General features: G+C 33.2%; 1 protein-coding gene, 1 long non-coding RNA gene and 1 pseudogene across 4 annotated transcripts; 2 read left to right on the forward strand and 1 right to left on the reverse strand.

Annotated features, from left to right (window-relative positions):
- Window positions 1-28,759: 28,759 nt before the first annotated feature.
- On the forward strand, window positions 28,760-43,564 carry LOC102630828 (probable LRR receptor-like serine/threonine-protein kinase At3g47570). Of its 3 annotated transcripts, none has more exons than XM_052438449.1 (4): window positions 28,760-29,646; window positions 30,701-30,991; window positions 32,062-34,071; window positions 43,140-43,564. In XM_052438449.1, the coding sequence occupies exons 1-4, from the start codon at window positions 28,875-28,877 to the stop codon at window positions 43,322-43,324; spliced, it is 3,258 nt and encodes a 1,085-aa protein (XP_052294409.1). In that variant the 5' UTR covers window positions 28,760-28,874; the 3' UTR covers window positions 43,325-43,564. The 3 variants fall into 3 exon arrangements, with proteins under 3 accessions (XP_052294409.1, XP_024949385.2, XP_052294410.1); XM_025093617.2 differs by lacking the exon at window positions 43,140-43,564 and adding an exon at window positions 34,207-34,692 and having other exon boundaries at window positions 28,767-29,646; XM_052438450.1 differs by lacking the exon at window positions 43,140-43,564 and adding an exon at window positions 34,207-34,692 and having other exon boundaries at window positions 28,767-29,646; window positions 32,443-34,071.
- Window positions 36,135-39,525, forward strand: LOC127901341 (uncharacterized). Its single transcript, XR_008053496.1, has 2 exons — window positions 36,135-37,240; window positions 37,359-39,525. It is a non-coding gene; the product is annotated as an uncharacterized LOC127901341 (long non-coding RNA).
- A 28,250-nt stretch (window positions 43,565-71,814) lies between the features above and the next one.
- Window positions 71,815-72,089, reverse strand: part of LOC102607922 (uncharacterized) — a 6,710-nt pseudogene continuing 6,435 nt past the window's right edge.

Consider the following 72,089-nt stretch of genomic DNA (forward strand, 5'->3'; position numbering starts at 1 on the left):
GACTGGAAAGTGTCTCTATCTCACGTATTAGTATATTACTTCCAACGTAATTTATTTCTTATTCATTAAAAATAAAATTGTAGTTCACAAATCAACAACTAATAGAAATACAATAAAATATAAGGTTTTGTAAAATATATTATAATTTTGAAAGTTGAGCATCTTCTTCTTAATTGCAAGCTAAGGAACGTGCCATATGATAACAAACTATATATTCCGGTTTTAAAGGTTGAGATCTTCTTGTAACGTGGAACGTGCCGTAAGCCCTTAACTTACGTTAAAGAGGGCGCCTAGTGGATAACAAACTACGTATAAAAATTGACAAGCATGTGCGATATCACTTCTAATATTAAATGAACTGAAGTGATCAGATCGATGGATATATAATTTCAAATCTTATCTATCTGGCCAGCATCTTGTATAAGAATGTTATTTTTCTTCTTTAAACTTGTATCAATCTCTCTTGGATCTTAATTAGTCTGCTTTATCAATTAAAAATACCAACATGCCTTTATTCTACTTTGTTCCTATGTTGATATTACACTGTTTCCTGGCTAGCTTAGCTACGATTAGTGGAAAAAACATAACGACGGATCAGTCCGCTCTTCTTATGTTCAAAGCCCATGTCATTGATTTTCAGAATGTCCTGACAAATAATTGGTCTATATCTTACCCAGTGTGTAGTTGGGTTGGCATTTCTTGTGGTTCTCGACATCATAGAGTCAGCGCCTTGAATCTTTCGTATATGGGTCTCCAAGGGACCATTCCTCCACACTTGGGAAATCTCTCTTTCTTAGTGTATCTTGACATGGGTAACAACAGTTTTCATGACCATCTTCCGAATGAATTGGGCAACTACGCCGGCTCATATTCATTAGTTTCTGTAACAATAAATTGAGTCGAAGTTTTCCATCATGGATCAGTGTCTTACCCAAACTCCAAAGTTTGAATCTTTGTAATAACAGTTTTACAGGTCCCATACCTTCGAGTTTCTACAACATTTCCTCCTTGAAATGGTTTAATTTAGGTTTCAATAGCCTATCGGGTAGTTTGCCGAATGATATGTGCAATCGTCTGCCGAAGCTTCTGGAAATTTACTTGCATTCAAACAAACTCTTCGGCCAGATTCCGTCAAGTTTAAGCCAGTGCACTGATCTTCAAAGTTTGTGGTTGGCTGATAATAAATTTACTGGACGACTGATGGAAAACATTGGAAATTTGAGCAAGCGTATGACTCTACATGTTGATAATAACAACCTACAAGATAATCTAGCTCCACCTGTTAAGCATATACATTTGCATTTGCATGTTTGCAGAATTAATTTTCATTTTATATTTGATGCAAAAAATGCTTAAATCTAAACAGATGCCAAAATTCAACCCAGTTGCTGACGCAAAAGATTTCAGTTTTTAGCTAGTTGTGTGGCACCAATTCGAACTACCATACATGGGCTGACACAAAAGATTTAAGTTTTAAGCTAGTTGCGTGGCATCAATTCCAACTAACATCCAGTAAAACCTCTAAAAAATATTGTTGTTCGAACTACGAAAAAAAATATTTGAGGAAGATTATTTATTTTTTGATAAATAAATAATTCAATAATTTATAAGTAGATGAATATTTATTAATTTAAAAAGAGTTTTATATTTTAATTATTTGCGTCATTTTCGTACAGATACTGTTCTTTTGACCAAAATTTACGCTTGAATTATAACAAAATAATGGATGCAGTAAAAATTTATATGTTTACATCTATAATATAGAATTTCAGAAGTTATCTTCATTTATATACAAAAAATATTAATAAACATAGAAGTCCAAAAATTAGTGTAAGTACAATGCACGTTGACATAAAATTGATGTACATATTTTTCAATTTAATACACTAAACAATAAAGTGTTTTAGATATTTGAAGCACATAGAAAATTGAAGTTGTCAAGAAAAAAACTCTTAAATATTATGAATTTTATATGTTATTTATTTTTTATTTAATTAATTATTAATTTATATTTTCATTTTTCCCTAACAATTTGGAGAAAAAATAATCTTATCTTATGTATTTAGTAAAATTATTAATTTATTTCACTGGCCGGGACAAGAAAATTTATTATTTAATTAAGGTTATTAATTTATCAAAAATTTATCTATGAAGGCTTTACGATATTTGTGTATAATTATGTGATTTTTAAAAGTCAAACCACTTAATCATTACATTATATTCACGTGACCACGTCGAAGCTCACGGTCCCGGACGAGCTGCTACCCCACATAGCCCGGGAAAAATTCATTAATGCCTTCGAAGTTTTACTAATTTTTAAATAATACTAGAATTTTTACTTTTGTTTTTAAATATGTCCCGAGTTCAACTCTATTTTTTTTAATTGAAATATACTTTATAGTCATTCTTACATTTCAATAAGAGTTAGCTTATAAATCGATTAAATCATATATTTATGAAATAAATTGAAATCATTAGGGACTAAAATATCATTACTATTTTTGTTAGAAAAAAAACAGTATAAAATTGCTATTTAAGGCCAATTTGTTTGAGCAAGATGAAATAATGAGAAAATATACTTTCATAGATGATTTGGAATTCTTCCATGAGCTCTTCGTAATGAATTATAAAATACTCAAATTAATACTTGGGTGAATGAGAAATTAAATCTCAAAAAACGTCGATTAGTTTAGAAAAAAAAAAAATATGAAGGGAACAATAGCAAATCTCACATTGGAAAAATAGCTAAGAACTAAAGGCTTTACATTTACTTACACATGTGATGGGCATTAGGTGTTGTAAGGAAAAAGGTTGTCTCTATGTGCGCGTGCATAGAGAGGTGCAAATCACAAATCGATTTGGCTTGGCTCATGTGTACCCGCGCATTCAACGTACACGAATACCATCTCAAATTGAGCCAGTCAATGTTAGTTTGGTTTTGCCACCATTTTAAGGACATTGTTACTTTATAGGCCTTAGGTTATGATTTGGTTATTACATATTATTATAATATATGATATATTACTTGTCAGTTGTCACAAGTGTGTAGGTGGCTTATAAATACTCTGGGAAGGTTATGTCATAAATGTCATACTTTGCCTAAAGAGTTTGAGATTTAAGAGGAACTGTTTCCCTTCGCTCTTTTTTAGGAATCTAATTGGTGTATTTTTTTTCATACAACATGAATTTTCTTATATCACTTACTAATAGTGATTTTCCAACAGTTTTAACTTATTATAAATCATGTTATGGTTGGTATAATTGGAGAAAAAAAAAGTACTCAATGTATTACAACATTGTCACAAAGTATTATATTTTCACAAATATATGGTAATAGTTAACAACATTTAAATAATTTCATAGTTCATTTCCTTTATAGTTATACTTCTCTTTTTCTTTTTATTATATCAAATATTTCACCTTCTCTATCAATAAAACAAAAAATAATTTCATAAATATTTTTATGGTACAATTCTTAACAATCTATATCATATAGGCTTATTTGTTTTATCCTTGTTATTCTTTTATTAAATATATGCATTTTGCTAAGAATTTTAATGTTGTGTCGCTTGATATCGTTTTCATAATTTTTTTTTCCCAAATACATTAATAGGTAACAGTTGATGGTGGATAAAAAAATACAGTCAACACAACTAAGAAAAAAAAACTGCTAAAAAAATTAAACACTAATCTATTAATCCAAAATTAAAAAAATTAATTAAGGAAATATATTTTAAGGAAAAAAGATAAATAAATAAAAACACATTCAACGCTACTGAAAAAAAATTGCTACAAAAATTAAATTTAAACCCTAGTTTATTAAGCCAAACTCAATTTAAGGAACAATAAATAGAAAAACATAGTCAACACAACTCACTATCTCTAACGCATCAACAATGGCTGAGTGAGGCTACGACAACAATGGCTGGCGACAGATTGAGGTGACGAGTTGGATGAATCTCCATCGTTGTTGCAAACTATCTCAGTCAAATGATTGCCAGTGGTGGAATTAATGGTGCATGAGTGACGGCAGTGGAAAATGGAAATGGCGGTGGCGTGTGGGAGCCGATTGCCGACAGAGCCCCAAGACGAGTGAGAGAGATGAAATGAAAACTACAATTTCTAGGGTTAGAAACATACTTATTTCTAATTTTGAATTTCTAATTTTTTTTTTAATTTTAAATAAAAAAACCGATTGGTCTATCTGTTCGGTTCAATTTTTGAACCGAATCGAATGCAAAACAATTGGTCCTTAAAAAATGACCGATTCGATTTTTACCTTTCGAACTGAATGCCCACTCCTATCTATGTGATACTCATTCACAATTCTAAAATAAAAAAAATATATATATATATGTTATCACCTATCCAGTTTATATTAAGTCAATTTTTGTCTTACTCAATCCAATAACACTACTTCAATGACCTTTTCTATATATTTATATTTTTACATGTAGCAATCTAAATATATTTATTTAAAGTCATTCAAAAAATGTAGTTTTTTATTTTTGGCTCATTAGCAATTGGCTAAATGGTCAAGTGAAATTCCAACCAAGATTGGCAATCTACAAAATCTGGAGATCCTAATTCTTCAAAAAACAACTTAATCGGTCCAATTTCACCCGCAATTTTCAATATTTCAAGCATGATTGTTATAAATCTAATTCAGAATCAACTCTCAGGCCACCTACCATCAACAATGGGCTGTACGCTTCCGAATCTGGAGCATCTAACCTTGTCCCACAATAAACTTAGTGGAACAATTCCCAATTCAATCACCAATGCTTCTAAACTCATTACCCTAAACTTGGGTTACAACTATTTCTCTGGCCTTATTCCAAACACTTTTGGCAACTTGAGATTCCTTAATTGGCTCAGCCTCGTGCAAAATTACTTGATGACTAAATCTTCTACTGCAAAATGGAATTTTCTCTCTTCTTTGACTAATTGCAGGAATCTAACTTTTTTAGCTTTAGCTGCTAATCCAATACGTGGCTTCCTTCCATCATTAGTTAGTAATTTCTCCGCTTCTCTTCAAGAATTTCATGCATTCGGGTGCGAACTAAAGGGCAGCATCCCTCAAGAAATTGGAAATTTAAGTGGCTTGATAGTTTTAAACCTCTTCAACAATGACTTGATTGGAACTATCCCAAAAACGGTGGGAGGATTACAGCAATTGCAAGGTTTAGATCTCTTTGGTAATAATTTGCAAGGATCCATTCCCTACGATCTTGGCAACCTAAAGAGGCTGTATTCATTATTGTTGCAGGGGTAATATGCTAACTGGTCATATTTCAACGTGCTTGGCAAGATTGGTATCTCTAAGAGAACTCTACTTAGACTCCAATAAGCTCAGTTCTAGCATACCATCATCCTTTTGGAATCTTGAGTACATCTTGCAAATAGATCTGTCATCAAATTCATTGAGTGGTTCTCTCCTTCCACATATACAAAAGTTAAAGGTTTTGATAGATTTAGATTTATCAAGAAATTAGTTATCAGGTGTTATTCCAATAACAATTGGTAATCTACAAAATCTAGCAACTTTGTCCCTGGAAGGTAATCAATTTAATGGTACTAGCCCATAACTATTTGGAAGTCTAATCAACTTGGGAATCATTAGATGTCTCTAGCAACAATCTCTTAGGAAAAATTCCCAAGTCATTGGAGCACTTCCACATCTCAAACAACTTAACTTGTCTTATAATAGGCTAGAAGGAGAAATTCCTATCAAAGGGCCTTTTAGAAACTTCTCAACTCAATCATGTTTTGGGAATTACGCACTCGGTAGTCCACCAATACTCCAAGTGCCACCTTACAAGGAAGATAATGGTGAAGGCACTGAGAAAGCTATTGTACTTGTTTTGAAATATATTTTGCCTCGACTGTATCCATCATACTAATAGTGATTGGTATTATCTTCATTATGAGATGCCAAAACTGTTGAAAAGTAAAAAAAAAAAATATTTGACATACACGACCTTCTAGCCGCAATATTGGAAGTATTGATAAAGCATGTGGCTAGATCATAGAAATTGAAGACAAATGAGTTGGTGAAGCATGCGACAACTTGACAAATTCACAACAACTTTGACAATTTAGCAAATTGTTGGTGAGCACCAAATTTGTAATAGTGCAAACTACTTCCTATAAATAGAGGGAGTTTTTTATTTGTAAAGCATCTCAAAATTGAGAGCATCAATTCAAGTGAAGAATTGTTAAAAGAGTGAGCAATTGGAGAGTGTGTGCATTTGAGAGGTTTTTTTCTTTTAAGTGTGTGCTAAAGTACTGGTATATTTGGGCTTCGAGAAGTCAGATTTCTTTACCCAAATATTGTATTCAAATAATTGTTAGTAATACAATTATTTTCTCTTACTCCCATGGACGTAGGAGAAATTGTCGAACCACATAAAATTTTGTGTTTTTTTGATTATTTGGTGCGCTTGATTTCACGTTCCACGCACAACAAGTGGTATCAAAGCTAACGGTTCGTACTTGGGGGGATATGATATTGTTCACGTATACGGTACTATTCACGTATGGTACTATTCACGAATTCGGTGGAGACAACCATTTGTACTTGGGAGACAGTCTATTGTAAGTAGTGTGTATTTATGCATATTTAGGAAAAATTTGTCAAGAAGACGATAAGAGTGTAAGGAGTCTAGATTTTAAGTAAGACTATTGTGACCCCTTCATTCTCTTGGAAACTTTCTTGGTGCATTTATTCATATGAAATTAACATCATAGAGGCTGTTTTTCAAGTATAAATAGTTCGTTGAGAGAAGTAGTTCGTTGAGAAAATGGTAGAACTTCCATAATTGGGGAGAGATCTATCCAGTCTATTTTAGGAAATACTTCAAGTGGGAGGTGAGGCTTGTCACATCGCCTTTTGACACCTGTAATAGGAGGCCAAAAGATCAATGTTGAAAAGTTTGATGGGAAAATCAACTTCAGCATATGAACACGCGGAGTTATGGATGCTCTTATTCAAATCGATCTTGATGTTGTTCTAAAAAATAAAACACACTTGTATGATGAAGAAACTTAGGATCGTATGAATGAAAAAGCCTGTAGTCAGATCAGATCTTACTTGACCAAGGAGGTGAAATACTTGGTGAAAAATGAGGAGTGTGTGATAACTTTGTGGCGTACATTGGAGGAGAAGTACCTACTGAAAATCGCCTTAATGTAATTAGTCAAGTATATGGCTTTCGAATGAAGCCTGGGGTGTCAATGCACGATCATGTCTCAAGATTTGAAAAGTTACTTGTTGATTTGAAAAATCTTCATAAAGATATTAAGGATGAAGTCAATGTTATGATTTAGTTACACTCACTGCCAGAGAAATATAGTCAATTGTGACTACTTTGATATATGGAAAAAAACACGATTATCTTCAAAGATGTCTGCACAGTATTGACCAATTTAGAAATTCAGAATAATGATAAATATTCCGAAAGAGCATCGTCTAAAGCTTTGTTAACCAGAGAAAAGACGATGAAGAAAAAGAAGAAGCACGGTGGAAAGAATTCTCGGTCTAAATCGAGAAGCAGAAAGAGACATTGGAGGAAAGATTGTCCAAAAGCTCAAAAAAAAGATGGGAAGAAACCAGCAACGATAAATATGACACATAAAGATGAAGACTCTTATTATTCACTAAGTATTATGGTTACAACATATATGGCTAGTTCAAGCAAGTAAATACTTGATACTGAAGCAACCTATCATTTGTGTCCCATTAAGGAATGGTTTACAGATTTTCGTAATTTGGAATCCGGTGCAGTTGTAATGAGGAATGATCAACCTTATCGCATAATGGGGATAGAAACAATTCGAATTAAAATATTTGATGGAATGGTCAAAGAACTGAAAAATGTTAGATATATTCCAACTTTAAAGAAAAATTCAATTTCTCTGCGTGCTTTTGAAGCTAAAGGCTATAAGGTTAGTATTGAAAATAGCACAATGAAGTTCACATTTGGGGCTATGGTGATTCTATAAGGGGTTTGGCATAATAATTTGTACTATTTGAAGGGAGGTACAACTGATGAAGCAAATGTTGCTGAGACGCACAGTGACACCACAAAGCTATGACAAGTACCACTGGGACATATTGGAGAGAAGTCTTTGCAAACTTTGATGAGGCATAGACTCTTAAAAGGTACCAAAACTTGTAAATTAAAGTTTTGTGAGCATTGTGTAGTAGGCAAAAAAACAAGGGTCAAATTTAGTACCGCTAATCACGATACTCGTAAGATCCTTGAATATGTTCACAGTGATATATGGAGACCAACCAAGACTGTATCAATTGGTAGAAGTCATTATTTTGTTACATTTGTTGATGATTTCTCTAGACGTGTATGGGTGTACACTATGCGAGCGAAGGATAAGGTTCTAACGATTTTCATGACATGGAAGAAACTGGTGGAGACTGAAATTGGTAAAAATATCAATGTATTACGATATGATAACAATGGTGAATATAATTCTAATTCATTCTTGCAAGTATACCAGAGTGAGGGCATAAAAAGATATTTCACGGTGAGACATACTCCACAACAGAACGGTGTGGCTGAGCGTATGAATCGTACTTTACTGGAGAAAGTACGGTGTATGTTATCTAATGTTGGTTTAGATAAAAAGTTTTGGGCTGAGGCTATGAGCTATGCAAGTCACTTAATAACTTGATTGCCTTTTACTGCAATTGGAGGTAAAACTCCTATGGAAATGTGGTTTGGAAAGCATGTACAAGACTATCACTCCATTTGTGTGTTTGGGTGTCCAACTTATTATCATGTAAAGAATTATAAGCTCGATCCTCGTGCAAGAAAATCTATCTTTGTGAGATTTAAAGGTGGAGTTAAAGGTTTCAAGTTTTGGGATATTGAAGATAAAAAGTTTGTGTATACCAGAGATGTCACTTTTGATAAAGCTTCTATGTTGACAACTTCAAGTTCTCAACAAGTGGAGAACAAGACCAATAAGACATTGCAGCGGGGTGGATTTGATGTAACTCCATTTGTACTAGTTAGTTCTACATCAGAAAAGAGTTCAACTTTGGAGGTGATACCAAGAGTTGAAGAAGATGTTGTTTCTAATAATGTCCCACATGATGAAGAAACAGCTGAGGATGTAGAAGATGAAAATTAGTCTACATCAACAAGGAGACCAAAAAGAGTGATAAAGAAACTCAGATGACTTACTAAAGGCATGGTGGTAGCCTATGCACTTCTAGTTATTGATGATGACATCCCTAACACTTTCAGTGAAGCACTACGCAATAGTGAAAATGATCAGTGGAAGTTTGCCATGAAAAAAGAAATGAAATCACTCCATCAAAACCAGACTTGGGAACTTGTAGAGTTACCAAAGGGGAAAAAGGCTATTGGCAATAAATGGGTCTACACCAAGAAGCAAAGATCTCCAAATCAATCAACTCTTCTATACAAGGGAAGGCTCGTTGCAAAAGGTTTTGCTCAAAAGGTAGGTATTGACTACAATGAAATTTTCTCTCCAGTCGTAAAACATACTTCCATTCATATCCTACTTGCCTTAGTAGCTGAATATAAGTTAAAGTTGGCTTAATTACATGTTGACACGACATTCTTACATGGAGATTTGGAGGAAGAAATTTATATGACTCAGCCTTATGGTTTTAAAGTTACTAGAAAGGAGAATTATGTGTGCAAATTGATTAAATCTTTGTACGGATTGAAACAGTCACCAAGACAGTGGTATAAGAGATGTGATCAATTCATACAAGGGTATAAATTCACCATAAGTGAACACGATCACTGTGTTTACTTAAGAATATTACAAGATGGAGCTTTCATCTATTTATTACTCTATGTTGACGATATGCTTATAGCTTCAAAGAATATAGTTGAGATTGAGAGACTAAAGAAACAACTAGTTTCTGATTCGAGATGAAAAACTTAAGTGATGCATAGAAAATACTTGGGATGGAGATTCATAAAGACAAGAAGAATAGGAGCGTGTGATTGACTCAAAAATCTTATTTGAAGAAAGTATTAGAAATATTCGGTATGGATGACAAAACTAAATCGGTATGTAGTCCTCTAGCTCCTTACTTCAAATTAAGCTCTTCTTCATGTCCTTCTTCCCAAGAGGATGGCAATTACATGGCTTGTGTTCCATATGCTAACATTGTGGGTAGTTTTATGTATGCTATGATGTGTACAAGGCATGATATACTCAAGCCTTCAATATGGTTAGTCGATATATGCATAATCCAAGTAAAGACCATTAAATGGCAGTGAAGTGGATTCTCCGATATCTGTATGGAACAATTGATGTTGGGTTATTATTCAAGAAGAATTGTGGTCAACAATGTGTTGGGTATTGGGATTCTAATTTTGTTGGAGACTTAAATAAGCAAAGATCAACAACGGGTTACGTATTCACATTAGGTGGAGGTCCGGTTAGTTGAAGGTCAATTCTACAATTGACAATTGCTCTGTCAACTACAGAACCATAGTACATAGCAGCAACTGAAGTTATAAAAGAAGCTATCTGGTTAAAAGGCTTGTTAGGTGAGTTGGGAGTAATTCAAGAGAACATTGCTGTCTTCTGTGATAATCAAAGTGTGATATTCCTTGCGAAGAATCAAACATATCACGCTCGAACAAAGCACATAGATGTGAAATATCATTATATGAGGGAGGTTATCAAGAGCAATGTTGTGTTATTGAGAAAGATCGATACCAAAGATAATCCATCAGATATGTTGACAAAGGTGATTTCTAGAGTTCAGTTTCTGAAATATAAGTGTACAACCCAAGAGGGGGGGTGAATTGGAAATTTAAAAAATTATCCTAGCAAATCCACACAACAAGCAATCTAATGTCTTAATAAAAATTGAAAGCAATAAGCTCAATAAAAGCACAATAACTAATGAGTAAGAGAGAAGAGAAACAAATACACGAATTTTTACGTGGTTCGGCAATCTCCGCCTACGTCCACGCCTCCAAGCAATCCAAGCTTAAGGATTTCACTATCCAAGCCTTTCCAAGGCTTAAACCGTTTACAATTGACTTCAAGGTGTCAATGAACCTTTACAACAAAGAGATTATCTCTCAATCTCTTCACTCAAGTGTCTCACACACTTAAACTCTTACAATTAAGATGAAAAAATGAAAGTTACAATAAAACTCACTCAATAAGTAGATATTCAAAAATGAAGAACAAAAAATGATTTAATGTTTTGTGTTTTGCAAGTTGAAGGCTCAAGATATCTCGTGTGCTTTTTGTTTTTGCTTGTTGGAGAGCTTGAAAATGAGTTGGATTTGAGTTCTTATAGTTTGAGCTCAAAACTAGCCGTTATGCACATTTTGGTCATAATTGGCTTGCCGTTTTTGGACATCCGATTAGCCGCTTAATGTTACCGTTACAGCCACAATTTTGAATTTCTGAACATCCGGTATGCCGCTTGTGAAATCTGGATAGCCGTTTATGCTCCAGAAGCTTACTGCCCAACAACCGGATTACTGTTTGTCAGGATCCGGTTAGCCGCTTTCAATTCGGATAGATTCTGCCCAAAATTCGGCTTGCTGATTTTTCACATCCGGTTAGCCGCTTGCTACAGTGAACTATTTTCTAAAATTATAGTTTGACCCTAAAACTTTATAAAACTGTATTATGACCCAAAGTGTTATGAAAGTTTGCAAATAGGTCCAATTTTAGAATTTTAAATAATGCTTTGTCAGTCCCAAAACTTTTTAAAATTATGATTTCGCCCAAACTATGTGAAATTATAGAATGACCCAAAAATATTTAAATAATTTCAAATAGGTCCAAATCCGAAATTTAAAATACAATCAAAGATTTTAAAATACTTTCATTTTAGTCCACATCATTTTCTTATTATAAAAGCGCAATTCATAAATCTTTGCTTAATCAATACATGTGGTTTGTTATCATCAAAATCAATATTTATAGCCATATAGGCCAACAATCTCCCCCTTTTTGATGATGACAAAACACATTATAAAAAATTTAATCTAGTTATGAAAAGCTCCCCCTTAATCAATGCAAGGTTTTAAAAAAAATTTGATTTGAAAATTATTTAAAACAGACTCCCCCTGTATACATGCATACTCCCCCTGGATACATGCATATTTTTATAACACTTTTTATAACACATATTAAATTATTCTCCCCCTTCATCATAAAAAAGAATAAGAGCTCCCCCTATCAATCATCAAAATCGCAATATAAGCACATTAGTTCAAAAATATCCATAAGCATAAGGAAATCCATATAATCCATAACAAACAATCAAAACAAATCAATATTATCCAAAACAAAACCATATCATCCAAAACAAATCCATATCATCCAAAACAAATACATAATCCAAAAGCATAATAACCATTCATAGAGTCGAAAATAAAATAACATAATGCAGTAAATGAAATGTAGGTGTGTCCAAATACAAGCATAAGAAAACTACTCAGGTGATGAGGATGGAGGTGAAGGAGGTGGATACGGATATGGAATGCCAAAGTGCTTAAAGAGAAGGCGTTGTCCATGAATAAGCTGTTGCTGCTGCTTCTGAAACTCAGTCTGCCGCACCGAGAGTGTCTGCACCTCATCCATAAGCTGCTGAAGAGTAACATCTTCAGAGGTAGGAGGCTGTGGAGGTGATGAAACGGATGTAGAGACATTAGGAGCTGAAGCAATCACGGGAGGATCTCGGCGTCTACGCTGCCCCCGAAATGAGAGTGAGAAAATGGGTAGCTAATCGGCTGGAACCACAGCATTAAGTGGCCGATCATCACTTGGAGCAAGGAAGGTAAACTTGTTCTCAGTGTATTTGACCCAAGTGCCATTTTTCCACTCAAAGCCTAAGCCGAAAATAGCATCATCCCTGATACCCTTAGACGGTCTATACGACGGTTCTTTAATCGGTACATCAAAAAATTTCAGGATTCGGGTAATGAAATGACCATATGGAAGGGAGCGGGTAATCAACTTAGGTATACTGAGCATGTTTCGGACAATGGTATATCCTAAGTCCACTGGACGATGTCTAAGAATACAATCAATCAAGGCAACATCCATATGAGAGACCTCATCCAAATGGCCTGATCTAGGAAGGACAATACTCTGAATAAAACGAAGTAATATCCAAGTTGAAAACAAAGACATTGGGTGCGAAAATGGATAGTACAATCTTCATCGGAAAGGTCGATACGACGACATATATTCTCAACAGCATCAATATAAACATAGTCATCAATATCAGGAGTTTTCCTAGGAGAAAAAATGTCTAGGCCATCATCGGAAGATCCTAGGATGGAGTTCAACTCCGAATCATCAAACTTAATCAAAACTCCTCCAACTGTGGTGATTACTCGATTCTCTTTCTTCGCGGAACAATCCATATTCGTGTAAAACACTTTCACCAAGTCAGGATATACATTTTCCTCAACAAAAAGTGCATTAAGCCAACCAACATCTTCCAACAATTGCAATAAAGTTCTACTGCTAATACTAAGATGATTTAACGAATCCGGTAAAACAAAAAAGGTTTGAAGTACCTCACGAGTCATGAACTGTTGGTGAAATCGTTTGGCTAGATGTTTCTTTGTTCTGAAAGTGTGTGGACTCAAAATTGGATTGATCGGAGGTGCCCCCTGCTTGCCGTGACCGGTTGGTTGGTTGAACCGGTTCTTTGCCTTTTCTTCAAACCGGCCGAGAGCTTGACATTGTGATTTGGAGTGATTTGAAGTGAAATGAGGCAATGAGAAGGAATGAAATGATGATTGAAAGAGATTTTGAGAAGCAATTTAGATCAAAAACGACTTGAGCAGAAGAATTTTAGAGAGAGAAAAATTTGGTTAAACTCTAGGTTGATTTTCGGATCTAGAGATTTAGATGTTGAAAATGGATTTTGAGTGTGAGTTTAGGCATAAGAACGGATGGGGATTAGGATTTATGGATTGATTTGCATCAAAACCGAGTAGAAAAAGTGGATTTGGGGGTGAAAAATGAGAGATAGGAACCGATTTTTAGAGAGAGAACAAGAACCGGATTGCCGAATGAAGAAGGAAGAAGAACAGTTTAAAAAACCTTCGAATCCGGCTTGCCGGATGTCACTAACCGGCTAACCAGTTAGTGTTCGGAAGCTAGAAAGCCGAATACGGCTTGCCGGATGTGTTTAACTGGAAATCCAGTTATGTTCCAACAAGTCCTTCACTCGAATCCGGTTTTTCGGATATCACGAGCCGGCTTGCCGATTGGATCCAGAAGATAGCAAGTTAAAAATTGCTTATGGGTTTCCCTAACCGGTTGGCCGAATGAATCCAGAATGCTGCCAAAGTGCAGCTCAAATTCGGATTTCGGGATTTACATAACCGGCTATCCGGTTAAATCTAGTGAAGGCCATACGCGAATCCGGTTAACCGAATTTAATAACCGGTTTATCCAGATTGTTCTAGTAAGTACCAAACAAAATTCGGTTTTTCCGAACTTTATAACCGGTTGACCGGTTCTTTCCAGAAAAAGAGAGAACAAAAGCGGTATACCGATTTTCCAATCCGGTTGTCTGGAATATGTCTCGAGAGAAATCAATAAGAAAGCATTTTTCCGGATGAGAGGAAGTGGAATACCGGTTTAGACTAGGAAATCTTTTTATCTTTAATTGAATTTTGACAAGCTCTTATACTTGTATTACGCACACCATTTTATTTTTGGCTTTTAAAATTGATTAATTTTAAATCATTTTGAGATTTAAAACTTTTCAATAAGCCATTTAATGCATGAGACATAAAATCATAAAATTACAAGCATATCAAGCTAACTAATTCGTGAAGCATAAATCCATATAATAACAAACATATCAAGCCATGTAGTAAAACATAAATCAAGATGCAACATTCATCATTTCAAGCTCATGTCTTATCTTTATAAAAAGCTCTTCGCTAAGAGGTTTTGTAAAGATATCCGCAAGCTGGATTTCAGTAGAAACAAATTTAATTACAACATCTCCTTTTTGAACATGATCTCTAAGGAAATGATGTCTAATTTCTATATGCTTAGTCCTAGAATGTTGAATGAGATTCTTGGAAAGATTTATAGCACTAGTATTGTCACACAAGACAGGTATTTGATCAAGTTTAATACCAGTCTCTAAGGGTTTGTTTTATCCAAAGAATTTGTGCACAACAACTACCTGCGGCAATATATTCTACCTCAGTGGTTGAAAGCGCAATCGAGTTTTGTTTCTTACTAAACCAAGAGACAAGTGAATGGCCTAGGAAGTGACATGTTCCACTAGTACTTTTTCTATCAACCTTATATCCAGCAAAATCGGCATCCGAATAACAGGTTAAATCAATATGAGTTCCTCTAGGATACCAAAGGCCAAGATTAATGGTGCCAATCAAATATCGAAAAATGTGTTTGACAGCAAGCATGTGTGACTCTTTAGGACAAGATTGAAATCTAGCACACAAGCATACACTAAACATAATATCAGGTCTACTAGCAGTCAAGTAGAGTAAGGATCCGATCATACCTCGATATGTCTTGATATCAACTTCCTTACCTTTCTCATCTTTGTCCAGCTTGATGGTAGTACTCATAGGAGTGCTTTTTGCCATTCCATTATCATAGCCAAATCTTTTGAGTAGATCTTTCACGTACTTGGCTTGATTGATGAAAATTCCTTCCTCGTTTTGTTTGATTTGAAGTCCATGGAAGTACTTCAACTCTCCCATCATACTCATCTCAAATTCTTTGCTCATACATGATGAAAAATCTTTACACAACAACTCATTAGTAGAACCAAAAATAATATCATCAACATAAATTTGAACAATAAGTATATCTTGGTTCTTATGCTTAACAAATAGAGTTGTGTCCGCTTTTCCCATTGAAAAATCGTTATCCAACAAGAAGTTTTTAAGCCTATCATACCAAGCTCTAGGTGCTTGTTTTAGACCATACAAAGCCTTAGATAACTTATACACATGATCTGAAAATTTTTCATTTTCAAAACCAGGAGGTTGTTTCACATAAACTTCCTCCATAATATAACCATTTAAGAAAGCATTCTTGACATCCATTTGATATAAAATAAAATCCTTATGACATACATATGCTAACAACATCCTAATGGATTCTAACCTTGCTACAGGTGCAAAAGTTTCATCAAAATCAATTCCTTCTTCTTGGTTGTAACCTTGAGCCACTAATATAGCTTTATTTCTTACAACCACACTAGATTCATCCATTTTGTTTCTAAATACCCATTTAGTGCCTATAATGGATTGATGTTCTGGATTAGGAACTAACTCCCACACATTGTTTCTCTCAAATTGATTCAACTCCTCTTGCATTGCCATAATCCAAGATTCATCATTTTCTGCATCCGCAAAGGATTTTGGTTCAATTTGAGAAATAAATGCAGCATGCTCACATGTGTTCCTAAGAGATGATCTAGTGGTAACACCTCGTGAGGGATCTCCTAAAATTACATCCTTAGGGTAAGAGGAAACATACCTCCACTCCTTGGGGAGTGTTTGAGAAGTACCTTCATTTTGCGCTACATTTGTTTCTTCATGATGTTCCTCTTGAATTCCATGTGGTGCGTCTTCTTGGTTGTCATTTGATGCTTCTTCTTGTTGTTCTTCTTCTGCATTATCATCAATAACGACTTTCTCCGTAGAGGAGGGGTTAGACTCATCAAATGTAACATGCATAGATTCTTCCACAACTAAAGTTCTTTTATTATAAACTCTATAAGCTTTGCTTGAATTTGAATAACCAAGAAAAATACCAACATCAGATTTTGGATCAAATTTACCAAGATTATCTTTTGTGTTCAAAACAAAATATTTGCATCCAAAAACTTTAAAATAGCCAATGTTGGGTTTTCTATCTTTCCAAAGCTCATATGGAGTTTTATTAAGATTAGGTCTAATCAACAAACGATTTAAAACATAACAAGCGGTGTTGACGGCTTCGGCCCAAAAATACTTAGGCAAAGAGTTTTCATTCAACATGGTCCTAGCCATTTCTTGAATAGACCTATTCTTTCTCTCTACTACTCCATTTTGTTGTGGAGTGCTAGGTGATGAAAATTGATGTTCAATGCCAAAGTCATTACAAAAATTTTCAAGAGCATGATTTTTAAATTCTCCACCATGATCACTTCTAATACAAGTAATAGAATAACCTTTTTTTTATTTTGAACCTTTTTATAGAAAATTCTAAATGCATCAATGGCATCATCTTTATTAGCTAAGAACAATACCCATGTGTATCTACAATAATCATCCACAATTACAAATGCATAAAATTTGCCACTTAAACTAGCATATCTAGAAGGTCCAAACAAATCTATGTGAAGTAATTGAAGTGGTTTTGAAGTAGAGACACGATTCTTGCTTTTGAAGGAAGTTTTGATTTGTTTTCCAAATTGGCATGCTTCACAAATTCTATCTTTTTGAAAACTGATTTTTCGAAGACCTTTAACTAAATCATTTTTCACGATTTTTGAAATCAAATCCATGCTTGCATAACCTAATCTTCTATGTCACAACCAACCATCATCATGCAATGCGGAGAGACATTTATCATTTGTTTATATACAATCTATATTAATGGTATAGATATTAACACATCTATTTCCTACAAACAAAACTTTCCCGTCACATGCATTCTCAATAACACATTTTGATTCATCAAAGATAACTCTATATCCTTTATCACATTATTGACTAATACTAAGCAAGTTGTGTTTTAAGTTTTCAACCAAACACACATTTTCAATGAGAGTAGAGGATACATTACCGACATTTCCAATCCCAATGATTTTTCCTTTTGAATTATCTCCAAATGATACATCTCCACCATTTTCAATCTTAGTAAAACTTGCAAACCAAGAATAATTCCTTGTCATGTGTCTTGAACAACCGCTGTCCAAGTACCACTTATTCTTCTTCTTCTTCAAGCCCTGTAGAGAAAATCTCAAGTTTTAGGTACCCAAACCTTTTTGGGTCCTTGAGAGTTAGCAATGGTTCCTTTTGGAACCCAAACACATTTCACACCATAATATGCATTTCTCTTTACTGCACATCTATTTTTCATATGACCATCTTGATTACAATAATGACATACAATTTGATTGTTAATAGATGTATTCTTCACAAAAGAACTCGTGTAAAATTTTTGTTTCAAATTTGGTTTATAACCAATGCCACTTTTGTCAAATACACATTTTTGTGAGTTTAGCAAATTGTCCAACATCTTTTGCCCATTTGTGAATTTTAGCACAATTTCATTTAGTTCATTGCTCTTCTTTCTAAGCATTTCATTTTCATTTTTCAAGTCATTCATGTGTGACTCTAAGTGCTCATGTGGAGTGCTAGAATTCTCAAATAATGCAATGTTATCATGCAATGTTTTATTTTCTAATTCTAGGCATGTAATCTTTGCACTAAATGATTCATTTTCATTTTTAAGCTCTATCATCTTCTTTTTAAGACATATATTCTTTTTACCAATTTTCATCAGCTCATCATACAAGTCCTTAAAGGCATTATGTAATTCATCATATGTAGGGAGAACACTTACCTCATCAAGTTCATCACATGATTCTTCCCCAACGGCCATGAGAGCTAAATTTTTCATTTCTTGTTGCTCATCATCATCACTTGTTTCTTCATCACTATCATCCCATGTGGCCACCATAGCTTTCTTCTTGAGTTTGTTGAGAAGAGGACATTCTGGTCGTATGTGTCCAGGCTTCTTGCATTCGTAACAAGTGATTGGCTCATTCTTCTCCTTCTTATTCTTGTAGCCTCTGAACTTTCTCTGCTCATTATTCTTTTTGTAAAATTTTCTGAATCTTCTAGCCAACATTGCCAACTCCTCATCATCCATTTCGCTTTTCTCATCATTCTCACGTTTTGAAGCCTTGAGAGCAATGTTTTTCTTCTTTTCCTCATGCTCTTTTTCAGCTGCCAAATTTTCTTCATATGAAATGAGAGAACCAATTAAATCATCAATAGGTAATACATTTAAATCTTTGGCTTCTTCAATGGAAGTCATTTTTGGTCTCCATTCCTTAGGTAGCGACCTAATGGTTTTCTAACTTTCTCGCTATTTGAAAAGGTCTTTCCTAGGGCTCCTAGAGTGTTCACTATGTCCGTAAATCTAGTATACATAGAATACACATTCTCATTTTGTTCCATTTGGAACAATTCATATTGTCGAGTGTACCTACTTATTTTAGATTCTTTCACTTGGTTCGTGCCTTCATAGACAACTTCAAGTTTGTGCCAAATCTCATTAGCACTTTCGCAACTAGACACTCTATGAAACTCTTTCTTATCTAGTGCACAAAATAAGGCATTCATGGCCTTGAAATTTAGAGAAGCTTTTCTCTTTTCGAATTCATTCCATTCCCGTAAAGGTTTTGGAATATCTTCTCCTACTTCATTTTTAGTCAAAGGCATGAAAGGACCATCATTAACGATTTCCCAAATTTCATAATCTAAGGCTTGCAAGTAAATTCTCATCCTAGTTTTTCAATATGGGTAATCGTTTCCATCAAAGTAAGGTGGTCTAGTGGTGGATTGTCCTTCCCTAAATGTGGAATCATTTTGAGTTGCCATTGATATTTAGCTCTAGACGGTTAAGTCTAAATAAGAGCACCTCGCTCTGATACCAAATGAAATATAAGTGTGCAACCCAAGAGGGGGGTGAATTGGAAATTTAAAAAATTATCCTAGCAAATCCACACAACAAGCAATCTAATGTCTTAATAAAAATTGAAAGTAATAAATTCAATAAAAGCACAATAACTAATGAGTAAGAGAGAAGAGAAACAAACACATGAATTTTTACGTGGATCGGCAATCCCTGCCTACGTCCACGCCTCCAAGCAATCCAAGCTTGAGGATTTCACTATCCAGGCCTTTCCAAGGCTTCAACCGTTTACAATTGACTTCAAGGTGTCAATGAACCTTTACAACAAAGAGATTATCTCCCAATCTCTTCACTCAAGTGTCTCACACACTCAAACTCTTACAATTAAGATGAAGAAATGAAAGTTACAATAAAACTCACTCAATGAGTAGATATTCAAAAATGAAGAACAAGAAATGATTCAATGTTTTGTGCTTTGCAAGTTGAAGGCTCAAGATATCTCGTGTGCTTTTTGTTTTTGCTTGTTGGAGAGCTTGAAAATGAGTTAAATTTGAGTTCTTATAGTTTGAGCTCAAAAACTAGCCGTTATGCACATTTTGGTCATAACCGGCTTGCCGTTTATGGACATCCGGTTAGCCACTTAATGTTACCGTTACAGCCACAATTTTAAATTTCTGAACATCCGGTATGCCGTTTGTGAAATCTGGATAGCCGTTTATGCTCCAGAAGCTTACTGCCCAACAACCGGATTACTGTTTGTCAGGATCCGGTTAGCCGCTTTCAATTCGGATAGATTCTGCCCAAAATCTGGCTTGCCAGTTTTTCACATCCGGTTAGCCGCTTGCTACAGTGACTGCTACAGTGAACTAATTTCTAAAATTACAGTTTGACCTTAAAACTTTATAAAACTATATTATGGCCCAAAACGTTATGAAAGTTTGCAAATAGGTCTAATTTTAGAATTTTAAATAATGCTTTGTCAATCCCAAAACTTTTTGAAATTATGATTTCGCCCAAACTATATGAAATTATAGAATGACCCAAAAATATTTAAATAGTTTCAAATAGGTCCAAATTTGAAATTTAAAATACTATCAAAGATTTTAAAATACTTTCATTTTAGTCCACATCATTTTCTTATTATAAAAGTGCAATTCATAAATCTTTGCTTAATCAATACATGTGGTTTGTTATCATCAAAATCAATATTTATAGCCATATAGGCTAACAGTTTCAACATTGCTTAAAACTAATTCAAATCATTCGAATGTGTTGAGTTTTGGAGAATTTTGAACTACAGTTGGCTTGATCCTAAATTTGGATACGTAGGCAGTCGCAGAGAGCAGCTACTTTGGGATGATAGTTCTTTGATAGTCAGCTCAGATTTGAACAAATCTTCGCCGAGGTGAAGAATTGTTGAAAAGTCAAAAAAATGTTTTGACATGCATGACCTTCTAGCTGCAATATTGGAAGTATTGATGAAGCATGTGGCTGGATCATAGAAATTGAAGCCAAATGAGTTGGTGAAGCATGTGATAATTTGACAAATTTACAACAATTTTGACAATTTGGCAAATTATTTGTGAGCAACGAATTTGTAATAGTGCAAACTACTTCCTATAAATAGAGGAAGTTTTTCATTTGTAAAGCATCCCAAAATTGAGAGCAACAATTCAAGTGAAGAATTGTTAAGAGAGTGCGTATTTGAGAGGTTTTTTCTTTCAAGTGTGTGTGAGAGTACTGGTGTATTTAACTTTTGGGAAGTAAGATTTCTTTACCCAAATATTGTACTCTAATAATTGTTAGTAAGATTTCTTGCTCCCGTGGACGTAGGAAAAATTGCCGAATCACGTAAAATTTTGTGTCTTTTATTTTTCTTATGATTATTTGGTGCGCTTGATTCTGCATTCTGCACACAACAAAAACAAGAGTAAAAATATTACAAATCAGGAAGATATGTTGTCTCTAGCAATATAAGAAGAACATCCTACCTGGATATTCAACAGGCAACTGTTGGATTTAATGAATGCAACTTGCTTGGTAGATGCAGTTTTGGATTAGTGTGTAAAGGGAAACTTTTTTACGGGATTATATTGCAATAAAGATCTTCAATCTGTAGCTACAGGGAGCATTCACTACTACAAAAGTGACCTTTACTGACACTTTATAAAAAGTGTCAGTAATTATGTACATATGCACCATTTTCCGCTTTTAACAAACAAATATTATAAATTATTGATACTAGTGTGTCAGTAAATTAAATATCAGAAATCACTAACACTAAAGTATCAAAAGTAAAAAAAAAAAGTAATTAGAATTGTAAAACTTCAGAGTCAAACCTAAGACTTTTAAAATTTAAAATACTTACATTTGTTCCGCAAACCACCAGACCTATAAAATTAAGACCCAAATATTATATTAAAAGATTAAAGAACAAAAATTAGAAAGCAAAATGCCCAATCAATCTCTCTCCCCCATTTTGTCTAAGTGAATCAAAACTTACAAAAGAAAACTTAAAAAACCATAAATCTACCACGCCGCCAACGCACACAAAGCCTCTCCTATCACTGTCGTCGCTCGACTGGCCACTGCCATCGACATCCCATGGACCAAAGTCTTGTCTCTTTTGCTGTTATCATCTCCCGTGCACCAAAGTTGGAAATCCACTGTCATGAGTTATGATTTCGTGCCATTGCAGGTAACAAATCCATTGCTGTCATAACCCTTAGGTCGTAACAGCTTCCACCCATCATCAATACTCAGCCATTCATCACCGGTATAATTTCTCAGCCTTTGTGGTCGCTGTTGTACTGCCTCAATCTTCGTCGTCGCTTTCGTACTACCTCAATCTCTATTCAAGGTAAGCTCAATCTCATGACTACCTTAATCTCTGCCTTTTTTATTTATTTCATTGTTCTTCTTTTTGCACTCTATTTAATTTCTAATTGACTGTAATTATAAATTAATATTTATTTAAATAATTTTGTTATAATTATTATTTTAACGAGATCAAATTTGTTTTGAAATATTTATATAGAAACTTTATTTTCTTTCCATTATCGCCAACTTATTACTTATACATGCTACATGATAGAATTTACTTACCACCCACATTGATTATACTGATTTTGATTAAGAATTGCTCTTGAACATGTAGTAGAATTATTGTTGCAATGGGTCTTTGATTATTAACATGTTTTTAGCAACTGCTAATAGAAATATCTAAGTTATCCATGATGACTTTAAATTGAAAAATGGGCTTAATTGAAAATGGCATGATGGGCAAATAAAAGTCATGAACAAAAAAGTGAAGTGGAGGGTAAAGCCAGTTGCATTAGGCATCTGGCAGGAGTAGAGGCAAGTAGGTGGAGATGGTCATGGTGGGTATTGTAATGTAATAAAGAAAAAAGGAGATGACTGTTGAGTGGGTTGCAGTTGCCTATTGCAGAATGAGAGGGACTCATGGACCCTTTTGTAATATTAACAAATATGTATACAAATAAGCTATACATTTGTCTGCATGTACTTAATTCAACTAGATTTGGATTGCTATGAAGGGGGGTATGAAAATTATGTTTGATTTTTTTTTTGTTTTTAATGGAAATTTCAAAGAGAATCCTACGCCATTGAAATTTCAAACAGGGAGGACAGTCAAATGGTTGTTTGCCTTTTCTATTTGGTTCTTCTCAGGTTGAAATGAAAACGAACAGTAGAATAGCATGGCCTTGATGGGCCTTTTGTTTTTTTATAGGGCTCTTTATCTTGGTCAATGCCGAGTTACAATTGGCAAAATGAGTTGTTTAGAAATAACTTGATTGAGACCATTGTAATTTTTGTTATAGTTTTTGCCAGGTAATAAGAGAATTAGAGACTTTATAATGTGAAATGACTCATTACAAGATTATAGTTAAAGGTTGGCTTGTATTTAGTACCATTGGTTTTAGTAGAATAATAGAATTAGATGGAACTGAAGGTAATCTTTATTAGTAAAACTAGTATTTGCAGTCTCTAACTCCACTCAGGCAACATTGTTTACAAATAGTACCACTATTTTTTTAATTAAAACTTTAGCTTTGTGTTTTTTTTTTTGTGGATAAATTTTAATTCAAAAGTAGGTTGTAAAATTGAGTGTTCTCTCTCTATAAATATGCTTTAAACATTAAAAAAAATTATATGATGATTAAACAATATGAAAACACTTTTTATTTTAAGTCTTAATTTTTATTAGTTACTTCACTTATGAATTAGCTTGACTTAATAAAAAGCCATTAGGGCCCATCTTGTTTGTTTATCTTCTGTTTTGCTTTCAAAGCTTCTTTTGTTTCAATTTTAGGATTTTGTCCGAGTTACTATTATAAGTGCTTAATTATAAACCTTTTAAATATCTACTTTTACCTGTCCATCTGCTACTGCTCATCACTCGCTTACATTTTAATGGGTTAGTTGCAAAGTTGTTATTAGTGGCAACATGTTACAATATTGTTGCTTGTACTTCCCTTTGATGAAGATATACCTATTCAAGTTTTATATTTACATCCACATTTGCATGAAAGTGGTTAGTGTTGGTGTTCACAAGTTGCTTCGGCTTCAAACATTACTAGATAATAATGTAGATCAACACTCATTGAAATATTTTTCTTATTAGCATGGTTTCCAAGATATTTAGTGTTTGCCTGTATAATTTTGGATATAAGAGTAACATTGTTGGAGTTCATTTCAAGTGCATAAAGTGTTTTGAATTGTTATCACACAGATATATTTAAATGAATGATAATTAAGAAGTTTACAATTTAATTTTTGGTGAATAACTTGTTTTAAAATTAAAGTTCAAGGGAATTAATGCGTACTTGATGAAAGAGCTCTCGCAACTTCGTGATTAATAGGCTATATATGTTGCCAAGTTAATTAAAATCTACAATCGCGAGGTAATATATGAGTAATTTACGACCACTTTTCCTTCCAAATCTCCAAGACTTATTTTTTGTGGTGTTCTAACTGATTTTATGTGCTTGTAGGTGGGAAAAAAAAATGAAGCCACATATGGATATTCAGTACATTCTTGTGCTTATTCTTGTTGGTTAATGTTTGTTGAAACTGAATTTAGTACTTTGTTGCTTAAAACTTGTCGAAAACTTAATTTGATATTCGTGTTCTTTTTTTTTTCCAAGCAGTGGTGTAGTTGAATTATGTTAATTTAAGTAATGTATTTGAGATATTTATTATGTGAATTGTGTTGGGAGATTTGATATATTTATTTTTTTAATCGTAAAACAAACTAGAAAAATACAATTAAAATAAAAATATATTATTAACCAAAAGCAGTATAACATCACTAAATACTGATTGAATTTTAAATATTGACATGTAAATAGTATCATTAAATATTTACACTTCGTATCATAATTTTGGTGATATTATGGTGACACGAGTTACTGATACGTAAATAGTATCTTTAAGTACTAACACCATAGTATCATTATTTTGGTGATACTATAATAACACGAATTACTGACACGAAAATCACTGACACTAAAAATTAGTATCATTGTGTTCTGCCTGGAGCATTATTGACACAATTAACTAATCAATAAAAGTTATTACTGACACTAAATTGGTGTCAGTAAAGCCCATTTTTTTAGTAGTGATCTAGGAACTTTGATTCTGAATGTGAAATTTTGCGAAATACTCGCCATCCAAACCTCGTAAAAATCTTCAGCAGTTGTTGTAATATAGATTTCAAAGCTTTGGTGTTTGAGTTCATGCCCAACGGCAGTCTTGAGAAGTGGTTGTATTCTTACAATTATTTCCTTGATATCCTACAAAGGTTAAATATAATAATAGCTATGGCATTGGCACTAGAATATCTCCATCACGGTCATTCATTAGCGCCTGTAGTACATTGTGATTTCAAGCCCAACAACATTCTATTGGATGAAAATATGACGGCACATGTGAGCGACTTTGGTATTTCCAAACTCTTAGGTGAAGGAGATGATTCTGTGACACAAGCTATAACAATATATGGCTATAATTGGGTATATGGTACCAGGTAAAGGTTTCAAATTATGTTCTTAAAAGCAGATGCAAAGTTTGGCTCCATTATTATAAAAAGATTTTTTGTGTGGTATTTGTTTGATAATGGCATATATGTCTATTTGATAAATTGAAACTAAAAAATGCACAGTACGGACTAGAAGGAATTGTTTCAACCAAATGTGATGTCTACAGTTATGGTGTTTTATTGATGGAAACTTTTACGAGAAAGAAGCCCACCGATGAAATGTTCACCGGAGAAATGAGTTTAAGGAGATGGGTAAAGGAGTCATTACCTTGGACTGACTGAAATTTTTGATGCAAATTTGGTGCAAGAAGAGCAAGTTTTTCTGCCAAAATGGATTGTTTATTAAGCATCATGGATTTGGCATTGGATTATGGTATGGAGTCACCTGAGCAGAGGATACATATGACAGCCGCTGCAGCAGAGCTCAAGTAGATTAAAGTGAAGTTTCTGCAGCAAAGCTCAGTCGCTGGAACTAATTAATGTAATATTTGTTGTTATGCACTTATGGTTGTTTGTTAATTTCGTTCCTACACTTTCTTGTCTGTGCTGGTGGAATAAAAGTCATTGCTTTGAGCTGAACAAAAGCTGGACTGAGAAATATGGTTTTCTTTCTTTTTTTTTTGAGAAGGAGAAATATGGTTTTCGAATTTGAATTTTTGAACTTTATTATATTTTGACTCCAGTTATGGCGTATGTGCTTTATTTAATAAATATTATGGAGATTATGTAATTGTTCATTCAACTAAGTGTTAAGATCTTTGAATCTCTGCTTCTCTCTTAGTGTCTTTCTTATATTTCCTACCCTGCAAATCGAGTTATTTTTTGTAGATGGAACTATGTATAACAAATTCTCAGTTCAACTTCATAATTAATTGAAATTCCCAGTGAGGGAATTGGAACTATATGATATCACTCACAATCACAATTGGATGCTGGAATATTGAAAACAGAACTAGAGATCACTCACGTTTTTCCCAAATACTTCAAGTAGCTCTTTATGAACTCGTTTATTTAAAAGCAAACTGTTGTACAAACCCACACTGTGAATCCATATTCAAACATGAATTCAAGTTTCTATTTCCCTCTCTGCTAGTAGTAATATAGAATTAAATACTCTTGTTTCCATTTAAAAAAGTAAATTATCATTGCACCACCTTTCTTTTATCTTATATTCATCCAACCACCACAAATTTTTAATATTTTCTCTGCACCACATTGTTTTTAAATTTGTATCAATTAGTTACTTTTACACTAACACCGTTAAATAATTTAAACGAAATGATAATTTTACCCCTAAATAAATTAAAAGATCATTTTATCTTGTAAAAGCTTTGAAAATAAAAAAATTATAATTGAAAAAATACCCCTACATTTAATAAAGAAATAAATCCAAAAATTAGAATTTTTATTTTTAATAAAAAATATAATTATAAAAATAATTACAAAATTTTGGGATTTAATAAAAATCCCCTAAATTATTAAAATTTTGGATTTATTTTTAATAAATAAATTCAGTTATTTTAATAAAATTTTACAAAATTATTTTTTTTTTAATAAATAAATTCAGTTATTTTTTATTAAAATTTTACAAAATCTAAATTTTAAAAAAATCAACTGAGCACTTCTATTTTGGATTTATTTTTTTAAATTTAAGAGTATTTTTATAATTATAATTTTTTTATTTTTCAAAGCTTTTATAAGATAAAATGTTCTTTTAATTTATTTAGGGGTAAAATTATCATTTCGTTTAAATTATTTAACAGTGTTAGTACAAAAGTGGTTAATTGATATAAATTTAAAGAAAAAAGTGGTGCAGAAAACATGTTAAAATTTTATGATGGTTGGATGAACATAAAACAAAAAAAATGTGGTGCAATGATAATTTTCCTTTAAAAAAATCTAAAGCGAACACATTATTTAAGATATAAATTATATATCCCAACAGATAATAAAAGACAAAGTGAAATATGAGGGCTTATAGTCAAGGTCTTCGTAATAGTCAGGGTCGTCATCATCTTATTAAAATAATAATAATAATAAAGCAATTAAATAAGAAGTCGTGGTCACGCGGAAATAAAGGGCCATAAGCCCTTAATTCACGTCACAAAGTCGCCATAGTGAATGGATTAGGAACTATAACAATTGAAAAGCATTAAATTTGCGTCGTTCTAATTTTAAAGGAGGAGCTTAAATCAAATTAAGTGGTGCGTGATCTACACCCTCTTGCATCAGTTTTTGTTTTTATTCGTTTTTTTTTTTGTTGGATTTCATAAGCAACGACGCTTTCCAACAAAAATAGAGCATTCATACGCCACTTTAGACATTCAAATGAGATATTTTATAATATGATATTTTATGTGTTATTTATTGAAAGGCTTGTAAAAGTAATAGATTAATAATTGACAAAAAAGTCAATTATTATCATAGACATGACATTAAATTATTAGTAATATATTCATAAATATCACAATTAAGTGCCGAAACTTAATGAATTATACAGCGTTATTATTTAAGAGCTAGCCTTGATAATTGCTTATCGTGATTAAATAACATTTTTAATATATAGGGACTAACTTAATACATAATTACATTAATTTATTGAGGTTAAATGAGCATTTACCCTATATACGTATGGACCCGAGGCAATTTTTTTTTTTTTAAATTACGAGCAAAAAGTAGTGTTGAAAAATTATTGGAAACCAGAAAAGCTTGGTTGTTTCGATAGCTAGACTTTGTAATCCATTTTATTTATTATTATCGTAGAAGTTCTATGATGACGTTAACAGGCAGTGGGGCCTGAAAATGTCGAAAATTTGGAACAATAGTTATGAGAGCAAAATGTGTGGTTACATAGAAAGTCAAGGTCATCCTCTTAAGATAAAAGAATGTCGTAAATGTGTACCGTTAGAAATAAAGCGCCATCTGCGACTTGGAAAACTTATGTCATAAACCAACCATAGTGAATGTGGATAATAACAATTGACAAGCATACGCGTTTACTTGGAAAACTCAAGAGTCAAAAAGTATTTATTAATGTCGTGCTCTTGTATGTGTATGCTATTTTTCTTCCCTTTAAAATCATATCAATCTCTCGTAGCTCTTAGTTTGCTGCCTGTAATTATTTGAAAATATGCGCTTCTTATTCTTCTCTGCTCCTATGTTGCTGTTACAGTACCGTTTCATGGCTAGCTTATTAGCTATGGCTACTGTAATAAACAATTTAACAACAGATCAATCTGCTCTTCTTGCATTTAAAGCCGATGTCATAGATTCTCGAAGTGTCCTGGCAAATAATTGGTCCATTTCTTACCCCATATGCAATTGGGTTGGTATTTCTTGTGGTGCGCGTCATCATAGAGTCGTAGCCTTAAATCTTTCATCTTTCAGTCTCGGAGGCATCATTCCTCCGCACTTAGGAAATCTCTCATTTCTAGTTTCTCTTGATATTAGTGAGAACAATTTCTATGGCCATCTGCCAAATGAATTGGGAAAATTACGCCGACTCCGATTGATAAATTTCGCTTACAATGAATTGAGTGGAAGCTTTCCATCATGGATTGGTATTTTATCCCGACTCCAAATATTGAGTTTTCATAATAACAGTTTCACAGATCGCATCCCAGATTTTCTCCTCAACTTATCAAAGCTGGAGTTCTTGGACTTGATGGAAAATAGTCTATCTGGTAGTTTGCCGAATGATATGTGTAGTCGTCTGCCAAAGCTTGAGAAACTTTACTTAGGTTCAAACGATTTCTTCGGCCAGATTCCGTCAAGTTTAAGTGAGTGCACACATCTTCAAACTCTGTGGTTGGCGGATAATAAACTCATTGGACCACTGCCAGAAAGTATTGGAAATTTGAGTAAGCTTACGCTTCTAAATCTTGCTCATAACAACCTACAAGGTACGCTCAGAACAACCCATATTTTTTTTTTATATATTGAGTGTTCGAATTTTAAAAGTCAAACCACAACAATTATATTCCACCACTTATAAAGATAAAAATAAATGATGTAACAAAATTAGTGCATTTAAATCCAATCAAGTTCAGACTTTATTCAGCTTTCATTTGAAAAAAAAAAAAGAAAAAGAAAAATGAAAGCATCTGAAAATAAAACTTTAAGAGCTAGCTTTGGAGTTTCAAGGGAGAAACCGCTCCATATCTTTATTGCCCTATGATGAAGGACTTGGCGGGGTTCATTGTCAATGAAGAGAATTAACAATAGATTTGTACTATTGGCACCCTTCAAAATACCTCTTAAATTTCTTTTCTTTTATTTATTTACTCCATTAAAATATTTAAAATTGGTATAAAATTCTTTTAACATCTCCCTCCATATATTAATATAAAAAATAACATCAATGAAACTTATTGTCATAAACCCCATTCTTCAATTTTTTTTTAATTGTTAACTCCATTTCAACAGAGCTTGTTTTCCTGTTCACAGCCATATATATATATATATCCATTCTCACTTTAAGCCATCTGTGATTGTCAATTTGTCATCCCAAAATCCACTTCTTTATTTCTGCACTCTGCTGGAACTTTTTTGTAATTAATTAGATTTATTTTGAGTTTTTTTTTTCAGTTTTGAGTTTGTAAGTTGTAACTATTAAAATTACTTTTTAATTGCTGGATCTCTATTTTGATTTTGAAAAAGTATGGGATGTTGGAAATTTTCTGAAATTCGGATTTCATGGTTGCTAAATATTTTAGGGCTTTAATAAGCTGATTTGATTTCTGGGTGAGAGTTTGTAGTCTCAAAAAAATAATGGCTAAAGTTTTTAAATACTAAAGAGGTTTTAAGAGGTATTTGGAAGGGTGCCTATAGAGAATGGAGCTCAGTCCCACATCAACTATCAATTTTTTATTTGAAAAGAAAAAGCCATGTCAATTATGGGAACACTCCTTCCAATATTTATAAATTGAGCTTTCCAATTTCATTGCGATCTTTCAGACCCCATACCTCGGAGCTTCTACGACATTTCCTCCTTAACAAAGATTGATTTAGGTTTCAATAGCCTATCTGGTAGTTTGCCGAATGATATGTGTAGTCGTCTTCCAAAGCTTGAGAAACTTTACTTAGGTTCAAACGATTTCTTCGGCCAGATTCCGTCAAGTTTAAGTGAGTGCACACATCTTCAAACTCTGTGGTTAGCGGATAATAAATTCAGTGGTCGACTGCCAGAAAATATTGGAAATTTGAGTCAGCTTACGGATCTAAATCTTGCTCAGAACAACCTACAAGGTACATTCCACCTCCTCATTTTGAGTAATTAATATTTGCATTTATGCGTTTGCTGAATTTATTTTCTAAATACGATGCAAAAATCCATGTGACATGTCTAGGAGGTTTTCGTAAACTGTGCTCCAAATAGATCTTGTTTATTCCTGAAATTGATATCGGCCTATATCTCATTTCTATTTTTTTGCAATAAAAAAACGAAAAGTTCTAGTACAGTATTCTGGGATCATAACAATAAACTATTCAAAGTCATTATTGTTTTAGACGTTCTTTTCATGCAAGATGATTGAGCTCGATAGTAGAACTATCATCTAAGACATAAATATATAATTTCATAGTTATCTTTTTTCAGTACTTATATTGAATAAAAAAATTAAATATATATGAGGTTGTACTAAAGCTGAAGCTGCTACATGAGTTAGAATATCATACTCAAGCAAGACGTTCCGATTATTTTTTTAAAAAAATTGATTAATCTACTTTTTTTAAGAACAAAATTGTATCTTAATAATACTATAATAAAAGTTCAGTAACATGTTAATAGGAAAATTCTTTGTATCATACTTTTTTACTCTTTAAAGTCTTTTTTCAACTTGAATTATATTTTTACTGAAAAATCAACGTTTGCTAAAAAAAATTGGTAAATGTTTCAGGGTACTTACACAAATTGTTCCATTACAATTTAAAATTTTCATAAACGACTGTACTTTAAATAAAAAATAAAAAATAAGAAATTTCATTTTAAATAAAAATTCCTCCTCATCAATTTATTTGCATAACGTTCTTATTAAAATATAATTTCTATTAAAATTATTGTTCTAATATTCTTCTGGGCTCCACTAAAGCTCTTTTAAAAAAAATTTCTCATCCTCTTCTCGTCTCTATATTTTAGATACACATTTTCATTTTTTCATTTTCAAATACTATTTTAAAGACAACCTACCAAACAAAGTTTTCAAATTCACCAAAAACTAATCATATCTCTATTATAAAATAAATAAAAAAACATCATTCGAAAAACAATACCTAACTAACCCTCAGTAATTTTCAATTCATTGCTGGCATTTTGGCAGGTGATATGCCAACGGCGATTGGCAATCTACAAATGCTGGAGCGTCTAAATCTTGGTATGAATAACTTAAGTGGTCCCGTTCCACCCACGATCTTCAATATTTCAACCATAAGACTCATTAATCTAATTGAAAATCAACTCTCAGGCCACCTACCGTTAACACTTGGCCACTCGCTTCCAAACTTAGAGTTTTTAACCTTGTTCGGCAATAATCTTATCGGAACAATTCCAAACTCCATCACCAATGCTTCTAAACTCATTGGCTTAGACTTGAGCTCAAATTTATTCTCTGGCCATATTCCACACACTTTTGGTAACTTGAGGTTCCTCAGATTTCTCAACCTAATGTTTAATTCCTTGACAACTGAATCATCTCCTGCAGATCAATGGAGTTTTCTCTCTTCTTTAACCAATTGCAGAAGTCTAACAGAGCTAGCCTTAAACGTTAATCCATTACGTGGCATTCTTCCACCATTCATTGGGAATTTCTCTGCTTCTCTTCGAAAATTTGAAGCAATCAAATGCGAACTCAAGGGGAGTATCCCTCAAGAAATTGGAAATTTAAGTGGTTTGATGTTTTTAAAACTCGACGATAATGAATTGAATGGAACAATTCCAACTACTGTGGGAAGATTTCAGCAACTACAAGGACTATCTCTCTATGATAATGATTTACAAGGATCCATTCCCTACTATCTTTGCCACTTGGAGAGGTTGAGTCAATTACTTTTAAATGGCAACAATCTCTCCGGTGCCATACCAGCGTGCTTGGGAAGTTTGACATCTCTACGAGAACTCCATTTAGGGTCCAACACGCTCACTTATAGTATCCCATCATCCTTGTGGAGTCTTGAGTACATCTTGTATGTAAACTTGTCATCAAATTCATTAAGTGGTCCTCTTCCTTCAAGTATACAAAACTTGAAGGTCTTGATAAATTTAGATTTATCAAGAAATCAGCTATCAGGTGATAATCCGATAACCATTAGTGGCCTCAAAGATTTAGCAACTCTGTCCTTGGCTGGTAATCAATTTAATGGTCCTATCCCAGAATCATTTGGAAGTTTAATAAGCTTGGAATCATTAGATGTCTCTAGCAACAATATCTCCGGAAAAATTCCCAAGTCATTGGAGGCACTTTTATATCTCAAAAAACTTAACGTGTCTTACAATAGGCTAGAAGGAGAAATTCCTATCAAGGGGCCTTTTAGAAACTTCTCAGCTCAATCGTTTTCTGGGAATTATGCACTCTGTGGTCCACCAAGACTCCAAGTCCCACCTTGCAAGGAAGATAAAGGCAAAGGCTCCAAGAAAGCTCCATTTGCTCTGAAATTTATTTTGCCTTTGATTATATCCATTGTACTAATAGCAATTGTCAGTGTGTTCTTCATAAGACGTCAAAACGGGAATACAAAAGTTCCAGTTAAGGAAGATGTGTTATCTCTGGCAACATGGAGAAGAACATCCTATCTGGATATTCAAAGGGCAACTGATGGATTTAATGAATGCAACTTGCTTGGTAGAGGCAGTTTTGGATTAGTGTACAAAGGGACACTTTTTGACGGGACTAATGTTGCAATTAAGGTCTTCAATCTGCAGCTAGAGAGAGCATTTAGAACTTTTGATTCCGAATGTGAAATATTGCGGAATGTTCGGCATCGAAACCTTGTCAAAATCTTCAGCAGTTGTTGTAATATAGATTTCAAAGCTTTGGTGTTGGAGTTCATGCCCAACGGCAGTTTTGAGAAGTGGTTGTATTCTTACAATTATTTCCTAGATATTCTGCAAAGGTTGAATATAATGATAGATGTGGCATTGGCACTAGAATATCTCAATCACGGTCATTCATTAGCACCTATAGTCCATTGTGATTTAAAGCCCAACAACATTCTCTTAGATGAAAATAAGACGGCACATGTGAGTGACTTTGGCATTTCCAAACTCTTAGGTGAAGGAGATGATTCTGTGACACAAACTATAACAACGGCTACAATTGGGTATATGGCCCCAGGTAAAGGTTTCAAATTATGTTCTTTTTAAAAGCAGATGCAAAGTTTGGCTCCATTATTATGAAAAGATTTTTTGTGTGGTATTTGTTGACAATGGCATATATGTCTGTTTGATAAATTGAAACTAAAAAATGCAGAGTACGGATCAGAGGGAATTGTTTCAGCCAAATGTGATGTCTACAGTTATGGTGTTTTATTGATGGAGACTTTCACGAGAAAGAAGCCCACCGATGAAATGTTCACCGGAGAAATGAGTTTAAGGAGATGGGTAAAGGAGTCATTACCTCATGGACTGACTGAAGTTGTTGATGCAAATTTGGTGGGAGAAGAGCAAGCTTTTTCTGCCAAAACGGATTGTTTATTAAGCATCATGGATTTGGCATTGGATTGTTGTATGGAGTCACCTGAGCAGAGGATACATATGACAGACACTGCAGCAGAGCTCAAGAAGATTAGAGTGAAGTTTCTGCAGCAAAGCTCAGTCGCTGGAACTAATTAATGTAATATTTGTTGTTATGCACTTATGGTTGTTTGCTGTGGAATAAAAGTCATTGCTGTGAGCTGAACATAAATTGGACTGAGAAATATGGTTTTCGAATTTGAATCTTTGAACGTTTATTATATTTTGATTCCAGTTATGGTATGTGTTTTATTTAATAAATATTCTGGAGATTATGAAATTGTTCCTTCAATAAAGTGGTCAGAGCTTTGAATCTCTGCTTCTCTCTTAGCATATTTTCTTTTCTTTCTTACCTGTCAATCGAGTTATTATTTTTTGTATACAATCCTAAATGGTTCTTTGGAAAGGAGGAACTATACATAACAAATTCTTATTTCACCTTCATAATTAATTAAAATTGCCAGTGAGGGAAACTGTATCATATCACTCACAATCACAATTGGACGCTTGAACATTGAAAACAGAACTAGACATCACTCACGTTTTTCCCAAATATTTCAAATGACTCTTTATGAACTCTTTTTTTTAAAAGCGAACTGTTGTACAAACTAACACAGTGAATTCATATGCAAACATGAATTCAAGTTTCCATTTCCCCTCTCTACAAGTAGTAATACAGAAATAAATACTCTAGTTTCCATTTAACAAATGATGAAGGCTACACATTATTTAATCTAATGTGCTTAGACTAACTGTGTGGGTTTGTACCATATCTGCCAAGTCAATACTTGACTTCACATATATGATGTTAATAACACCATCCATTATTAATTGTTTAACATATTCATTTCTTGAGCTAATATGCCTAGATTTTTCATTGTATGCTTGCTAAATGTTCTACACAAAGTCCCCATCAGCTGCCGCCACAACTCTATATCTAATAACAAATTTCTCAACCGTTCTGCATTTTTGCTTGCTGCTACTACCGCTATAAACTCATATTTCATTGTGGAATGAGAAATATATGTTTGTTTCTTAGAAGTCCATGAAATGACTCCTCCAATAGCAAAAGTCCAACTTGATGGGGATTTATTATCACTAGCACTAGTAGTCCAACTGACATGTAAGTACCCCTCTAGCACCGCTAGAAAGTTGGAATAAAATAAGCCAAAATTCATAGTTCTTTTGAGATACCCAAAAACTCTACCAAGGGCTTTGTAGTGAATTGTACTAGGATTACTTATATATCTTTAAAGTTAGCATACTGCAAATGCTGTACCTAGCCTAGTACAATTGCACTTGCATATTGAAGCTGTGCAATTGATCTGCCAGAATTCTCAAGTATTTTCATACTTGAATTGAATGGGGTATTTGTTTCTTTTATTTGCAAATTATTAAATCCCAAAGGCATTTTCTCAATATAATGAGACTGACATAGTACATAACACCCACTATATTTCTTCACTTTAACCCCCAAGATAGTATCAAATTTATTTAAGTATTTCATTTTGAAGATTGAAGTTAAACACTTCATAGTCTCATATATTCCTTCCAAGTTAATTTTAAAAAAAATTAGTAAGTCATCAACATAAATATAAATAATCGCACCATATTTATCCGTGAGAGCAAGAGTATATAAATTGTTTTAGATTTGAGTAAAGTGGCTTCGTAAGCATAGCGGTTTTGAAATCTGAATACTTAGGTCCCAATGCTCTAGCAAGCTAAAAGACTTTGTCATCATCAGCCACTGGTTTGCCAATTGCTACCAAGTTATCACATATTGTCTTGAATCTCTTGAGAAAATCTTCAAGCCTTGAATTTCCTCTTTTGAGAGAATAAAGGCCGTCCTTCAATAAAGATTCTTTGTACTTTGGTTGAGGGAAGCAATTGCTTTTTAATTGAGAGCCAAACCTCAAGCGAGGTTTGCCCACCAATTGTCATACTCATCACATCTTAATTCCTCCATCGTTCCCCTTAGCCAAGTCATCAATAATCCGTCGTTATTCATCCATTGAATGGACTCGGGATTGTAACGTATGTGAACCGAAAAAAAAAAAGAGAGAGGCGGTTAAAAAATAAAATAAATAAAAGAAAAAGCTATCAAAAGGGGGAAGCATGTTCACACGTGAGAGTGAGGAAGCTATCAAAACCGACCCAAACCCACGAACCCGACCCTGCCATACCTCCAATTTCCGGCCACATCACCGGCCGAGCAAGGTACCAATCTGAAGCTTGAAGACCGGCCGTCGTATCCCAGCCATCACCCTTGCCGAGCAACGGTCAAAACGCCGGCAATCAAGCTCGATAAGCCGCGGTAAAACCCACCCCTTCTCGCCGTCGATTCCACCGATTTTGGGTGACGCCACCACCTGGATCTTGATCCTTAGCTCACCGTCATCATTTTCAGACCAACCCCACCTGAGACAGCTGCTTTGGCCGCGAATGACCGCCGGAAAGCTTGCGGCTTTGGAAGTTCGATCAGCCGTTTTTGCTGCGCGTGGGAACTCACCGCCAGCACTATTAGACTCAGCGTGGTTGGAACTATCAGACCCGAGCTTCCCGGCCACCGTTAACTAAAATTCGGTCAACGTTGACCGACGAGGGCAATTCAGTATCTTCACATTTTGAGGGTGATTTTGTAATTTATGACCCTGTAGATATTTTAGTAATTCCCAAAATTAAGGATGGGTTGGTAATTACGATCCTAAGGATAATTCAATGGTTTATGATTTCGGAGTACTGTAATAATTTACGGATGCGAGGGTATTTTGGTAATTTTATTGATGCAAGAGTTGTATATTATAGATAGATATTTATTTCGAGTTTATTGAATAAATTTAGTCCTAATTCCAATTTACGAAAAATAATTATGTTGTTTTCTTAATTTAGGAGGATTCATGAGCGAGAATCGGTCTGCAGGCATGGACGATAACCAAGTTTGAGCGTTGTCACTGTGAGTGGAATATACAAAACTTATTTTCATAGTTTATTACGATAGTAAAACATGTTTATGAAATAAGTATTTTAAATACTCAAATTTAATGATTTTCTTGAAATGGATTTTATTTACGTATTGATTTGTTATTTAAAAAGTGTTTGGTTATTGGTTTTCCGTGTTGATTTAATATAAAATCAGATAGTATCTTAAAGATAAGACAAGTGGATTCAAATGTGTCAATGAAAGGAAAATTATGATTTAAATTATGGTTACATGGTATATGAATACGAGTATAAAGATTGTTTTAAAATCATTAGACAATATCATTCCCTGGTTATAGTGATACAAATATGATGAGACCTTTGAGGCCCGTTTGAACACAAAAGTTTTGAACTGTGTGTTTGGGCGCTTCTGCCTTTTGGGGGTATATGCATGTGATATGATGATAACAATGATATAGTTGAGACGCAGGTCTTTGAGGCCTGTCTGAGTACACACAGAGATTTTGAGTCGTCTGCTTGGGCGTTTTGTCATTTGGGGACTATATAATGTGTGCACAAATATGATAAGACATGAGATATCATTTCCCTGTCTATCCATGTAGTTATGGGGCATGACAGTACTTAGATAGTACGTCATTGCTTATCCGTTGAGGTCCAGATATGACGAGATTATTCTCCCGAATACTTATTTAGTGACAGATTTTAGAATTCAGTTTTTGAGTAATGGATTTATAACTTTCTTAATTTTATGTGACATTATATATTATGTTTATGTCAGTGTATGATTTATAATTAAAAAAGTTTATTTAAGTCTTCTTATGTTATTTTGATAAAGATATTTACTAACAAGATATAATTATTTTGAAGTAAGTTTATTTTCAAAAACTATTATCCACTCACTGAGTTTTATACTCCTCCCGTTTTATAATATTCCACCTCACACAAGAGGTTGTAGGTACACTAATCGACCCAACAGTGACTGTAGATATATTTTGAATCTTGGTCATGTGATGGTATTAGAATATATAGATGATTTTTGTTAGAACATTCTAATCATCTCATTTTTTTGGAATTGTATAATTTTGTTGTATTATTCTTTTGAGTTTAAGAATAAACTAATGTATATTTATATTAGTTATAATATAATCTTTTGATACTATGAAGGTATTTTGGATAAAACTCAGTATTTTAATTGAGGATGTTGATCATTGGAGTTAGTTGTATATTGAATTATTTTGAGAGTGATATATTCATAAAGGAGACTTTTCAGAATTTTTGGTAGAATCCTTACTAATTAGATTATTATCGATTCAGTTTTGATGAGACTGGATAGACTCACCCTAGGAGTTTGGGGTGGGTTAAACTAAGGGATTGATTGTTTCTTTTCCATTTTGCATGATCATTTTTGGAGGCGTCTCAATTTATGTAAGGTGATGTTCTAGTCCAAGGCTTTAAACTAAGGAAAGAACTTGATGTTAAGAAATATGTATTTTTCAATAAGGATTTCGTAAAATATTTTCTTTTTTAGTGGGATTCCTGTTTAAGGAATATATAATTTTTCCTTGGACACTTAACTTATACAAGGAAAAGTACAACTAGTATAAGTGAAATAATACTTTTCTTTCAAGAAATAATTACTATATATAGGGAGGTTGGGTTCACTTGTTTATAGAGTATAATACAACAATTAATTCTTTACAAGTCTATAGTTTATAATGTGAGAGAAACAGTAGGTGTATTGAGAGATTGGATGTTATTAGGATTTTGAATGTGAGGAAACTACTAGAGTGATTTTAATAATTTTTTACGTAGTAGATTTTTCTTTTGTCGTTCTTGGTGGTCGTAGTTTTTCTCCGATATAAGAGATTTTTCACTGTGTGATTGATTTTATTCTTTATTTATTTTCTGTTCTTTGTTTGTTTTTTTTTCTTTACAAGATCTTAGGTAGGATTAAAATTTCATAACACCTGAGACTTCCAAAGAAGAGAGTTGTTTGTTGTAATAACTTTTCATATAGTAGATTTTTCTCTTGTTGTCCTTAGCAGCGGTTTTTTTTCTCCAGTAATGAGCTTTCCATGTAAATTATTGTATTGTGTGATTGATTTTATTTTCCATCTATTTTCTGTTTATTATTTATTTGATAATTTTACTCACAAGATCTTGGATAAGATTAAAATTTCCTAACACTTGAGACTTCCAAAGGAGATAGTTGTTTGATGTAAGCTTGATGGAAATTAGATTGGCGCATTGGTAAAACGATTTGATATTGAATTTTGGTTGGGTTTGATTTTCTGCCATAGGCTCTAATACCATAATGAAAGGCGAGGAAGAATTTATGTATGTCACCGCACTGTTTCTCATCGGATGGCTCATTAACAAGACTTTCCATCTCATTAAAGAAGGTTTGAACACGAGATCAGGATTCTCTCCTGATATGATTTTCTTTTGAGTAAATTTTATTAATGTGATTGGTGGTTAATAAATTAAAAAATAAAGATCGTTAAATCTTAATTATACACTAACATTAAAATATAGATGTCACTAAATTTATAAAGATCAAGAGAGTTCAGATCAGGAGAAGATTCTAGTTCCAAATATGCGTCTATCGTATGATAAAGTAAATAAATTGTGTTTCACCATCATCGTCTGATTTTACAAAATTCAAAAAGTAGCAACATTAATAGTATTCACAGCATTAGCACCCAATGACCCACCCTGCTTGGACACGAAGTCCTCGTACACAATCTCGGGTTTCCAAACAATTGTTGAATTAAACGCAACAAACACTTTATTTGAGCATTTATTACGAAGTAAAGTAACAAATAAATATATTTTAAAAAATTTTAAATGTATAATATAAATGTGCACCTCAATTACTTTCGACGCAACGCAATCCCAAATAGATACAAACTTATTCAAGTTTGGTTTGAATTGGTCTGGTTTAATATGCTCTTCTTGTATTTAAAGCCCATGTCACAAATTCGAGAAATTCTAAAATACATCTGAGGTACTATGTAATCCATACAACAAGTAATGATGCCATGACATATGTGTATTTATTTTGAACCACTATCATGCAAGTGGTGGTTGAATTAAATTCAATTACACATATCATACATACATCAATTGATTGTAGTACATCTGAGGTATTCTAGAATTTCTCCATAGATTCTCAAAGTGTCCTGACAAGTAATTGGTCCATGTCTTACCCGATATGCAGCTGGATTGGCATTCCTTGTGGAGCGTGTCATTAAAGAGTCACAGCCTTGAATTTTTCATATATGAGTCTTGTCTTACAATAGGCTAAAAGGAGAAATTCCTATCTAAGAGCATTTTAGAAACTTCTCAACGCAATTGTTTTTTGGGAATTACGCACTCTATGGTCCACCAACACTCCAAGTCCCACCTTGCAAGGAAGATAATGGCGAAGGCTCTAAGAAAGTTGTTGTACTTGTTTTGAAATATATTTTGCCTCGACTGTATCCATCGTACTAATAGCAATTGGTAAAAAAGAGTAAAACAAGAGTAAAAAAATCACAAATCGGGAAGATTTGTTGTCTCTGGCAACATGGATTTAATGAATGCAACTTGTTTGGTAGAGGCAGTTTTGGATTAGTGTATAAAGGGACACCTTTTGATGGGACTAATGCTGCAATAAAGATATTCAAACTGTAGCTAGAGAGAGCATTTAGGAGTTTTAATATTGAAACCTTGTAAAAATCTTTGGTAGCTGTTGTAATATAAATTCAAAGCTTTAGTGTTGGAGTTCATGTTGGGATTATATGCTCTTTTAAATCATATTAATTGATTTTTTGATTAATAAAATATTTGAGATATTTTCAATTGCATAAATATATATTGAATAAGGTCCGTTTAATCATATTATATGTATTTATGTGATCATCAGATGGATTCACAGAAGACATAAATACAAGTTATCTTATGATTAAATAAATTTAGTTCGCAGTTGATAAATAAAGTTGGGCACTTTATTTAGGTATAGACTGTAATGAATTCATTGAATGATTTGTCTTAATCATGTATGAATTTATTGATGTAGTACGACTACATTGAACAGGATCACATATGAGATTTAATTAACTTTGTAATAATTGTCAGACTTATTAAATCTCATAGGCATTGATTTTACTGTAATCTTAATCTTGAGTTAATTATGATTTCATGATTGTAATTGTTATTCCATTTGAGTTACCAATGGGCACGACACATACTTGTAGTCAAGATTACTCGGTATCTTGGTGGGAGCAATTATGAGTATTGGAGTTATAGATTAACAATATAGAATTCGTACAACACATCTCTTGATGAGTTTTCGGCACTTGATCATAGAATTCTTTGGCCAGAGTGTGTCAACATATTTAGTATGTTGAAAATAATCATTAGAGAAAACCAGTAAGTATCAAAGAATAAGATGTAATTAAATTGATTGGACAGTTGAGATATCGATTTAATTAATGATGTGGTATAAATGATTGTGCAGTAAAGAAATCAATGTGGCTTGGGACGAATTATTATTCGAACATACAATTATGGAAGTCAGTTCCAATCTTTTAGTGGAGTAGATTTGGAATTAAATAATTAGGCTAGTTTAATTACAAGCCTAATTATTATAGCCACTATTGTATGTTCCCAAATGATCCCTGGGTTAGCTCATTTAATTGACTGCGCCACTACTGGATTAATAAGAAAGATAACTAGCTATTTGAGTTAAAAGCCAAAATATATTATTTAGTGGGAGGCTCCATGTAATATACTTGTGTCTAAGGGGCCTTGTGTTATTTTACAAGGTGGGCCCCTATGACAAGAAAGAAGTAACGTTACTTTTGGTTTATTATTTTTAATTTAAATCAAACTTGATTTAATAGAATTAAATAATATAAAAAATGGAGCCTAGGGTTTCCACTAGATAGAGATATAAAAGAGCTTATTTTCTCCTAAAAAGAAGATAGCAGCCACTTTATACAGATCAGAGAAAAAAGATTTTTCTCTCTAATTTTGAGAGAAAAATTTTCTCGTACTAGTTGATTTAGTGGTGATAAAGGCGCCCACACGTCAAGTGCAGATCAAACCTGAGTCATAACCTGGAAGATCATTGGTGACAGTTCGTGATCTAACAAGCGTGGTGATGACGGATCGTGATCTGAGAGCCTAAATCACTTCAGTAAAAAAAGCCAAATCAGATTTTCAAGGTACGATTTCTAGATTATAAATTCTTATATATTGTATGAGAGCGTTCTTAAAATGTTTTATAAAAAATTTAAAAAACTGATTTTTCTCCAAAAGTTCGTGCCCAACGGCTGTCTTGAGAAGTGGTTGTATTCTTACAACTATTTCCTAGATATCCTACAAAGATTGAATATTATGATAAACTTGGCATTAGCACTAGAATGTCTCCATCAGTGTCATTCATTGGCACCTATGGTCCATTGTGATTTGAAGCCCAATAACATTCTCTTGGATGAAAATATGATCGTGCATATGAGTGACTTTGACATTTCCAGACTCTTTTAGGTGAAGGAGATGATTCTATGGCACAAACTATAACAGTGGTTACAGTTAGGTATATGGCACCAAGTAAAGGTTTCAAATTATGTTCTTTTTAAAAGCAGTTACAATGTTTGGGTCCATTATTATGAAAGATTTTTTGTGTGGTATTTATTTCATAATGGCATATACGTCTATTTGATAAATTGAAACTAAAAAATGCAGAGTACGGATCAGAGGGAATTGTTTCAGCCAAATGTGATGTCTGCAGTTATGGTGTATTGATGGAAACTTTCACGAGAAAAAAGCCCACCGATGAAATGTTCACCGGAGAAATGAATTTAAGGAGATGGGCAAAGAAGTCATTACCTCACGGACTGACTGAAATTGATGATGCAAATTTGGTGTGAGCCGAGCAAGCTTTTTCTGCCAACATAGATTGTTTATTAGGCATCATGGATTTGGCATTGGATTGTTGTATGGCGTCACCTGGGCAAAGGATGCATACGACAGACGCTGCAGCAAAGTTCAAGAAGATCAGAGTGAAGCTTCTGCAGCAAAGATCAGTCGCTGCAACTAATTAATGTAATATATGTTGTTATGCGCTTATGGTTGTTTGTTAACTTTGTCTGTACACTTCCTTGTTTTTGGGGAATAAAAGTCATTGCTTTGAGCAGAACATAAATTGGACTGAGATATATGATTTTCGAATTTGTATCTTTGAACGTTTATTATATTTTGATTCCAGATATGGTATGTTTTTTATTTAATAAATATTTTGGAGATTATGTAATTGTTCCTCCAACAAAGTGGTCAGATCTTTGAATCTCTGCTTCTGTCTTAGCGTCTTTATTTTCTTTCTTACCCTGTAAATCGAGTTATTATCTTTTGTATACAATCCTATATGGTTGTTTAGAAAGGTGGAACTATAACAAATTCTTAGCTGAACTTCATAATTAATTAAAATTCCCAGCGAGGGAAACTATATAATATCACTCACAATCACAATTGGACGCTTGAACATTGAAACAAAACACTTCAAATGACTCTTTATGGGCTCATTTATTTAAAAGCAAACTGTTGTACAAACCCACTCAAAAAATCCATATTCAAACATGAATTCAAGTTTTCATTTCCCGTACCTACTGGTGCTAATACAGAAGTAAATACTCTATAGTTTCCATTTAACAAACGACAAAGGTAACACATTATTTAAGAAATAAACTATGATTTCTAACTATATAAAAAATAATAAAATATATAAGAGTGAAATCTGAGGGCTTACTAGTCAAGGTCTTCGTAATAGTCAAGGTCCTCATCATTTTGTGGAAAAAATAATTTTGATAAATAAATAAATAAGAAGTCATGATTACTTAGAATATAAATTAAGGGCCATAAGCCCTTAATTCACGTTACGAGATCGCCTCAGTGGATGGATTTGGAACTATATAACAATTGACAAGCATTAAAATTTGCATCGATCTAATCATCTAAAATTCTTTTTTTTTTTTTTTCTGAACCATGAGGTGGTCCTGAGTGGGCCCCAACTATAGGAGGCACCTTTAATTCCGTACCACAACTTAGACTAATCCCTGCTCGCATCGGGTCGGCTCATAAGTGGTAAAGTACTGGCCAAAGTGGTGACTCCATACGAGAATGAAACTTGAACCCCTGACCTCTCTTAAGGAGTGAGAGTGCCGAACCACTCACACCAACCAACTTTGGTTTAATCATCTAAAATTCTAATTTCAAAGGACGAGCGTAAGTCAAATTAAGTGGCACGTGATCTATACGCTCTTGCATAAGTTTTTGTTCTTTTGTTGGATTTGATTAAGCAACTACGCTTTCCGACAAAAATAGAATAATGATTCGCCACTTTAGATATTCAATTGAGATACTTAGGTAGCGTTTGTTTTTTTATCTGAAATCTGAATGGGTCTAAATTTGGCTAAAATCTGAATAGGTCTGAATTTCATATGTCTGAATGACATGTTTGTTTTTTCTTTTTCAATATCTGAATATAAGTGGCATCTTGTTTGTTTTTATAAGAATTATTTATACTTGTTATAAATTTTAAGGGTTAATACAAAATCAAGAAGTTAACTAAAACGACCAGTCAACATCAATGGTGTAACCGACTGAGGCATCAATAAAAATTCAAGAAATCACATATAAAACAACACTGATGTAAAAATAGAATATTTATAAAATCCGTAAAAAAGAAAAAAGAAAAAACATACCTTAGCACTGGAGATTCAACAGGTTGTGCTTGAAGAATTTTAGTGCTAATGAAAAGGAGAAAAAATAGAAAAAATAGTTGAACGTGAATTAGAATGAGACAAAAAAAGGATTAGGTTTTATAATATGGGAAATATGTCTATTTAATAGGGATATTATTGGAATATAGTATTTATTTTCTATTCAGACTTTTTTTCATTCAGATAAAAGTCACTGAACTTTACTTTTTTTATTCAGACGTAAATATTTGAAAATTAGATATAAGTTGTAAAAAACAAACAAGCAAATTTTAAAAAACATATGAAATTAACAACTTTTCAGACTTAAGACGTTTAACAAACAATCTCTTAGTAATGTGGTATTTTATGTGTCATTTATTGAGTGAATTTTAAAAATAATAGGTTAATAACTAACGATAAAATCAATTAATATTATACACATAATATTAAATAATTAGTGACACATCTATGAATATCCTAACTAAATATTTAAATTTAACAAACATAGCATTATTATTTAAGAATTAGCTTTGGTGATTGCTTGCCATTATTAAAAAACATTTTTAACATAAGGACTAAGTGGATATATAGTTGCATTAATTTATTCAGATTAAATGATCATTTATCCTATACATGGATATGGACCCCGACGAAACAGCTTTTTAAGTTAGCAGCAAAAAATAGTTGTGAAAAATTATTGGAAACCGTAAAGCTTGGTTGTTCCGATAGCTGGACTTGGTAATCTATATATTTTCTCTATTATTATTGTAGAAGTCTTGCGAAGACATAACAGGGTTGTTGCGCTGTTTCATGGCCAGCTTAGCTATGACAACCGTAAAAAACATAACAACAGATCAATCAGCTCTTCTTGCATTTAAAGCTCATATCGCTGATCCTTACAGTGTCCTGACAAAGAATTGGTCATTTTCATACTCTGTATGTAGTTGGGTTGGTATTTCTTGTGGTGCTCACCATCATAGAGTCACAGCTTTGAATCTTTCGTCTTTCAATCTCATAGGCACCATTCCACCACACTTAGGAAATCTCTTATACCTAATGTACCTTAATATTAGTCATAACAATTTTCATGGCCATCTACCTAATGAACTACGGTTATTACGCCGACTCAAAGTTTTTAGTTTCGCTTGCAATGAGTTGAGCGGAAACATTCCATCATGGATTGGTGTTTTATCCAAACTCCAGACCTTGGCTCTTTATAATAACAATCTCACAGATCCCATCCCTAATTCTCTCTTCAACTTATCAAAGCTAGAGGTCTTTGCATTGGGGAACATATGTTAAATGGGAACATTCCTTCCAAGATAGGTGAGCTTCCCAATTTGATTGCGACCTTTATGAAGGACAACTATCTTTCAGGCTCCATACCCTCGAGCTTCTACAACATTTCCTCCTTGAAAATGATTCGATTAAGTTCCAATAGCCTATCTGGTAGTTTACCGAATGATTTGTGCAATCGCCTGCCAAGTCTTGAACAACTTGTCTTACGCTCAAACGGATTCTTCGGCCAAATTCCGTTAAGTTTAAGCAAGTGCACTCAACTTCAACATTTGTGGCTGGCGCATAATAAATTCACTGGACGACTGCCTGAAAATATTGGAAATTTGAGTAAGCTTAGGAGTCTTGTTCTTGGCCATAAGGCCCATAACAGCCTACAAGGTATGTTCCTCGTCTTTTTAAGGCATATTTGCGTTATGTCATGAATAATTCATTTTATATATTTAAATGTGGTGAAAAAAAATTGCTAAAAACTAGACATGTCAAAATGCAGCCCAGGTGAATAGGGGTGGATCTACATTCAAGGTTTGGGGTAATTGACCCCACTAAAAAATAAATTTACTTTAACTTCTTATTAATTAAAAAAAAAACTTTGAAGGGGATAATTTTGTAAATAAAATTTGATATTATGGTCAATTTTATAATTTTGTTTTTATTACGGTATTGTCTCCTACGAATCAAGTTTCTAGTTATCCGTCCCTGCCAGTGGATGACGCAAAACATTCCAGCTGGTCGTGCTATAAATTCAAACTAATGTATATTTGTGTACAAGTGTTTTATTTTAAAGACAAGCTACTTTAACAATTGTATAATACATAAAGGTGATGATATCTTCACCTCGCAGTATTTGTAAATCTACTATATTTTCAAAAACAATTACAAAAGTTGCACACTATTTTTGAAAAATTACATATTCAGAAGAAATTTGGAGAAGTAATTAACGAAAAATATCTTAATTTATATTTTTATGACTTAGATTGTTTCTTATTATATTTGATTATAAAGATTACTTTGGTGTAAGTTTAAATTAACTATTTTATCCTTATAAGGCAAAACTACCAAGAATTTGATTTAACTTTAATATTTTTCTAATTTTATACCAAACTCATCATTTTTTTTCTAATAGTACTTTATTAGTATGATTATTAAACTTTAATTAAACTAACATAGTGTCTTTATGGCGCAGTACTCATGTAAATTTTTAGACTGTCTAATTTATGTCATTTACATGTAAGGGTGGTGAAAATAATGATTAAATTTCATTTTAAAATATTATATTATAAGTCAAAAAATTAAATGCCAAAATTATTAGATACAATAACTCGTTATTGGGTCAATTTGGTCGTTTTATATCATAATAATAAAATAGTAAAATAAAAATTATATTAAAGTTTATGATCAAATATGGTCAAAGAAACCTTTAAAAAATTAATTGGAGGATTTAATTAATTAATTGAACAAAACTTTTATTGATTTGTATTGTTTAAAAATATTGTGAACTTACTGCAATTATTTTTTAGAAGTGAGGTGGATTTACAAAAATAATACCCAATACAAAACACCAACCAAATTATAAAAAATTAGGAAAAGGACACCTACACCCTCAAAAGTTTAGGGAAGTAGTTATGTAGACTCACAAGTTTTCAACAAGGGACACTAAGAACTCTTTTTACTATAATACTCTTAGTATATAATAACAAAAAATATTGACTTTAAAATTTTTAATAAATATAAATATAATTTAAATAGTTTAATTTATCTTGTAGACTAATAATATTATAATATTTTTAAGATATAAAATAATTTTTAAAATGTAAATTATTATATTTATTTTAATATTACATTTGTATTTGTTATAAAAAGTTTAAATAAATCTTTGGTTTAAATAGATTTTACAATTAATAAAATATATCTCATGTATTAATAATATTAAAATTATTTTATATAGTATTGAAAATAATTTAAATTTTTATACGTTTATTTTAATGTTATGCTTCTATTTATTATAAAATTTAGTTTAATATAATATAAGATTATAAAGTATTAAAATATTTCTAAAATATTGAAATCATTTTAATATATATATATATATATATATATATATATATATATATATATATATATATATATATATATATATATTGTTACATTTATTTTAACATTATAATTTTATGTATTATAAAACATTGTATTCAATTATTTTGAGTTAATAGAGTCATATGGTATTTTAGTTAAAAGGAAGTTTTAGTGTCCCTTATTGAGAATATGAAGGTTTATATGATCATTTTCTCAAACCTTAGGGATGTAAGTGTTTTTTTTCTTAAAAAATTAAAAAATTATATTTTTTCTTTTTTAAATTTCTGTCATGAGTGCATTGGTGACTGTCCATTGAGAGTGCATGAGGAACAAAGCCGTGAAATAAAAAAGAAATGAACAAATCATGATAATTTTGTTATAGAGAAGATGAAATAGGTATAAAATGGGTTTGTAGAGTAAAACATAAAAATTTAAGAAAACTACTATTTAAACAGAAAAATTACATAAAATTTGAGAGAGCTGCTATTTTTTAGCAGAAAAATTAACCAGAAGTAAAACAGAATTAACTCTAACATCGTTTTCGGTAAGAAGAAGAATACAAAACAGTCAATAATGCTAAAGCTAAACTCTGTACTTTTTTTATGCAACCATGTGGCACAAATATATTGGTTAGGAAACTTTAATGACCAATTAATTGTATTCCTTCAGTCATAGTTCATTCTATTTTCCTTCTATCATCCTTTATACACCGGTTTATTGAGTATTTTGATAAATTCAAATAACTTCATTTTTTCTTAAATATTATTAATCTCCTCCATGATCATGATTTCATTCATCAATCATTTTTTTTTTTTATTCCGTAACGTTCAATAAAACTAGAAAATTGGAAAGCTCATTAACTTCTTATGTTGACAATCAGGTGAAATTCCAATCGAGATTGGCAATCTACAAAATCTGGAGGATTTACTTCTTGATATCAATAACTTAAGTGTCCCATTCCACCAACAATCTTCAATATTTCGACAATGACAGTCATTAATCTGGTTGGCAATCAGCTCACAGGCCATCTACCATCAACACTTAGTGTCTCCCTTCCAAACTTGAAGTGGTTAGCCTTGGGGATGAATAAACTTAGAACAATTCCCAACTCCATTACCAATGCTTCTGAACTCACTCTCCTAGAATTGGGCAAAAATTCTTTCTCAGGCCTTGTTCCAAACACTTTTGGCAACTTGAGATTCCTCAGCCTGCTCGATCTAGGGAACAATTACTTGACGACCCGGTCTTCTACAACAGAGTGGAGTTTTCTCTCTTCTTTGACTAATTGTATATACCTGAAAGTGTTAGGACTACCCTCTAATCAATTAAGTGGCATCCTTCCACCACTAATAGGGAATTTCTCTGATTCTCTTCAACAATTTTATGCATACGATTGCGAACTCAAGGGTAGCATTCCTCAAGAAATTGGTAATTTACATGGCTTGATAGATTTAAGACTACAAGACAATGACTTGAATGGAACTATACCAACAACAGTGGGAAGATTACAGCAGCTACAAGGTTTATTTCTCTTTGGTAATAATTTGCAAGGATCCATTCCTTCTGATCTTTGCCACTGGGGAGGTTATCCTTCTTGGTTTTAGATGGAAATAATCTCTAGTTAAAATAAATGTGTCTGAAGTTGCTGCACAATTGTTTGATAATATACCTCAATGAAGGCATTGGCGGGAACTCATGAATCCCTTGAATTAAGCAAGCCATCTGATGTTTGAATATCAATCGTTGGATGGCTAGAAGCATCAAAGGTCAGGATTGGATTGTAATCAAGCTGAAGGAGCAAGATATCACAGCTTGTTAAAGACAAGACTGAGCAACTGAAGACAAGAAGACAAACTGCAGTGTCAGGTTGTTATAACAACTTTTGTAATGTCTTGTGATGAAATTGATAGCCGTTGATGCTAGGACTTGATGTAACTAAAACATGAGAACCTAGTTCTATATAAAGCATTGTAATGCATTGAATCCATAGGCTGGAAAAAATAAAATCGATTCTTCATTTTTGCTTGTGAATTGTGTGAAAACTACTAGCCTCCTTTTTTTATCTTGGTATCAGAGCTTTAAAAATCGAGAAATGGATAATCAAGCAACAAATGAGCCAACCTCAGAAGCTGTGATCAACAACACACCACCAGCTCAAACACAAAGTCCTTTACCCACCCAAACACAAACTGAATCATCATCCTCACACACAAACATGCATGTACCCATAAGTTTTTCCTTCACAGCCCCTGTGAAACTTGACAGAGGAAATTACATTATATGGAAAGCCTAGGTCTTGCCTGCTATCCGTGGCAATGGCCTGGAAAACTTCATTGATGGAACATCTGTATGTCCAGAAAAGTTCCTAGTGGATGCTGATGCAGAAAACAATTTCATAGCATCTGCAAACCCTGCATATGCACTCTGGCGTAGACAAGACCAACTTCTCTTAAGTTGGCTTCTTTCTACAATATCATAGAATATTATCACTGCTGTGACACATTGCACAACTTCACAAGAACTGTGGTCTGTGCTAGAAAGGCTTTATGCCTCCCAATCAATAGCCAGATTCATAGTTCTCAAGATGCAGTTGCATGGTGCAAGAAAAGACACACAAACTATCACTGAGTTTTGCACAAAAGTAAGAAACTTGGCAAATGAGTTGCAAATGGCAGGAAAGCCGGTTTCAGAAGAAGATCTTTGCTCTCATGTGCTTACTGGCCTTGGCCAATCTTTTGAGTCCGTTGTTGTTAACCTCACTTCAAGACTTCATGAACTGACCTTTGATGAAATGTATTCTGTGTTGTTGAACCATGAAGCTAGACTGGAGCAGAATGCAACTCATGACAACAATTTTGAAGCAAATATGGCCTCAAGGCAAGGAAGGAACAACTGGACCCAAAAGAGGAATGAGAGACCAAGGAACCAACCACCAAACCAGTACCTTAGTCAACAAAATCAATACTTTGGACCTCCCAACAATGGTGCCGGAAGACTAAATAAAGGAAAAGGAAGAGGGAGACCATGTGGAGCAAAGAAGACGGTATTCAAGCCTAGAGTTTTTTGTCAAATCTGCCACAAAGAGGGCCATACAGCTGATGAGTGTTGGTACAGAAAAGAAGATGACTTTGAACCAAAGCCTCAGAACTATCAGCCAAGAGGAGCCTTTATGGCAACAAATGAAGGAAGCAATGAACCAGGCTGGTACTTAGACAGTAGAGCAACTAATCATGTCACAAATGACCTCAACAACCTCAGTGTAAGGTCTGAGTACAAAGGTAACTCCTTTATCTTAATTGGAAATGGGCACAAGCTTAAAATCACACACACAGGAACGATACATTTGCCTATATATGCTGGTAACAAATATGAACATCTTGTGCTTAAAAGGGTACTTGTAGTTCCACAAATAACCAAAAACCTATTAAGTATCTCTAGCCTTACAATAGATAACAAACTAACAATTGTATTTTCTGATGAAACTTTTGTTGTTAAGGACAAATTGGAGAATGTTCTTCTTCAAGGAATTGATATAGGAGGGCTGTTTCAGATTGTTGGAAGTCAAGAATATGTAAGTCTGAGGAAGGGATGTGCTGCTGATAGAGTCTACAAATCAGAGTCTTTGTTTGCTTCAATAAGTGAGGCTTCTGTCTCAGAAAGTGTTGATGAGTCTTTAAGTCCTAAGCCCAGTAGTGAGTCAATTAATCAACTTGACATGTTACACAGAAGGTTTGGCCACCCTTGTGAATAGACCCTTATGAAAATCATTTCAAGTTGTAAAAATTTATCTGCTTTCAATAAAGAAAAATCTTTGAGTTTCTGCACTGCATGCCAATATGGTAAAAATCACAAATTGACTCTTAAAAGCTCACAAACACAGACAAAGCAGCCCCTTGAACTGATCCATGCAGATCTTTGGGGTCCAGCACCTATAATTTCAGGAAAAGGTTACAGGTACTACTTAAGTATTGTTGATAATCACACAAGATACACATGGATTTACCCCTTAACCAGCAAAGCAGAAACAATACAAACCTTCATTGACTTCAAGAATCAAATCGAGAAAACATTAAATAAACAGATCAAGTGTTTACAAACTGATATGGGGGGAGAATTTAGACCATTAACCGAGTTTCTTAGGAACAATGGAATCATATTCCGACATTCCTGTCCATATATGTCAATACAAAATGGCCAAGTTGAAAGGAAGCATAGGCACATTGTAGAAACAGCACTCACCATGCTAACACAAGCAAACATGCCCTTAAAACTGTGGTGGAACGCCTTTGAAACTGCTGCATATCTTATCAATAGAATGCCTACGCAGGCCCTAGGTCATATCAGTCCATACAAAAAACTTTACAACAATGAGCCTAATTATGCCTTCCTAAAAACTTTTGGGTGTGCCTGTTTTCCATATTTAAGACCCTATAATCAACATAAACTTCAGTACCATACCACTAAATGTGTGTTTATAGGGTATAGCTTACATCACAAAGGATACAAATGTCTAGATAGCACATGCAAAGTTTATGTAGCTAGACATGTGATTTTCAATGAGAATGAGTTTCCTTTTGTTATAGATAAGAACTTTGAGACTAACAAAAGTGAAAGCAGGACAAGTAGTCAACCTAACTATCAGCAGCTTCTATTACTTCCTTGTGGCACTTTCTCAACTCCACAATCAAACAGCAATCCATACAAAACATCCAAAGAGGGTGAACATAACTCCACACAAGATACAATGCAAGCATCATTCGAAAATCAAATCAGAACACCAAACCAAGACCAGATCCAAACACATCAACCAAACACAGAAACACAATTGGAGAGAGTCAATATAGAACCTGAGTGACCATTAGAACCATTAAACACACACCTATGGTAACCAGATCCAAACATGGAATCTACAAGCCTAAAATATACCTTGCACAAAGGAATTCATATGAGTTACCAACAAATATAGCAAGTGCTATCAGGAATGTGAAATGGAGAAATGCTATATTGGATGAATACAAAGCTCTACTGGAAAACAACACTTGGGAATTGGTGAAAGTTCAAGAGGGTACAAAGGTCATCGGAAACAAATGGGTCTACAAAGTAAAGCACAATCTAGATGGGACAGTAGCGAGACACAAGGCGAGATTAGTGGCCAAAGGCTATAACCAAATAGCAGGGGTTGATTACACAGAAACCTTCAGTCTAGTGGCCAAGTCATCCACAATCAAGGTACTCTTGAGTTTGGCTGTCAACTATGGTTGGGACATCAAACAAGTAGATGTCAACAATGCCTTTTTGAATGGAGAACTAAATGAAACCGTGTTCATGGAGCAACCAGAAGGATTCAAAGTGAAAGGAAAGGAAAACTATGTATGTAGACTAAAGAAAGCACTCTATGGACTGAAACAAGCTCCAAGGGCTTGGTATGAAAAGCTCAAAGCTGCCCTACTCAGCTGGGGATACAAGAACTCAGTCTCGGATACCTCACTGTTTCATTGGAGGGATAATAGAGAAGTCATATACGTACTTGTGTATGTAGATGACATACTCATAACTGGTAGTAGCCAAGATCTTGTCAATGACCTGATTAAAAAACTTAATGAGAGTTTCGCGTTGAAGGAGCTAGGCTCATTAAGTTATTTTCTTGGAATTGAAGTAAAAAGGGACCGTGCATGGATGTATATTTGCCAAAGCAAGTATGTGCAAGAACTTCTAGAGAAGACAAACATGAAAGGGTGCAGAGAAAGCATAACCCCATTAAGTTCAAGTGTGAAGTACACCTTGGAGACTGAAGAAGAAGAGGGAGGACAACTTTTTGAAGACAAAACTCTCTACAGAAGTTTCATTGGAGCTTTGCAGTATGCAACCATCACCCGGCCAGACATTGCTTACAGCATCAATAAACTAAGTCAATTCATGCAAGAACCGAAAGTGATACACTGGCAAGGCTGCAAAAGGATCTTGAGATACCTTCAAGGCACCCTAAATTATGGTCTGTACTTCACACCTGGAAACAAAATGGAAATCTCAGCCTTTACAGATGCTGATTGGGGAGCTGATAGAGATGACAGAAAGTCTACAGGTGGTTATTGCATGTTTTTGGCAGGAAATCTAGTCTCCTGGAGTTCAAAGAAGTAGAAGGTAGTATCAACCTCAAGCATATAAGCAGAATATAGATCACTGTCAAATGGAGCAGTTGAATTGACTTGGTTACAATCCTTACTTGCAGAGATGAACATCAAGTTGGAGAAGAGGCCAATAATATGGTGTGACAACAAGAGTGCAATAGCTATTGCTGAAAATCCAGTCTTTCATGGAAGCCAAACACATTGAAATATATGTTCACTTCATGAGGAATAAAATCAGCAACCGAGAGTTTGATTTGAAGTATTTGGAAAGCAAGAACCAAGTTGCAGATATAATGACCAAGGCACTACCTAATCGAAGTTTCGAATATCTAAGAAGCAAGCTCAATGTCTTAGCAGACGATTGAGCTTGAGAGGGGGAGTTAAAATAAATGTGTCTGAGGTTGCTGCACAATTGTTTGATAATATACCTCAATGAAGGCATTGGCGGGAACTCATGAATCCCTTGAATTAAGCAAGCCATCTGATGTTTGAATATCAATCGTTGGATGGCTAGAAGCATCAAAGGTCAGGATTGGATTGTAATCAAGCTGAAGGAGCAAGATATCACAGCTTGTTAAAGACAAGACTGAGCAACTGAAGACAAGAAGACAAACTGCAGTGTCAGGTTGTTATAACAACTTTTGTAATGTCTTGTGATGAAATTGATAGCCGTTGATGCTAGGACTTGATGTAACTAAAACATGAGAACCTAGTTCTATATAAAGCATTGTAATGCATTGAATCCATAGGCTGGAAAAAATAAAATCGATTCTTCATTTTTGCTTGTGAATTGTGTGAAAACTACTAGCCTCCTTTTTTTATCTTGGTATCAGGACATATTCCACGATGCTTTGAAAGTTTAACGGCCCTAAGAGAACTTTATTTAGGCTCAAACAAGTTCACTTCTGGTGTACCATCATCCATTTGGAGTCTTCAATATATCTTAAAAATAGACTTGTCGTCAAATTCATTTAGCGGCTCTCTCCTTTCAAATATAGAAAACTTGAAGGTTTTGACATATTTAGATTTATCCAGGAATAAGTTATCAGGCGATATTCCTGAAGCTATTGGTGACCTTAAAGATCTAGCAAGTTTGTCCTTGGCTGGTAATCAATTTCATGGTCCTATCCCTGAATCATTTGGCAGTTTGATAAGCTTGGGATTCTTGGATCTCTCTAGCAACAATCTCTCTGGAAAAATTCCCAAGTCATTAGAGGCACTTTCAAATCTCAAACTTAATTTGTCGCACAATAGATTAGAAGGGGAAATTCCTACAAAAGGGCCTTTCAGAAACTTCCCAGGTCAATCATTTATTTGGAATTATGCACTTTGTGGCTCACCAAGACTCAAAGTCCCACCTTGCAAGGAAGATAAGAGAAAATGATCTAAGAAAGCAACTCTAGTTGTCCCAAAATATTTTTTGCCACCCGTAATATCCATTGTACTTATAATGATTGTCATCATTGTGTGCATAGTGCTCCGAAAAAGGAGTGCAAAAATTATAGCTCCAATAGATTTGTTACCAGTAGCAACATGGAGAAGAACATCATATCTAGACATTCAAAGAGCGACTGAGGGATTTAATGAATGCAACTTGCTTGGTACAGGTAGTTTCGGAATAGTATATAAAGGTATACTTTCTGATGGGAATAATGTTGCAATAAAAGTTTTCAAGTTGCAGCTAGGGAGAGCTTTTAGGAGTTTTGATTCTGAGTGTGAAGTACTGCGGAATGTTCATCATCGAAATCTCCTAAAGATCTTTAGCAGCTGTTCGAACCCAGATTTTAAAGCATTGGTACTTGAGCTCATGCCTAACGGCAGTCTTGAGAACTGGTTGTACTCTCACAACTATTTCCTAGACACACTAGAAAGGTTGAATATAATGATAGATGTGTGGTTGGCTCTTGAATATCTCCATCACGGTCATTCATCAGCGCCTATAGTTCATTGTGATTTGAAGCCTAGCAACATTCTTTTGGATGAAAATATGGTGGCACGTGTGAGTGACTTCGGTATTTCCAAACTCTTAGGTGATGGAGAAGATTCTGTGACCCAAACCATGACAATGGCTACAATTGGTTATATGGCACCAGGTAAGGTTTCAACAATAAATTCAAAATTTTGTTCTTTTTTCAAACACAGTCAAAGTTTGGGTACCTTGATTATCAAAAGATTATTTGCTTATCATTTGTTTTATAGTGTCGCAACTATTTGATATATTAAAACCAAAAAATGCAAAGTTCGGATCAGAAGGAATCATTTCAGCCAAATGCGATGTTTATAGTTTTGGTGTTTTATTGATGGAGACTTTCACGGGAAAGAAACCCACCGATGAAATGTTTACCGGAGAAATAAGTTTAAAAAATTGGGTAAATGAGTCATTACCTCATGCATTGACTGATGTTGTTGATGCAAATCTGGTAAGAGAAGAGCAAGCCTTTTATGCTAAAATGGATTGTTTACTAAGCATCATGCATTTGGCATTGGACTGTTGCATGGAGTGACCCGAATAGAGGGTATCTATGAAAGATGTCGCTGCAAAGCTCAAGAAGATTAGAGTGAAGTTTCTGTATGATGTTGCTGCAACTAGTTAAAGTCATGTTTGCTCTGTGTATTTGTTAACTTTGTGCGCACTCTTTCTTGTTTCTGTTTGTGGAATAAAAACTTCCTTTGAGCAGAACATAAATTGAAATGAGAAATCTAACGTTCGAATTTGTATCTTTGGACATATATACATACAGACACACACACACACACTTAACACTAGTTATGGTATGTGCTTTATTTCAACATTCTAGAGATTTATGTAATTGTTCCCCTAACAAATGGTCAAGTCTTTGAATCTCTGCTTCTCTGTTAGCGTCTTTCTTTGTTTACTTACCCTTTAAGTCGAGTTATTATTACTTTTGATATGTTATTATTCCAGATGACTGTATAGAAAGTTGGAATATGTTATAACAAATTCTTAGTTCATCTTTTTAATTAAAATTTCAAGCGAGGGTATGTTACTATTAATCACAATTGGACTTTGAACATTGAAAATAGAACTAGAATTTATCATATTATTAGATGAGACATCAAGGAAAAACACTTGCAAAGAATTTATCATATTATGTTGGATGGGTGGGTCGGGCCACGACCGGACCCACATAGGGTAATTGCTTAAGCAGTTACGTGTACGGTTTTTAAAAATTGATATTAAATCAACTTCCCAATCCAAGAAGATTATATATCTCGACATTGAACGTAGAAAAATCTTCCTTTACAATTTCTTCTCTTCTTCTTATTATAGAAACATAAACATTGGACAACCCATTAAAGAAAGACATTTATATTGTGATCAAGAGGAGAATGTCCATATGTGATTTTCTTTCGACCATTAATGCAATCCAACATTCAATCATTTCGCTACTTGGTTTGTGAAAAAGGTAGGCTCTTAAATTCTTTTTTATTTTTCCTTCATGGGTATCAAAGCCTATTTTTGTGTTCGATTCCTACATATGGTTGAGTTTATTTGATGAAACATTTTGAATTTTATATGTTAATTGATTTTTTATAAAATGTGTGATTTTTTGGTCATTGGTTTTAGATTATGAAGTGCTTGAATTATAGTGTAAATTCTGGAATTAATAAATATAAAAACAGCTTAAGGTTTAAATTGTAAGAGCCCTGAGAAATCATGAAACTAGAAACTTTAATTCCTTATAACTTTTGATTTAGGTAACCTGACATTGTGTATACTATATTATTGGAAAGATCTTTTCGAGAGCTTTCCAATGATATGTGATTTATTAAAAAAAGACTTAAAGCGAGAATGTTATGGTATGATAAAACCATAAACAGGATCATCAAGAAGGAAGAATTACTTTTATATGGAGATACACTTGAGTATAAATTGTATGAAAGAGTCACAAGAAACAAAGAATATTTTAACAACATGTAAAATATTCTATGTAGTAGCTTGACAATATTAGGTTATTTCTTTTCTTTGTTAACTTTTATTGTTTTGATGTTATTTTACATTTTGTTGGTTGAACAATATGTATTTATGACTTGAATTAAAGAACTTCTACATTAGTTGTTGCTCAACTCTATATACTCTTTTATGGTATGTTATGAATCATTCTGTTAAGTGAGAGTTCTAAACAAATTGAATTTAATCAATTCATAATTTAAACTGATAATTTTGTGCATTAAAATTGGATTAATGATGAATATGGTAAAGGGAATTGGATGATGATTGGAATCTTTGACTACTTTTCGATTCTATTCCCTGATATTAGTTTGGCATTTTTTAATTTATATTTACAGCAAAATTAATTTTTTGTGTGTAATTATTGATTATGCCTTTATTGATTGTATTTTAAATTGCCTTTGCGTTAAAAGAAAGTTAAGATGGCATCTGCATCTAAGAACATTGTGGCCAAGTTGAACAAGGATGAGAAGCTGCATGGTGACAATTATGACATTTGGCATCGTAAGATTCAGTACATCCCTGAAGAGCAAGAGACTTGAAATGCTCTTAACAACACCCTAGTTCAGTCTGAGCAAGGCAATACTGCTTAATACAGAAGGAAGCTTGAGGCTTCTTAGGCTTGGAAAAAGAATAATAGCAATGTTCGCATAACGTTGTTGAGCAGCATGTAAAATGACCTCATGTGTGAGTTTGAGAAGTATGAGATTACTCACAAGATGTGGCTCGCCTTGAAAAAAAGTTTGGTGGCACATCAACCACTAAGTTAAAAAGGCTTACGATCAAGTTTGATTCTTATAGGAAGCGCCAGAATCATACTATGAGGCATCATTTGAGGGAGATATCAAACATAATTCATGAACTTAAGTCTGTTGGACAGATTCTGACCAATGAACAACAAGTCTAGACAGTGATAAGATCTCTATTTGATACTTGGGTACACATAAATTTGAATATGACTCATAATGAGAATATCAAAACTAATGATTTAAAGACAGAGTGACTTAAGGCAGCTAAGCTTTCTGATCAAGTTTATATGGTCGAGTCAAGCTCGAGCAAGTGTTAGAGGGGCCATAAGTATAACCAGAAGGGTAAGAGATCTGATCCTGATAAGAAGAAACCAGATGCTAAGAAGCACCTGAGGGGTAAGTGTGCTGGCAAGAAAAAAGACAAATCTAAGGTGAGATGCTACAACTGTAGCAACCTGGGTTAATGCGCTTGTGAGTGTACTGAGCCAAAAAAGGTAAGACCCAACTCCACTTTGTTGAACTTGCTTTAGTTACGAATTTTTTTATTCCTAACCGAATCTCGTCTTGTGTGGACCGTAGACTCAAGAGCAACAAACCATATAGCTCGTGGTTAAGATGTATTTGAGGAGTATCATTGAATCAGTCAGGGAACTAAATACATATACGTGGGCAACAACTCTAGAGTTGAAGCAAAAGGAATAGACACTTGCAAATTCACTTTGCGTGGTGGACGTATTCTTTTGTTACATAATGTCCTATATGCGCTGGAGATTCGACAAAATTTGGTTTCTGTTCATGTTCTTCTTGAATTAGGATATAATTTAATCTTTTATCGTATTTGTTTGGAGATTTTTTTTAAAAATTTAGTCCTTATTGGAACTAGGCATTTGTTAATGGTTTTATTGTATTAAATACGATAATTGATGGTATAAGTTATAATAATAGTTGTTTTTCGTATGTTAATTCTTCCAGTAATAATAAAATAAAGGTAGTTATTTGGCATGCTAGATTAGGTCACATATGGAAAAAAGGGTGCGTAGACTTGCGAGAGAGGGCATGTTAGGCCTACTCACCAAGGTTATGAAATACTAACTAGGCAACCTAAGAGTGGGGTGAATTGGGATTTTAAAACTTAAGCTAAACAATCCATACAACAATTCAATTTATTGCCTTAATGAAATAAAAAATAATAAATTTAATAAAGCACAATAATAAAAGAGCAAGGAAAGAGAGAACAAACATAATAATTTTTATGCCTACGCCCACGCTCCAAGCTCATCGAACTTGAGGATTTCACTAAGCAAGCCTTTAAGGTTTCAAATGCTTACAATTGACTTCCAAGGTGTCAATAGACCTTCACAACAAGAGATTATCCCCAATTTCTTAACACAAGTGTATCCCAACACTTACAATCTCTTAAATTGATTTTACAAAAAGGATTATAAATGAACTTCTCTCACACAATGTGTTTGATCGCAAATAAAAGCTCAATGTGTGAATGAATGAGATGAATACAAGAATTTAAGGCTCAATGAAAGTTGTATACTCAATATTTTGCTCAATGATAATCGTTGGAATTGCCATTGTTTGTGTTTAAATGAGCCTTTTTATAGTATGAGCTGAAAACTAGCCGTTAGAGACAATTTGCTCGAAGTCGGATCGTCGTTAACTTGAAGTCGGATTGCCGTTTTGACTTGAGCAAGTTACCGTTGGACATAATTTCAAATTGTCGGATCACTGTTTTCAAGATGTCGGATCACCGTTAGTGTCCAGAGGCTAATCTTCAATTTTGTTCGATGTCGGTTAGTCGTTATCAAGATGCCAGATCGCTGTTAGTGTCCAGAAGCTAATGTTCAATTTTGTTCAATGTCGGTTAACCGTTATCAAGATATCGGATCGCCGTTAGTGTCCAGAGGCTAATCTTCAATTCTGTTCGATGCCGACTACCGTTATCAAGATGTCGGTTAGCCATTTACTACAGTGACTGCTACAATGAACTATTTTTTAAAATTATAGTTTTACCCCAAAACTTTTTATAACTACACTATGGCCCAAAATGTTATGAAACGTTTCAAATAAGTCCATCTCCAGAATTTCAAGCAATACTGTTGATTTCAAAGTTTTCAAAACTCTTTCAATTAGACCATAAACTTAAAAAACAATCAATTTCATAAAATCATTTTTCCATTAAATATAAAATCTTTATATTATGAAGTTAATGATTTATTTAAAAAGCATGAAAAATAACTTGAGCTTTTAAAAGCTTAATCATTTTTAATTTTGTTTGTTATCATCAAAATCAACATTATGGATACATAAATGTTAACAGGTTAAATTGCTCATATGTGAAAATTATCTAACTGAAAAAACAACTAGAAAACTATTCAGCAAGGGAATTAGAATCGAAAAACCATTGCAATTAATCCACTCTAACATTTTTGTCCAATAAATGTAAGGGTTAAACATAGAGCCTTATAATTTATCACATTCATTGATGATTGTTCATGTTTCGATCATGTCTACTTGATTTCTCATAAATAAAAAACATTGGATTGCTTTAGATTATACTTGAACATGGTAGAGAATCAACTAGACAGTAATATTAAAGTCTTGAGAACTGAACGAGGACATGAATACCTTTCAAAATAGTTCAAAGAATTGTGTAATGAGAAAGGAATAGATAGACAGTTGACTGTTCCTAGAACTCTGCAACAAAATGGTATAGCAGAAAATAGTAATAGAACTTTGTTGGAAATGGTTAGGTCAATGATAGTGCAATCAAATCTTCTCATATGTTATTAGAGAGATGATATGTTAATTGTTGCTCATGTACCTAATTGGTTCCTTTAAAATCAATTAGTTCCACTTCATAAAAATTATGGACGAGTAGGAAACCTGACCTATCTCATCTGCGACCATGGAGGTCTATGGCTTATGTCCATAACTGCACTTATAAACTTAGGATGTTGGGAGCTAAGAGTAAAAATTCTATCTTTATAAGATACTCGGAGCACTCTAAAGGATATGTATTCATTGGTGAACATGTAAGTGGAACTGTAATTGAACTGGAATCACGGATGTCAATTTTCTAGAAAACAAATTTTTTAACATTGGAGAAGTTGATAAGGATTTTCAATTCTATGAATTAGAAGATCTAAATGAAGTTATCACTTCTAACATTGATGTTAGTACTAATACGGGCCTTTCGAGAGTGCTACACTAAGTAAGAGTGAAACACTAGACACTTCGATTCCAACTGGGGAATCAACACGGAAGAGTAGTTGTAGGCCAATTCATCATCGTCGTTTTGAGATTGAAGGAGAAACTTTTATGATTGCTTCATGATAACTCTATGAAATGAGAGTTATCATAGTATTTATAGACTTAAAACTAATATCACTTAGATAGTAAATCATGTGTTTTTATTGCATTTTTAGTTACATTTTGCATAAGCATATACTTAAGTTAATTTTAATAAATTAATTGTGTTTTAGATCACTTTGTGCTCTAATTATGTGTATGATTGTAGGTGACCAAAAAACTCAAGTTTTATGGATGGAATGCTGCAGCCATAGGCGGTGCCACGTTAGGACCAGGAGGGGCTCAAGCCCCCTCTAACTTTTCAAAATTTACAAATTTAATTTAGTATTTGTCTTATTTATCATAAAAGTCCCTGTTAAAATTTAAAAATAAAAAAAAGTATTTATCTTTAACTTCCAGCCCACAAATAAATTATTATTTTGAGATTCGTTGCATCCTAACTCTCCTCACATAAAAAAAAGAAATTATTTTATCTTATTGAGTTTATTAAAATGATTTTTCTTCAATGAATCTTATGACACTTAAAATTCAATTTGATGTTTACATTACATAGGTGGGTTCGAATAACAAATTTTCAAATTTGAAAGAGATTGATAAGCTAATAAGAAAAATAGTTGATACTAAAAAGGATAAATTGTATTCATTAATTTATTTATTGATAACATTTGCATTGATTTTACTAGTTGTCCTAACTACAGTAATAAAAGGCATTTTCAACTATGAATTTTGTGAAAAATCGTCTGTGAAATCAGATTAGAGATTAATTATTGAGTACTATTATTGTTGCATGAGTAGAAAAAGATTTATTTTGTATTCTTGATGATAAGTTTATTCTTTAATGTTTTTAACATATGAAAGCACGTCGAGATCAATTATAAATGTATTGAATATATTAATAAATTTTTATTTTTAGTACTTGTTACTAGTTGACCTTTTTTAAATTACATTATTATTTAAACTTAGCCCCTGCTAAGTTAAATTTCTGGCACCGCCACTGGCTGCAGTAGCAGACTTGCAGAAATAACAAAGAACTTATATGTAGAAGAACTAAAACAAGTCTGAATAAGAGAAGATGTTGTAGCAATTATTGTAGAAATCTCGGAGCAAAGACAAATAAGATTACCCACGTGTTAACTGACAAAGCAGCAACAGGTGGCACAAAAAGATATGCGATCAGAGGTTTCCAAAAAGAGATACGTGGCCACATACTTTTGGTTGCCCCAATTCCAAGATATAAAAAGAGCACAAGTGAAAGAAAAAAAGAGAGAGTCGTCACTTAAGAAAAAATAACAGAGAAAACAAAATAAAAAAGAGAACAAAAAAGAGTCAAGGGCTGCAGTAAGTGATTCTAGAGGGAAAAAAATGAGAGATCGTAAAGACCTAACGGAACTCAAATCCTCATCTGCATTTTCTTGCTTTCTTCTCCCTATGGGAATGTATTTGATGGTAAAAACAAGTATTGTTACTGTTTTATTGCATATTATAAACTAAACTTTAATGTAGTTGAGTGTTAAACAAGCTTATTGGTTATTTGACTTATATATGTGTGTTGCGCATAAACTGTTGTGGTATTTTGTCTTGATTTTACTTATTATAAATTCCTATTTTGGTTGACCACCTACTTAGTGGATACTAACTAAGAATGAGCCTAAAAAAGTTCTGACTTAATAGAAGAAATTAAGACAATATATGGTTTTAGATTAAGTTTACTAAGATTAGTAAAGGACTAGATATAGGAATTGACCTTGTAGAACAATTCGAATCTAGAACGCATAATGCTATATCTAATGTTAACATAACATCTAGTCACTGTTAGGTTGCATATAAATATAAGAAATCCAACACGCAACAGCTAAGGATGCATGAGAGATTCTTCATAGTGCTGTAGTAGATGTTGTAGTAATAGATCTAAAATTGAAAAAACAATCAATACCATTAAGTGAGTTTAATCACTGAACGACTCCTTTGTCATTCAGTATATCTTTGTGTTTGCCTTGAGATTTTCCTTATTGCATTATGTTTATTGCTTTTTTTAAATTTGTTAGATCAATAATTTTGTTAATTAGTTTATTTTAATTAGATTGAAGTTGCATTGTTAAGATTACTGTAGCAATTCCTATAACATCAATCTCTGTAGAGACGATTTGAATATTCATCACTATATTACTTATTATGTACACTTGCACATTGACACTTATAGCAATAAACATCAACACTTCACACCATGGTAAAGAGCCAAATACTTCTAATGAGGCTCTCACATCGTCTGTTAGGGATTTGTGGATGAAAGCGATAAAGGAAGAGATGAAGTCTATAAAAGTCAATAAGGTTTCAGACTTGGTTAATCTTCCGCCTAACAATAGAACTATTGGAAACAAATGGGTTATTTAAATAAAGCGTAAGTTGGATTGGACAATTAAGAGATATAAAACAAGATTAGTTGCTAAAGGCTATACTCAAAAGGCCAGCGTAGACTATGAAGAAATCTTTTCTTCTGTAGTAAGGTTTGTTTCCATATGATTAATCTTGGTTATTGTTGCACATCTACACCTTGAGTTATATCAGATTGACGTAAAAACTGTATTTCTCAATAGAGAACTAGAGAAAGAAATTTATATAGAACAATCACAAAGTTTTTTATTATTAACGGCCAAGAGCGCAAGGTATGCAAGCTTAAAAGATCTATTTATAGCTTTAAACAATCCTCTAGAAAATGGAACCTTAAATTCCATCAAGCTATAGTTTTTTACGGCTTCAGGATGGCTAAAGAAGACCATTGTGTGTACATTAAGAGGGTTCAAGTCGTAATATTGTCTTTATCTATTGGCTATGAATAGTAAAGAATTTGTCACAACTGTTAAAGATTAGCGATACTCAAATTTTGACATGAAAGATATGGGCAAAGTAACTTATATCTTAGAAGTCAAAATTTTCAAGGATCGTTCAAGGAAACTTCTAGCACTGTCACAAAAGATTTACATTAAGATGATCCTTGAAAGATTTAACATGGCTAATTGTAAGTCGATGGATACCCCAATAGCCAAAAGACAATGTCTTAGTCTCGATATGTGCCCTAAGACTTCTCAAGAAAATGAAAGAATTGCTAGAGTTCCTTATGCGAATACCGTTGGAAGTCCCATGTATGTTATGATGTGTACAAAGCCTGATATTAATTATACTATAGGGCTAGTGGGTAAATACCAGTTTAATAGTGGTTAGAAGCATTGAAGTGCTGTCAAGAGGATTTTAGCATATCTCAAAAGCACTGCAAATTATTCTTTATCCTATCAAGGAGGTGGTTTGCGACTTATTGGATATTCAAATGCCGACTGGGGTGGCGATTTGGATAAACACAAATCGACCTTTGAATATGCATTCTTGCTAAACAAAAGAGTAATTACATGGAGTAATAAAATGGAAAATAAAAGAATCTCTCTTCTTCCTCATTGTTTAAGTTCTATATGACTCTATATAAGTTAAACCCTAGTATCTTTATGGCTATCAACTATGTTTTTGAGGTCTCAGATTGGCGACTATTACTTTAACATGTTATCTATGACCTTGACATGATTCAATCTATGAAACATGACTAGGAAAGCAATCATTCTGGATTAATGGACATGAGTATGATAGGAAGATTTAATTTTCTCCTTTTATGCAATTCACTAGTTGAACAATTATATAATATATGTGGGATATTACAATTGTGAATACATAAAGAGATTGTGCAATTTTGGCATATCAAAGAGATTTGGTATTCTTGAGTATTAAAGTGAATTAAATCTAGGATACTATGAACATATGTTGAAATTTTATTGTATATAATTGCAATTGAGGCATCTCATGCCTTGAGCACATGGTATATCTACCTGTATGAGTGAAGATATATGGTTGTTCATTATTTCTTAGTTCACTACTATTCTGTTTCAACATCGTCCCATTATGTACAAGTGGGAGATATTGGACAGGTGGGTTGCCCATGATGGGCCGACCCAAGCCGACCTACACTTGGTACAATTTTTGGAAGTTGATATTAAATCAACTTCCCAACCCAAAAAGATTATCTCGACATCGAGCGTAGAAATAATCTTCTTCTACAATTTCTTCTCTTCTTCTTATACCCAATAAAGAAAGACATTTATACTGAGATCAAGAGGAGAATTTCCATCCATGATTTTCTTCCGACCATTGATGTAATCCAACATTCAATCATTCCGCTGCTTGATTTATGAAAAAAGATAGGCTCTTAAATCTTTTTTTATTTTTCCTTCATATTATTTTTCATCAAAATCTCCCAATCATAAACGGGACCATTTACAATTTAAGAAAACTAGTCCTTTCACAAGACAATACTTCAGTAAATCCTATCCAATAATTAACTACTACAAATGGCAGCTTCAATGCAATACCTACCTTGCTTTCACTTTCAAGAGAAGTAATTTTCTCTACTTTAAGGTGTTTTTTTATCTGAAAAAATGAGATGAAATGAAAGGAAAGGAGATGAAATGAGAGGATTAAAAAGGAAAATAGAGGCGGAGCAGTTCTTTTATTTGGTTTGGCATAGAATTCTAATGGTAAAAATTTACTTTTTTCCCCTTGGACAATTTTACCTTCTAGTGTTAAACTTCCTTATTTACTATTAAATATAATTAAAAAAGATTTAAACTTTAAATTTAGTTAATTCATTAAATAAGTTAGTAATAGATAATTAGGTCATATTATATTTATATTATAATTTTATTTGTTAATTTTAATATAATTTTATTATTTTAATCTTTTTAGCACTCTCAGTAGCTAGTTGCTACTACATTTTATGAAGTATGTGTGTATACAATTCAATATAAATATGAAGTTAATTTTTTTTAACATTAGAAATGAAACCCAATGTCTTCATATTAAAATGAATTAATAAAAATCTTGAATACTAATTAAAAGGTAGCTTCAGACCATAAACTCATAAATTATTTCCAATTTTTTTATTATTGACTGTTTATATTGCATTAATTGTAACTACTTAAATAGAATAAAAACGAGTAAATAAGATAGGAGAAGAATCTAAGTTTTACGCGGGCCCACCTACCGGTTGAATTTGGGGGAGTATGATAAGTCCGGGTCAAAGTTGCTTATTCATATATATATATATATATATATATATATATATATATATATATATATATATATATATATATATATATTATTATTATAAAAGAGCTCACAAAGAGTTAAGGCAACACTAATCGGGAGTGTGCAACCTCATAAGCATCTTTACAAAGTAAGCCAACAATTACAGGAGGAGAGAGAGAAGAACATGCCCATAGAGTGAATAATTATTCCGCTCACGTAATAAAGTCAATAATTATTCCGCTAATGTAATGGAGGAATTTCTGACACAACTTAAAAGTAAATTTTAACTCCCAAGTATAAGAGTGTCTTGTTGTATTATAACTCGGTGAGTCCGAGGTCGATCCACAGAGAAAAGATTTAATTAGTTTATTTTATTTTATCTAAAAATTGAAATTAAAACTTGAATATAAACAACTTAATTTAAATGAAACTATGGAATTGAACTAGTTAGGGTTATGGATCCACTCTTAGAAATAAATAAAACTTAATAAATTGTTTTAGATTTATTACTCAAAAGATTAATTATACAAATTATTATTATTTTCCCTTTAATTTTATGATGGATTAAGTATTTATTGTGCCAAAATTTAATTTGTCTACAATAAGTCAAAATACCATTTCACCATGCCTTATATTAAGATCTTAAGAATTTATTGTGCCAAATTCATTTGTTTGTCTACAATAAATCAAATTTTCAAAATATAAAACATGTATAAAATTAAATAGAAAATAATTTAATTTATAAAATTAAACATAGAATTTGATTAAATCATATTTATTTCTTAAGAGTTTCACCTTCCCCTAACTAATATTATTTAGTTAAGCATAATTAAAATAAAAAGAAGTAGTAAAATTGAATTACTTATAATTAAAAGAAATAAAAACAACTAAAATTGAAAATAAAACTAATTTTATTAATGAAAATAATTATACAAAATATTAAAAACACACTTGGAAATCAAGATTACAAGGAGATGGAGAGAATTTGAGAAGAAGAGAGTTGTAGAGAGATGATTAAAACATAAAAATGAGGCTCTATTTATAGAAAAATAAATTCATAATCCAGTGCTTTGCGGTCCATCATAGGCTTCATGCATGTGCTCCTCACAACCCTTAGATCAAGATCCAATGGCTGGTCAAACTTCAAAAGTCAACATCACACATGGCATCATTTGACTCGTCCGATTTACCCAAAGAACGGTTGAGATTTGGCGGGTTAATGGGTGGATCGGGTCGACCCGAATACAAAGATTCGGATCCTCCAACTTGCTTCACCAACCATTGCCACGTGGCACAATCATGGCCATTGAATCATGAACGGTTGAGATTTAGTCAAGATTGCCAGTTATCCCATGCACTCATATATATTGTAAGCTCATTTCATCATCCAATCAGTGCTCGGTCAACAGGAAAAGTCAACTTTTTTTACACAAGCCCAATTTTAAGCCGATCTTGACTGATCTTAAGGTTTTCGGACCTCCGGAATCCAAATTTGACCTCCGTTTATCTGTTTGGAGCTTCGAAGTACGTGAAATTAATAATTTTCCTAATAAACACATAAAAATACACAAAATTAAATATATTTAAAACATAATTAATAATTCATAATATATTACATAAACACAAATATAAATTATAACATAAGCATAAAATAACATATTATCGCTTGATAATTAAACAATTTTTAATACTAATCACACCCCCCAACCAGCTTATTGCTAGCCCTCTAGCAATTAAAGCGTTATATTAAGATTTATAAAATTCACATGCAAGTTAATAGTTGTTCATCTATCCTCTAAATTACCAAATAAATGAACTCTCCCAAATTCCTTTACCATATTGATGTTCACTCATTATCCAGAATATCATCAAACCTTCTTTTGTGCTCAAGTAATTAACACAATACTTATGGGGCTTCATTAAAAGAAAAACAACATTTTCGTTCTAAAATTCATTAGAAATTATATCTTTAGGCAATAGATTATTCACACATTTTTTTTTATATTACATTTCTAACCCGTGTAGCGAGCTTTAGGTCAATTACTCCCAGACCAGTTGGCCTTAGGGCACTAGGTGTTGAAGCACCCCTACGGACTTAATTACTCGGGTTTCTAATAAACAAACAATATATCTATTACCCATGTAGCGAGCTTTATGCCAGTGACTCCCAGACCAGTTGACCTTAGGGCACTAGGTGTTGAAACACCCCTACGGACTTAATTACTCGGGTTTCTAGATATAACAAAATTAAAAACATTTTTTCTTCTTCTTTTTTTTTTTGATTTTTTTTTTTGGTTTTTTGGTTTTTTTGTTTTTGGAAATATACACTTTCTACTACCTTAGATACTATTCCTAATAAATCAAAAGAACTAAATGCTGTAAAACTTTAACTTACAACCCACTAGTATGTGTCATAGTGTGTGTGTGAAGAATGATTCAATAATACCTGTTAAATGAGTAAACAATTAAATAACTTAATAACCAAGTGGAGAGTTCACAAATTTGAGTAATTCAAAGAAAAGGGAACAAAAACAACTTACTATGAATCTCAAAATCAAAATATAATACAACAAGACTATTAGGATGCGTCTCAAAAGTCGTGACTCTTTACACGGCCATCCTAGACAAAAAACAAAATTTTTTTTTTTGGTTTTTTTTTTAACAAAGAAAAGAAAAGAGAAAAGAGAAAAACAACACACATATTTAAAACATACGTCAATTATCCCCACCCCACAACCTAATCTAAACATTATCTTAACATTTTATAATTTTACAGATATGCAAAAAAAATAAAAATAAAAATAAAAATAAATAAAAGAGAATAATAAAAGAAGAAGAAGAAGAGATCTCACCTGAACTTGATGCAGAAGCTTAAAAGCAAATAACAAAGATGAAGAAAAAGTCAATTTTTTTTTTAACAACACCCTTAAGATTAAGAAGATGCGTTTCTAGAGAGACTACATTCTCTATATCCTGCCATCTTCGACTCAAATTTGTCCTAAGTTAGTCTTTACAGAAAAAAAAAATTTTTTTTTTTGTTTTTTGTTTTTTTTTTGTAAACACATAACCAGGACTAAGACATTCCACAATTATCAACTATTCCCTCCCCCCAACCTGAAAAAGACATTGTCCTCAATGTTTTAAAAGGAAAGAGAAAGAGTGTAGAAGACATCACATGAACACTACAATAGAAAATATTTACAAACGGAGAGTTAAATCTAAATCGCACTTCTTATTACTGCTACTGTTACCGTTACCGTCATTAGTCGACCAATTCAGTGCAACAGTCTATGGATCTGGCTCTGGTGTATAAGCTTGCAAAAGATCAAGTAACTCATTAGCAGTAAAAGCAGAGATAAAGAGTTTTTTTACAGAATGTGGAAGAAAAATGATTCTTTATTGCATGGTTAATAAAAGTTAGCAAGCCGTCATAAAAATTATTAACATTTAACAAACCGATGGGTTTTTGATGAATGTTCAAGTGGGCCCAAGATGCAAATGTAATTAGTGCCTCAAAAGTTGCAAGATCTCCTGGCAAGAAAATAAAAGCATCAGCATGATTCATCATTTCAGATATTCTCTCTTGCATACTTGATACCACTAATTCTTCTCCAATTGGTGGGCCAGACATGCACACTAGCGGTTTCATGGGTTTTGGGATAATGCCGAGTACTTGGCTTCCTCTGGTAAAAACAGCTTCTGAGACAAGTCTTGATAACCCTCGTTCACCTCCTCCATATACAAGATGCAGTTTCCTCTCTGCTATGACACGACCAAGATCTACAGCTGCCTGAACGAACTCTTTGTACTTTCCATAGTGAAACCCAGAAAGCACACAAATGTTTTTGAATTGTTTACTCGAAGATGATGCCATTGGACTAATTTTTCAAAAACAAGTTGTGAGTGTTTGAAAAATGAGCTCATATTTAAAGATCTTGGTAACATAAATAATGAGAAACAACTGTAAATGGGTTGGCAATATTTGTCAAATGACGAGTAAAGCTCGTGGCTCAATAATTCAAAAACAAACAGTAAAAAGAAAGTAATGATTAGAAAAAGCAAACAGTAAAAGAAAACCAAATATTTATTAAATACAAAATCACATCGCTAAATGCAATAATGCAAATGATAAAATAACAGTAAAGTAAAATAACAGTGAAGTGAAAGGATATTTACTGGTAGTTGTGATTGTGGCTCACATCTTCCTCTGGTTTTACGTCCAGTAACGGCTTGAACGCCCTCTATGGGTCGAGGATCGGCTTCCCATCCAG

Source organism: Citrus sinensis, chromosome 3 (assembly GCF_022201045.2).
Source record: "Citrus sinensis cultivar Valencia sweet orange chromosome 3, DVS_A1.0, whole genome shotgun sequence".
NCBI lineage: Eukaryota > Viridiplantae > Streptophyta > Magnoliopsida > Sapindales > Rutaceae > Citrus > Citrus sinensis.

Coding starts and splice junctions, on each gene's coding strand:
- LOC102630828 (XM_025093617.2), top strand. CDS start 28,875: ATGCGCTTCTTATTCTTCTCTGCTCCTATGTTGCTGTTACAGTACCGT. Junction 29,647..30,700: donor TGCTCATAACAACCTACAAG/GTACGCTCAGAA, acceptor GCGATCTTTCAG/ACCCCATACCTCGGAGCTTC. Junction 30,992..32,061: donor TGCTCAGAACAACCTACAAG/GTACATTCCACC, acceptor GCATTTTGGCAG/GTGATATGCCAACGGCGATT.